At 39.1% G+C, this 72,089-nt stretch overlaps 3 protein-coding genes across 3 annotated transcripts in view; all 3 read right to left on the reverse strand.

Moving 5' to 3' along the window:
* Window positions 1-42,256: 42,256 nt before the first annotated feature.
* On the reverse strand, window positions 42,257-43,933 carry LOC149188883 (uncharacterized). Its single transcript, XM_089410072.1, has one exon. The coding sequence runs from the start codon at window positions 43,931-43,933 to the stop codon at window positions 42,257-42,259; it is 1,677 nt and encodes a 558-aa protein (XP_089266198.1).
* A 2,310-nt stretch (window positions 43,934-46,243) lies between these two features.
* On the reverse strand, window positions 46,244-53,613 carry LOC149188884 (replication protein A 70 kDa DNA-binding subunit A-like). The gene is made up of 4 exons (XM_089410073.1): window positions 53,602-53,613; window positions 52,046-52,188; window positions 46,690-47,765; window positions 46,244-46,509 (listed from the first exon to the last, which is right to left on the reverse strand). The coding sequence occupies exons 1-4, from the start codon at window positions 53,611-53,613 to the stop codon at window positions 46,244-46,246; spliced, it is 1,497 nt and encodes a 498-aa protein (XP_089266199.1).
* A 17,879-nt stretch (window positions 53,614-71,492) lies between these two features.
* Window positions 71,493-72,089, reverse strand: part of LOC149188885 (uncharacterized) — a 3,661-nt gene continuing 3,064 nt past the window's right edge. The window contains exon 2 of the mRNA XM_089411725.1: window positions 71,493-72,089. This exon is cut by the window's right edge and continues 586 nt beyond it. Within this exon, the coding sequence (XP_089267851.1) occupies window positions 71,900-72,089 (190 nt within the window). The 3' untranslated portion in view covers window positions 71,493-71,899.

Genomic DNA, 72,089 nt, shown 5'->3' on the forward strand with positions numbered 1-72,089 from the left:
ATCTCATAGAACACATAAATCCAAAACCATCCAGGGCTTCCAGAGGCCATCCAGCTCAACCCATCAAACAATGATTCCAACTCATGGTCAGACATCACAAAACCATCATTAGATTGGTCTCTATCTAAGCCTTCCAGGGCTTTCATAGCATTTGTTCCAACCAAGGCTTCTAGGATTAGTAACTCAACCCACAGTTGTCATCGGTATTCCATAGCGTTTGTCCAAGCAAGGCTTCTAGGACTAGTAACTCAACCCACCAAGGGCTTCCATAGAGTTTTCCCAACCAAGGCTTCCAGGACTAGTAACTCAACCCAAGATGTTACAAGGCTTCTAGAGAATTTATCCAACCAGGGCTTCCAAGAACTAATAACTCAACCCAAGCTAAGGAAACATGAAAACCAACCAAAATAAACAAGAAAATAAACCCACAATCTCCATGGCTATCCAGGAAATTGCAAGGATGGACAAATCCACTTGTCAATCTAGGCAATACTCCACGCCATTGACATATCATGACCAATAATCCACATGCAAATGTCATGCATGCCAAAACTAGTGAGTAAAAAATGCATGAAACTTAGTACCTACAAGTAAATCTCGATGTAGTTGTTCATCCGGATGTCCTCTTGCACTTTCATACTCTTCCTTTGCCTTCTTTCTCAAAAAATCCAAGTATGACACACCCTCCAAGAGTGCTCCAAGAAAAATCGAAGTATCCAAGAGTATGAGAGAGAGAATAGAAAGAGAGCTCCAAAAATAAACTAACAAAGGTTACCAACTAATCCTCATAATCCTTTTCATGAATGAGGCCCCTATTTTCTTCATTTTCCATTATTTTCCTTAAATTTCCTCCTCACATGCAACCTATGACTTTTCACCTCTCTTTTCTCCTACTTTCCATTTTTTTCATAAATAAATTTGTCAAAAATGCCATTTTATCTTTCCAAAGCCTTAGTCATTGCCTTTTCCAATTTACTTAGTCATTAATCAATCATAAGTGATCTCCATCACTAGGATTTTTCTCAACATTCAGCTTGAAATAAGTGTCCCATCAATCGTGGTTATTATTTTTCCTTTTTTACTTTTATTACATGGAATCTTCACCAAGGTTGTTATAGAACCCTTCCCCTTAGGGGAACATCGTCCTCAGTGTTCAACAACACCTATAACCACAAAAATGTTCTAAGAAAAATATATTGTCAATAGATCTTTATAACTTAGCTTGTTGTAGTATTTACAATGATCAACCTGTTGAGAAGCAATCCAACATGAAAACATAACATCATAATGACAAGACACCCATACCTCTTATAGGAGCTTTATAACATATCTCATGACGGTATTTACATCCATATACATATTTACATATACCAACATCACCAAAACATATACCAAGATGTATACCAAAACACCATACCAAAAGTGTTTTTCCTCAATCGGAAAACAAGGAAGGATACATAGCTCACATCTGATCTATCATATCCCATGCAGCTTCATCGAGCCCAAAGTACTTCCTTTTCACTTTAACTTGCTTGATTTCTTAGTTTGGGAGCATGAACACATTTTTCTGCAATATACATTGAAGCTCCTGTTGGAATTCTCCATCTAGTTCCACCTGCAATACAGATTAGTCAATCACATGATCATCATCTTTAACATACCTCTTAAGAAATGACGCATGGAAAACATCATGAAATTTCACTAGCGTAAGTTGATATGCTACTGGCCGAATTCTCTCAACAATATTGAAGGGTCCACAAAACTATGGTGTCATCTTGGCACATGATCCAATCCATAAGGAGCTCTTCTTTGCTTTGATGTGAAGGTACACTTGTTCCCCTACTTGGAACTCCTTAAACAACTTGTTCCGATCTACATAGCTCTTCTTCCTATCCTGTGATGCCTTTATATTTTTCTTGATTACCTGCATTTCATGTTCCATGCTTGCCAGCATGTTTGGTCCAATCAACACCATTAACTAGATCACTCCAACTGATAGGAGTATTGCAACTTTGCCCATTCAATTCCTCAAACGAACTCATCCTCAAAGATTCCTAATACCCATTGTTGTAAGCGAACTCTTGTTAAGAAATTTACTGCATAACATAAATAATTACTGAGAGGAATAAATATAAAAATAACCAGCAACAACCATAAACACATAAACACAAATGTTTATCCGAGAAAACCCCAAATCTAGGGAAAAACCCAACCTAATAAGATTTCATCAGCATTGGCCAAAACCCCGCCCAATCCGACCAAGTGAGCCTTCACCGCTCACCTCCAGGTCTTGCATTACAATGAAGTCCTTCCAGCCTTTTATAAGTTCCATTACATATAATACCACAGGTAGAATACTATGGGTGCACAATACCATGTGCCCCAAAACCATCACTGTTTAGCCTAGTCAACTTTGACTCTATCCTGAGTCAAGTTTACCTAACAACTCTACCAGTGGAAGATACTCTTCCCACTTTCTCTATTGATGCATCACATACATCCTCAACTTTTCCTCCAATATCATGTTGACCCTCTCTGTTTGTCCATATGTCTACAGATGATAAGTTGTATTGAGGGCTAACTCTCTGCCCAAACCTACAAATAACTCCCTCCAAAACTTGAAAGTGAACTTCACATCTCTATTTGACACAATCTTCTTTGGAACGCCATGCAATCTGACCACATGTATGATGAATACATGTGCTACATCTCTAGCTGAGAATGTAGACTTCACTGGAATGAAGTGTGCAACCTTCGTCAACCTGTCCACAACAACCATGATGAAATCATGTTGTCTCACTATTATTGAAAAACATGTGATGAAATCCATGGAAATGACCTCCCATTTCCACCTCGGTTCTTACACTCTACCTTCACATGCTAAAAATCAAAAAACCTAGCCACAAACTCTACTACATCCCTCTTAAGGTTCAACCAATAATATAATTTCTTCACTGCTCTGAGTGTCTTTTGATAACATGGGTGACCCAAATATAGTTTCACATGAAACTCTCTCAAGATCACCTTCTTGAGCTCACTGCTATCTGGCACATATATCATATCTCTCAATCTAACCAATCCATCTGTTATAAGGCAATAGTCCACATCTTGTGCACTTTCACCTATACCTGTACCATTACATGTACCCGTACTACCAATTGTACTTATACCTATACCAATACTTGTACTACCACCTGCACCTATACATGTACTATCACATGTACCTACACCTGTACTATCACCTGTATCTGTACCAATACTCTACTGCAACGTATGCATAATCTCCATGTATCTGACATCCTGCTAACCTGCCTGCAATATCCTATCATGTAATTTTGTCCCATAGGAGCTCATGGCTGCTAAGTGATTTATCTGTACCTGCCTACTAAGAGCATCTTCCACTCTGTTCTCTTTACCTTTGATATATCTAATCTCAAAATCGAACTCACTGATCATAGCCAACCACCAAGCCTGCCTACCATTCAGATTCAATTGGTCAAATAGATACCGTAAACCATTGTGATCACTTATCAAAGTAAACCTCCTTCCCAAAAGATAGTATCTCCACATCTTCAACGCATGTATAATCACTTCCAACTCAATATCATACGTGGGGTAGTTCTACTCGTGCTCATTCAGTTTTCGCCACTCATAACATACCACCTATCCATCCTACATAAGGAATCCATAATTCCTTTCTTGCAAGCATTTGTGCATAACACAAACTCTTTTTCTGGATCTGCTATATTTAACATTGGTACATATGTCAACCACTGCTTAGGCTACTCAAAACTAGCCTCGCACTCCTATGTCCATTTAATCTTCTTACCTTTCCCCTGCAATGATGTGATAGAATAAGCAATATGTGAGAAGTTCCTTATGAACCTCCTATAATAGCCTACCAACCCCATGAAAGATCTCACCTCATCCACATTCTTAGGAGATACCCACTCCATGATGTCCCTTATCTTTTCTGGATTTACTGCAATTCCCTCCTTGGAGACAACATGTCCCAAGTAATGTACCTTAGTCTAAAAGAGACTACACTTGTTGAGCTTAGCATACAATTGATGCTCTCTCAACAACCTCAATACTGTTGCTAAATGTTCGTGATTCTCTTCTTCATTCTTAGAATATACCAATATGTCATCAATGAACAAAATAGCAAACTTATCTAAATACGAACACAACACACTATTCATCAAGCACATAAATGTATTTGGAACATTAGTCAAACCGAATGTAACTACAACAAATACACAATGCTCATACCTGGTCTGAAAAGCTATCTTGTAAATGCCCTCCTCTTTGATGCATACTTGATGATATCTCAAATCAATATTTGAGAAAATTGTTGTTCCCTTCAATTGATCGAACAAGTCAACAATCCTTGGCAATGGATATTTGTTCTTGATGGTCACTTTTTTCAACTACTTGTAGTCAATGCATAATCTGAGAGTACCATCTTTCTTCTTCATAAACAACATCGATGCACCCCATGGTGATACACTTGGCCTAATGTATCCCTTGTCCAATGTTTCCTTCAGTTATAGCTTCAATTCTACCAACTCAGGTGTACTCATCCTGTAAGGTTCTTTTGATGTTGGAGCTTCCCCAGGCACCAACTCAATAGAAAAGTCTACTTCCATGTGAGGTGGAAACTCTAAGATATCCTTAGTAAATACATCTTTGAACTGTTATAAAATTGGGTACCTTCTCAACACTCCTGCATCCTCAACTTCCTTACCTTTGTCACTAGAAATGTGCATTGCAAATAACACGCCCTTTCCCGCGACTGCGCTTTGCTTGCATAGTTGTTGCCATCCTAATTGATGTGGCTTTCTTATTTCCCTATAGGACTCTTGGTTCCCCATTTTCATCGACACACTCAATGGCTTTGTCATAATAATCCACCTTGGTTCTATGAAGATACAATTAATCCATGCCCAACAAAATATTGTATGATCCCAACGGTAATACATTCAAATGTGCTGCGGTAGGCATACCATTCAAATAAGATGCACAAGCTCTTACCCAATGGGGAACTCGCTTCTTTATTCCTGTAGCCAACTGCACTAACTAAGATTATACATGCAATTCCTTACTCAAACCACACTTATCCACCAAGTCAGGACTAATATAGCTATAATTATATCCAAGTTCAATCAAAATGGAAATAACTTGATCACAAAGATTACCATCCATATCAATGATAGATGCCTGATGGTATACCTATTTGTTATCAAATGTTTCATAAATATGAGGAGCGCTCTAACCAACATCCCCAATAATCTTTGTGTCAAGTGCACTATGTATCTGAGGCCTACCACCCTGATTCTGCAGATAATCTCTCCTGCGATGATATTTTCAACAAGTCCAACAATCTATAGTCTTCTAGCCTACACCCTTATTCTGCACCTCATATCAATGTACCTGTCCTCTATATAATGCATTAAACTTCTTAGATGGTGCAGCATTCTCTATATTATTTGCACCCTAAGGTATTTCTCGCTTTCTGTCCCATTTTCTTTTGTTCTTTGCATTAACTTTCCAGTATGGCTTAGTCTCAAATCTGCACCTTGATTGTTCATAGGAATGCCTTAAATTTCAAATGGCATCCTCCAATGATATAGGCTCATCGAACTCAATCCTATCTTTGAATGCAACCAGTAATCCACTAATGAACCTTTTAATCTTGGCCTTTTCCTCTGTGAGATAAGGCACATATCTCAATAACTCCATGAACCTGCTAGTGTACTCATCATTTGTCATTGATCCCATCTTTATCTCATAGAATTATTTTCCCTATCATCAAAGTATCTCTCCGACAAATAATTCTTCTTAAATAGCTTCTCAAACTCACTCCAAGTCAAGTCTTCCTGATGAATACATCTGACATTTTGCACGTCTTCCCACCAAATTTCTACTTTAGCTTTGAGACTGAATGTAGATACTCTGGCTTTCATGTTCTCTGAATAATCATTTAACCTAAAGAAATTCCTCATTCCAAGAAACCATGCCTCTGCATTTTGTGGTTTCTTCATATCTCCATCAAAAGTAGGTGGATTTGATTTCTTAAACTCATTTGGCAAGTATCCCCTATCACTCATCCTATAAGGATGATAACGATGATGATCATAGTGCCTATATGAATTAGAACTAGAATAACACATGTATCTATCCCTTCTCCTCTCCAATATGCCAATATTTGTCTGTGTCATCTCTATCTGACATGTGACCACCATGCGACCTACTACCATATTCCCCATTACGTATGTCCTCCTTCTCATAGTTGATCCCACATGGTCCCTGTTGCTGCAAATCTAAAAAACCCTGAAGTATCACTGCATTTACCTCTCCTTGTTTCTCCTGTACATACATGATTATGTCATTATCTGCCTTACAACTTCCTATTTCTTCCTTTAAGCTTCTCAATGTATCTTCCAAATCGGAAGAGTTCCCACCGCCATACTGCTCATTTTATTCATAGGAAGAGTCCTTGTAGTCTACAATCTTACTAACCATTTGATATTTCTTCCGGCAAGGTATATAATTATGCCAACTAAACCAAATCACAATAAACCAACATACCTTAGTGTAGCTCGAGGAGGATACCTTGTTTGCAATATCAACAAATCAGTGTGATACATGTATAACATAATAATGAAAGCATATGGAAACATAACACATAAGCATATAACCATGCAACTATCATTCTAGCTAAGGTCCAGTCATCAATGCATGACCTTAACAACAATACACACCATGACCTCATGCATGAAAACAATCATTACGTTACTTTATGCTTGACTACATGCAAACATTAACATGCATAAGCAATGTGTAACCACCACAAACGTGCATAAATACATGTAATCAATCATAAACGAACAATACTTGCAGTGTGATACATGTATAACATAATCATGATAGCATATGGAAACATAACACATAAGCATATAATCATGCCACCATCATTCTAGCTAGGGTCCATTCATCAATGCATGACCTTAACAACAACAACACTCCACGACCTCATGCATGACAACAATCATTACATCACTGTACACTTGACTACATGCATAAGAAATGTGTAACCAACCACACACATGCATAAAGACATGTAATCAAGCATAAACAAACAATACTTGTAACCAATCCTACAAGAATGATACATGCAACTAAGCATACATTAATACAACCAAAAATACAAAGATGTAACCAATCATACAATAATGATACATGTAAGTGACATATAACAACATGTAACCAATCTTGCACTCATGACGATGCACTCCACAATAACAACATCAACTTCCACATGGCGGCATTACTATAACCATGATCAACATTATGCAAATGAAACAAGCACATGGAATGCAAGTGTAAGAGACACACATGCAACTGACATGCATGCATGACCAACACACAGCCCATCCAGTCTGAGGGGTGAACCGTGCTCTGATACCACTCTGTAACACCCTCCTCTCACATCTACCCAAGCAACCAGCCAATGAGGGTAAACATGCGACGAGAGGCCACTATAATATGATTTGACCTCCTAAGTTAGGTTAACAGAGTGGAAATGATAGAAACACACCATATAGACATTCAACATCATCGTTGGGGTCCTTAGGAACCAATCCAACCTTTCTACCAACCAGCCCCTGAGTCCCACTGATCTTTTGGACCAATTGACCTCTGGATGCTCCAATTCTATGGGCATGCCAACATCCAAGGACCTCTGGACGCTCTCACAAGCTAGCATCCAGGAATTTTTTGCACAGTGTTGTACCAGCGTCCCTGGGATTTGAGCCACTTTTTTAAGCCCAGAGCCCAGGTCACTGCCCATAATAGAATGACATCTTCAGAACAATAAGATAACAGGGAAATGACAGTGCAAAAGAAATTACTTGAATAAGACCTTGACTAGACCCCTACTAGCCATGACAGGCATTTCATCAAACATATCATGAATATGTAATCTACAGGTGTAAATAACAAATCTAAGCATAGGTATCTCATACTTAGCTGAGAATCACTAAGAGACGTTGATGCCTCAACACATTGACTGCTATTTCATCCATTAGGTCATAGATACATTGTTCATTCATTTACAAGTAAAAACATGATAAGAGCCATACATAGCTACTATCATAAAACATATATATATAACCAATATAATAGCAACTGAAATATCAATGAAATCATAGCGATATTATCCACATATAAACCAGTATAATACTCATAGAAATACAAGGAGAAATAACCTCATATTGATGATGCAAAATCTAAACTCGGGATGGGACTTCCACGTTCCAATCAACCATAGAATGGTTGAGGCAAATATCCCTTCATCCATTCACCCTCATGCCATATTCCATGCATGAATGTGGGATCTCATAGAACACATAAATCCAAAACCATCAAGAGCTTCCAAAGGCCATCCACATCAACCCATCAAACAATGATTCCACCTCACGATCAAACATCAAAAAACCATCTTCAGATTGGTCTCTATCCAAGCCTTCCAGGGCTTCTAGAGCGTTTGATCCAACCAAGGCTTCCAAGACTAGTAACTCCACCCACAGCTACCATTGGGCTTCCAGAGCGTCTGTCCAACCAAGGCTTCCAGGACTAGTAATTAAACCCACCAAGGGCTTCTAGAGCGTTTTTCCAACCAAGGCTTCCAGGACTAGTAACTCAACCCAAGATTTTACAGGGCTTCCAAAGCGTTTGTCCAACCAAGGCTTCCAGGAACTAATAACTCAACCCAACCTAAGGAAACATGAGAACCAACCAAAACAAATAAGGAAATAAACCCAAAATCTCCATGGTTATCCAAGAAACGACAATGATAGGAAAATTTGTTGTCAATCTAGGAAATCATACAACAATGTAAACTTTGAAACAGGAACTATAAACTCAAAATGAGAACTCTGGCCAAAAAACCCTGAAAAAAACATCAAAAACAGCGCTAAAAACGAAAAGTGTGTATACTGGAATGATGGTTTTTATTTTAGGGTCAATTTTGAACATGTTTTAAAAATAGCAGTGAAAACAAAATTTTCATGCAAAAAACACCTTGAAAACGAAAAGTGTTGATACTGGAACGATGGTTTTTTTTAGGGTCAATTTTCAACATTTTTAAAAATGTTAGTAAAACCAAATTTTTATGTGCAAAAAAACAACTGTTTATGAGGAAAAAACACACTAATGTTTTTGGTAGAATAACATTTTCTTTCATGGGTATAAATTCAACATGTTTTAGTAATGACCATAAATATAAAATAATGGGATCTAAAATACATTAAAAATCTATTACCTCGGAATCAGCCCACCATGCCTGCGGGCCTTTGAGCCACTTGGGTGGTTCAGAGGGCTGCTCAGAATCGCCCCACCACCCCCATGGGCTGTTAGGCCGATGGGATGGGGCAGAGGGCTCTCCAGAATAGCCCTGCCACCCCCGTGGGCCTTTGGGCCGCTGGGGTGGGGCGAAGGGCTGTAAACAGCCTCTGCGCCACCACGGTGGCAGGGTGATTCTGGGAATCACCCCACCCCACCCCAGCGGCCCAATGACCCGTGGGGGTGGCAGGGTGATTCCGGGAATCACCCCACCCCAGACTCTGCCCACCCCGACGACCCAATGGCCCGCGGGGGTGGTGGCGTGATTCTAGGAATCACCCTTCCACCCATGTGGGTCACTGGGGTGGGGCGGAGGCTACCAACCTCGGCGACCCAAGGGCCCATGGGGGTGGCGCAGAGGGCTGCGAACAACCTCCACCTCACCTCGATGGCCCAACAACCTACGGGGGTGGCGGGGTTATTCCGGGAACCACCCCGCCACCCCCACGATTCGTTGGGCCATTGGGGTGGGGTGGAGGATGGGGGTGGCAAGGTGATTCCCGGAATCACCCTGCCACCCCCATGGGAATTACCTTGCCCTCTGCCTCACCTCAGTGGCCCAACGACTTGCTAGGGTGGCGGGGTGATTCTGGGAATCACCTCGCCACCCTCGCGGGTCGTTGGTCCACCAAGGTCGGGTAGAGGGCTACGGACAACCTCCACCCCACCCCGGAAGCTCAACAGCCCGCGGGGGTGGCAAGACGATTCCAAGAATCACCAATCCACCCCCGCAAGCCGTTGGGCCGCCTGGGTGGGGCGGAGGGCTACAGATGGCCTTCGCCCCACCCCTGCAACCCAATGGCCTACAGGGGTGGGGGGCGATTCTGGGAATCACCCTGCCACCACTGTGAGCCATTGGGCAGCCAGGGTGGGGCAGAGGGTTGCGGACAACCTCATCCCAACCTCGGCGGCCCAACGGCCCACGGGTGTGGCCTGGTGATTATGGGAATCACCCCGCCAACCTCGCGGACCTTTGGGCCGCCAGGGTGGGGTGGAGGGCTACAAATATCCTCTGCAGCAGCCTGACGGCCCAATAGCCTACGAGGGTGGCAAGGTGATTCCTTGAATCACCCCACCCTCTACCCTACCCCAGCAGCCCAATGGCACACAGGGGTGGGAGGGTGATTCCGAGAATCACCTCACCCTCCGCCCCACCCCTGCGGCCTAATGGCCCGTGTGAGTGGCAGGCTGATTCCAGGATCACCTCGCCCTCTGACCCACCCCAATGGTCCAATGGCCTGTGGGAATGGTGGGGTGATTTCGAGAATCACCAAGCCACCCCATCGAGCCATTGGGTTGTCGGGGTGGGGAGGAGGGCTGCGAACAACCTCTGCCCCACCCCGATGGCCCAACAGCCCGTGGGGTTGGCGGGGCGATTCCGAGAATCACCCTGCCACCCTCACAGACCGTTGGGCTGGCGAGGTGGGGCGGAGGGCTGCAGACAGGGTTTGCCCCACCTCAGCGACCCAACAGCTCGCAAGGGTAGCGGGGCAATTCCAGGAATCACCCCGCCACCCCTGCAGGTCATTGTGTCGCCGAGGTGGGGTAGAGGCTGGGGGTGGTGGGGTGATTCCGAGAATCACCCTGCCACTCCCGCGGGTCGTTGGACCACCGAGGAGGGGCGAAGGGATGTGGACATCCCTTCACCCCACCCCGGCGGCCCAACAGCCCCCGGGGGTGGCGAGGTGATTCCCGGAATCACCCCACCACCCCCAGCCTCCACATCCTTCTCCCCACCCTGGCAACCCAACAGCCCCTGGGGGTGGCGGGATAATTTCAAGTATCACCCCGCTCTTCGCCTCACCCCGACAGCATAATGGTGCACTAGGGTGTCAGGGTGATTCCGGGAATCACCCTGCCCTCCACCCCACCTCGGCGGCCTAACGGCCTGGGGGTGCCAAGGTGATTCCGGGCATCACCCCGCCCTCTGCCCCACCCCGATGGCCCTTCGACTCGCGTGGGTGGTTGGGTGCTTCTGGGAATCACCCGGCCCAACGGCCCGTCGGGGTGGCAGGGTGATTCTGGGAATCACCCCACCCTCCGCTCCACCCCAACAGCCCAATGACCCATGGCGGTGGCGCGGTGATTCCGTGAATCACCCCACTCTTTGCCCCAACCCGGCGGCCAAACGAACAGTAGGGGTGGCGGGTTGATTTCAGGAATCATCCCGCCCTCTACCCCACCACGGCGATCAAACAGCTAGCGGGGGTGGCGGGGTGATTCTGAGAATCACCCCACACTCTGCTCCACCCCAGCAACCTAACAGCCCACAGGGTTGGCGGGGTGATTTCGTGAATCACCCTGCCCTTCGCCCCACCCTGGCAGCACAAAGGCCCGCGGTGGTGGCAGGGTGATTCCGGGAATCACCCCACCCTCCGTGCCACCCCGGTGGCCCAATGACTAGCGAGGGTGGCGGGATGATTCCGGGAATCAACCCACCCTCTGCCCCACCCTAGCAGCCCAACAACTCGTGGGGGTGGCAGCGTGATTCCAGGAATCACCCTGCACTCCGCCCCACCCTGGTGGCCCAACAGATCATGGGGGTGGTGGGGTGATTCCGAGAATCATCCCGCCTTCCACCCCACTTCGGCAGCCCAACGACCTGCAAGGGTGGTGGGGTGATTCTAGGAAAAGCCCTACCCTCCGCACCACCCTGGCATCCCAACAGCTCGCAGGGGTGGTGGGGTGATTCCGAGAATCACACTGCCACCCTCGCGGGCCATTGGGCCTGCTGGGTGGGGTGGAGGGCTTCGAAGACGCTTGGGAATCACCCTGCAAACCCCAAGTGTCGTTGGGCCTCCTGGTTAGCGCAGAGGCCTTCGGAGAGCCTCCATCCCACCCTGGCAACCTAATGGCCCAAGGGGTGGCAGGGCAATTCCACGAATCACCCCGCCACCCTCGCGGGGCGTTAGGCTGCTAGGGTGGGGTAGAGGGCTGCGAACAGCCTCCCCCCCACCCCGATGGCCCAACGACCCGCAGGGGTCACGGGGCGATTTCGGGAATCACCATGCCACCCCCGTAGGCCTTTAGGCTACTAGGGTGGGGTGGAGGGCTGTGGATAGCCCTCTGGCCCACCTTGATGGCCCAAAGGCCCGTGAGGTCACGGTGTGAGAATCACTCCGCCCACTGCCTCACCCCGGTGGCCCAACGACTTGTGGGGGTGATGGTGCAATTCCAGGAATTACACTGCCACCCCCACGGGCCATTGGGCCACTAGGGTGGGGCGGAGGGCTGCGGACAACCTATGCCCCAGCCCCGCGGGCTATTAGGCCACCAAGGTGAGGCGGAGGGCTGTGGACAGCCTACGCCTTATCCCGGCAGCCCAACGGCCCACGAGAGTGGCGGGGCGATTCTGAGAATCACCCCGCCACCGCAGGTGTGGCAAAGAGATTCTGGAAATCACCTCCGCCCCACCGCGGTGGCCCAATGGCCCCTAGGGGTGGTGGGGTGATTCCCGAACTCACCCCACCCTCTACCCCACTGTGGCGACCCAATGGCCTGCGGGGGTGGCGGGGTCATTCTAAGAATCACCCCACCCTCTGCCCCACCCCGGCGGTTAAACGGCCCGCAGGTGTGGTAGGGTGATTCCCGGAATCATCCTGCCCTCCGTCCCACCCTGGCCGCCCAATGGCCTGCAGGGGTGGTGGGGTGATTCTTTGAATCACCCCACCCTTCGCCCCACCTCGGTGGCCAATGTCCGACGAGGGTGGTGGAGTGATTCTGGGAATCACCATGCCCTCTGCCCCACACCAGTAACCCAACATCCGACGGGGGTGGCGGGGTGATTCCCAAAATCACCTAGCCCTCCACCCCACCCCGGCGGCCCAATGGCCCGCGGGGGTGGCGGGGTGATTCCGGGAATCACCCTGCCCTCCGCTCCACCTGTTATCAAGAAAACTAGTGTCCATTCAGAGCTGCTAGTCCCACTAAGACGGGTAGCTATCTTAGAAACAAACAAACTAAAGTCACTTGTGTTTTCCTTTATGAGAGATAGATGAGAGAGAAGTAGAGAGTACCAACCTTAGTCTTTCACTAGTCTCCTTGCTTGTTTCCTCTCTCCTTTGATAGAGCTTTCGCCACTCCTTTCTCACTTGTCCCGCTTCAAAGAACACCTGTAGAGTCAAGGCAGAAAAATACCATCAAAGCATAGAGATCTATAACCATAAATAATGTAGGATCAGATGTACATTAACCATATAAATGCATACACAAACAAGATTCAGGGATATACAAGCATATAGAGGAAAACTCAAATAGCTTTATTAATAGAATTAGTAGAAGAGAGGATTACAACCAGTCTATCTGATCCAGCATTATCCTCCTAGTATGAAAGCCCTCTTCACCTCATACAAAGCAAGATCACCCAACAATGTCTTTAAATAGAAACCAACAGCAATTCCTTGCAAATTACAAAATTCCAACCTCTGGATCTCTAGGATGAGGGATCCATATATAGATGTTTGCAAGAGAGTGAGTCAACTTCTGGGATTTTGATTAGTGTCATTTCACTGATAGTTCTTGGTTCCACTTTGAGATTTCTTTGATCTCTTACTCATCCCTGGGCGAATTCAGAGAGGCAAGTGTCATATGAGAAGTTTCTGGAAGATTCCATGAACATCCACTTAGCAAACTGCCTCTGCCATTTGCCCTTTCTTGCTCATCGCACCCTATAGAAGGCCTTTTCAGTAATCATCGCACCTCCCGTGTGTAAAAGGTGAGATGCATCACACCCTGGCCATGGAGCAGGTGAGATGGTCCAGTTTTGACCAGTTCTGAGTAGTTTTTCAAGGAGAACTTCTGGGAAATTATGTAATCAGCTAACCTTGATCCTTTAGGGTGTGAAACAACACTTTTAGGAGTTTAGAAGCCCTTTTTTTTTGGACATATGTGATTGGGGTTGTAGTGCCCAAATATGTCTATAATAGTTGCCCCCTAAAGCATGAGGTTGTAAATATTTTGATGTCAGGTGAAATGCTTTATAATGAGGATCTGAGGTTTTTTGAACTGGAAGGTGACCTATAATAAGATACAATACAATACATTATCTTCATAATATTTTCATGATCTAGCTGAGGCGGGCATTCCCATGCTCAGCTTTATAAATTCATATCCATGTACATAAGACAGAAAATCGTCTGTGTGGCAGAGTGATGATTCTGGTAGAGCCATCATCCTTTAGTTTGGATAATTATCTATGCAGTAGTAAATTTGATGTCTTTATTTTCCTGAATATATCGCAGCCCGGATGGATGAAACTAGATCCGGGGTCTTCAAACTCGTTCAATCTTCACCCGAAGTACAAGTTGATCCATGTGAAAAGATGTCCTGATGTCGAACATGGAAAGACATCACCTAATTACCAGCCAATGATGTAAGTTGTTAACAAGCGCGAGAGAAATCACCGATAATGATGATGACCCTCAAGGTACTACAGTACAATTCATGTAGTGTGAATACATGAGTTGATGTCGAACACCACGTAAAATCTTTCGGTCGAAGGCCATTGATGTAAACTTGTCGCCGGAAGTGAGAAACTTGCCATTGAGGCATGCAAGCTTCAAAGTACTGAAAGGGTTGTTCCTAAGTCAACTTCTTAGATAATGAGCTAATGTCGAAAAGAAGTGACTCGTCGTAGGAGGGCCTTAATGAATCCCACATCTACGACACAGAACGGAGCAAATGATTTTGTGGAGGTGAAAACAATCTGATGATACAAGGTTCAGGGTGGCGGTCATGAAAAATGGAGGGTGAAGGTATTGCAATGGATGAGACGTTAGCTAGGTTGGTGAATTCTCTGAGCGACTTCTCTTGAACATACCGGTGACACTGAAATGGATTGGTAGCATTAACCCCAAGGTGGATGGTACGGTGAACCAATGTTAATATGACCGGTGAACTAAATAACCCAACCCGACTCAATCATGATGATAGAGTGAAAGTGTCATGTTCAAGAGCGACCTGCTACCAATGAAGCTATTCAAGATTTCTTCCCTTTTTCCCCAGTCATTGCTGACCAGTACATCTTTATTTTTGTCAAGCTTGAGGAGGATAACATATGCTTGTTCTATAATTTTCTCTTCGGGCAAACCTGTCGCTATGTTTTAACGAGCCTGGCGACAATGAAACTCGCTCTTGTCTGCATGGAAAAGTTTGTCGCTATTGTTTTAACGAGTTTAACGACAAAGATAACTCAGTCCTTTTCAATTTTAAAGAGTCTAAAAAGGGATGGAAAGGCAAATCCGGTGGTCCTTTTTTGTAATGTTATCCCTTAAGTCCAAAAAAGTGTAAAATAATATGAAACGGATGACTTTTTGATAGTTTTAACGAGCCGAACAAGACAAGCGCTCGATCTTTTTGTGTAATAATCCCTCGGGTCCAGAAAGATTAAAATCTAGAGGAGGGATGGCACTTCTGATCACTTTAATGAGCTAGAGAGGCCAGGTGCTCAGCAATCTTTTCATATTTTACGAGTAAGATGAAAAGAGCTTAAAGGAGACTCATTTTTTGAGGAACGAGTGATGTTTTTGGATAGTAGCTGGTTCCAGGTAAGGTTTGGAACTTTTCAATCACGGTAGTGTAAAGAAGGTGGCTAATAGAATCACTCATTGTAGTTGTTCTTCAAAAGGGTAAACAGTCAAATGGAGGCGTATGATTGGCTAAAAAAGAGTGGAGGTGATGGTAAGAACACAACCAAGGTTCAAAAGCTGATAGTCATGCGATTGCAATGGTTATTTACCGAAGGTGGGTTCATTTTTTACTGAGCTTGAACTCTGGGGGAACATGTGCTCATTTCTAGGTTTATTTTTTAACGAGCTTGAACTTTGGGTAAAATTGTTCGTGTCAGTCGTATAATAAGGATGTCTCATCGATAGGTTCATTTTTTACGGAGCTTGCCCCATTCGAAACTTTGCTCCTGAGCCTTTCATTATGCAAGCTAGGAACAACCAACCTACGAGTCTAAAGGGTTGAGAGCCTACAAACTAAGAAAATAAATGGTCGCTTTTCACTTGTATGAAAAAAGGTTTGCATGCCCCCAGGTATAACGAAATAGAGTTTCCAGGTTACCATACGGAAGTTCTTTCATTAGCAAGATTGTTTCATCCACATTTGCAGACAAAACACTTCCTTGGATCTATCCATCGAAATGGATGAAGGTGATTCTAGTTCCAATCACCTAACCTTTGACGGAGGAATCCTTTTCCAGACTGATCCATTATCCTAAACGGACAGGATTGTCAGACTATTCATATTCCTATGCGGAAACCTACCTTATATTTGGGGTTTTTCTGCCGAAGCAGACCAGGGCACATGCCTCCTGGGTTTCAGTCACAATCACCGAATCACTCGCGATCATCAGGTGGACGGACTAGAGATTGATGAGACATTCCTTGTGCAAAAAGACCAGTTAGGGATGGCATTTGACTAATAGTTGTGTTTGAACCAGGGAACGAAAGTTGGTCTACGAGCTGGACCACTCTGCCTTCATGTGGAAAACACATCACTCGAAAGAGTGAAGAAACGATAGCTCCCATGCTATAAATGTAGTCATGCCTAAGGAGTATATTATAATTTAGAGGTCCTTGGACTACCATCACATTTAGATGAATGGTTTTCCTTCTCAAAGTTATAGGAAAATTTGGAAGGATCCCTAATGGCCAACTAGTTCCTTTGTTGAAGCCTGTCATATTTTGAATCTCAGGAAAAAGCGATGGCGAACCAAGCGCTTTCCAAGTAGTTGAGGAAAGGATACTCACAAAAGCCCTTTCATCTATAATAGTACCAACCATGATCATTCTGTAAGCTTATACTATGATTCGGAATGGTACATTATATGGTAGGCAGGGTCTGCCTAGTAGATTCAAATCGAAGGAAACGACTACATTGCTTGGAGGTGGGACCGAATAAATGGTCGGATACATATCTAACGAACTTCCTTCCTGCAGTAAACGAATGGGTAGATTTCCCCCATGTTCATCGAAGTCTGTGTTTACGAAGAGAATTTGAACGTTGTCATTCTCATTCTCCTTGGTGACAGTATCATCTGAATGTGGGCCCTCTGAAGACAAGATTGGGTCGACTGCCGTATCGACCTTTTGACTTTGTTCCAGTGTGGACTCAGAGGGTTTATCTTCAACGATAGGTACTTCGACCGACAACAACAGTGTGTCAGTCGAATTTTCAACTAGTGATGGACTCGGCAAGGGTTTCTTGTATCTAGGAGGAAGTCACTGCAGTGACATATGACGGTCATCCAAGACTCTTTTAGCTTCGTCTAGGAAGGGACAATGGTGGAGGGCATGATCGCCTTCACACAATCTACAAGGAAATTTGGATCTTCCTTTTTGTCCATTAACTTCATTTTCACTAGTTGACGGTGTGCTCTCAACATGATCGTCAACGGTTGAAGACACCAAATTCTGCAAACGGGGAGACCAGTCCCTCAAGATCCGTGGGATATAGGGACAATCTCGATGATAGTGGTCTCCCTTGCAAATGACACATGGAGATTTAGGTTTAGAAGGTACAGTATGTGGATTTTCGCCAGACGATGCACGATTGCCCCCTTTAGTCGATGGATTCTTCTTCTTCTTCTCCTTGCCTTTCTTCTTCTTCTCAGTTACTTGGTTTTTAGCGTTACTAGCTTGACCAAGCGAAGAGGAAGAAGGAGAGGGAGAAACAAACAAAGTAGAAGGTTGGGGAGCAACTTCATCTGGTTGTTGATTAGATTGTTGAGGAATCGCGGTGTTTTGAACGACAGAGGTCGAGAAGAGCCATACAGGCAGGCCAATTGTAAGTTCTGGAAGGGGAAATGTGGCCATGTGTGGAGCACCAACATCCCCCCAAGAGGAGAAGGGACTAGGATTTCCCCCAAGGGGAAATCCTTGATTGGTAGACTCCATTTCTCAACCTAAAGACCAGCGAGGGAATAGTGATGTTATTCCGATTAAAATAAATTTTATGACTCTTTGACACAACTTGCTTTTTCAATTTTTAAGAGTCGAGAAAAAGCTAAATATGACTCTAGTCGCCTTCGATTTTTAATGAGCCTAAAGTGACAAGTGCTCAGATGGACCTTTTCTTTTAAGGAGTTTGAAAAGGAACAAAAGTGACTACTCTAGAAATCTAGACAGAGGGATTACCAAACCAATCAGGAAATTGCAGAACTTTTTACGGTACAGTAGTCAATCTTCCCAAATGTTATGTTTAGTGCATTTCGATCGATAGGGTGGCAGACACGGCTTCCTAAGGATAAAGGATGTAGCCTATTATGGTCTCCCAATATATACTTGACAGTACATGGGAGCACAAGTCCGTACTGGCACTTATCGTCTCAAAGAGGAGGAATCACCCAACCTACGATGAAAGCGGTAGTTACCAGGCTTCACAATATCGGAATACGTCTCTAGCCTAGACTTCTAAATGTTGTGCGTTAGGTTCCAAAGCGTTTTTATGTTCATTGAGATTTATTTTACAGTTGATCTTTCTTAAGAAGTTTTCCTTTAAGGTGATGTAGATATACAATTCCTAAATATGCAATCTAAGATGATAAACAGTCGTTTACTTTCTTTTTGCAATGAAAATCCTAGCTACTAAGGAAAGAGAAATGAAATTCTTTCAACATAGAGCAGAGAGCACACACTAGATGCACTTTTCCTAAATCAATTTCAGCATGCAATCTAAATGCAAATGCACATGCATGTATTGTTTTTCAGTTTCCTTAATGTGAGAATGACAAAAAGAAAACTAAGTATAAATCTGAATTATTTTCTTTCAAAGCGACAGTACTAACAATTTTCTCTTCAAAAAACGAAAGGAAGGCTAAGACAACACTTTGTGATTTCGAACTTAAAATTGCTTTCGACACTTGAAATACTATTAATTCAAATAAAATACAATGGCAAAAGTGTAAATGACTATCTAAAAGAGGAATGATTTACGACACTCTTTTTCTTGACTGAAAACGACACTTGCAACACTTTCAAATCAAAATACGATAGTTCGATTAAGATACTATTTGCAAAGGAGAACTGTAAATGATGAAAAATACATTAAAAAAAAAAAAAAACATTCACAATTCCTTCTGATGGAGGTTGAATAATGCAAAGGAAGATGGTTTCAACAGTGATATACTGATCATAGATAGTAAAACTGCTGAATAAAGCTAAAGACAATGAAGAAAAAACCAAACTCTGGAGGCAAAACCAATCTCACTCAATCATCGCGCCTGTAACACAGGGAAACAGGGATGCATCTCACCTGCAACACACAGGAGGTGCAATGCATCCAGGTTGCCAGAGACAGTGCGATGGTCGAGGGACGAGACTGAGCTTGGTTTTCACTCACAGTTTGCAGCTAAGTTCAAGGGTTTAGGCTTATCTAATGATAGACAGTAAACACAAAATATAGGTGCTGATCTAATGAGGTTATTTGAGCTACCACCAGGGCACTTGGGATGTTTGCAAGCAAGATTTTCAGTTCATAAACCAACCCGGATATTGACTGAAGCAGCATTGATCTACTTTGCAGTTGCATAGAAAAAGTAGTTCGAAGGCTAGCTGGCTTAACTTCAGGCTCTGTCTGTGGTTTATAAAGCAAATAACAATAACAAAACAAGCAAACTATTCGCTCCCCAATGGAGTTGCCATTTTGTTATCAGGAAAATTAGTGTCCATTCGGAGCTACTAGTCCCACTAAGACGGGTAGCTATCTTAGAAACAAACAAACTAAAGTCACTTGTGTTCTAGCTAGAAGCAGAGAGTACTAACCTCAGTCTTTCGCTAGTCTCCTTGCTTGTTTCCTCTCTCCTTTGATAGAGCTTTCGCCACTCCTTTCTCGCTTGTCCCGCTTCAAAGAACACCTGTAGAGTCAAGGCAGAAAAATACCATCAAAGCATAGAGATCTATAACCATAAATAATGTATGATCAGATGTACATTAACCATATAAATGCATACACAAACAAGATTCAGGGATATACAAGCATATGGAGGAAAACTCAAATAGCTTTATTGATAGAAATAGTAGAAGAGAGGATTACAACCAGGCTGTCTGATCCAGCATCATCCTCCCAGCATGAAAGCCCTCTTCACCTCATACAAAGCAAGATCACCCAACAATGTCTTCAAATAGAAACCAACAACACTTCCTTGAAAATTACAAAATTCCAACCTCTAGATCTCTAGGATGAGGGATTCGTATATAGATGTTTGCAGGAGAGTGAGTCAGCTTCTAGGATTTTGATTAGTGTCATTTCACTGATAGTTCTTGGTTCCACTTGGAGATTTCTTTGATCTCTTACTCATCCCTAGAGGAATTCAGAGAGGCAAGTGTCATATGAGAAGTTTCTGGAAGATTCCACGATCATCCACTTAGCAAACTGTCTCTTCCATTTGTCCTTTCTCGCTCATCACACCCTATAGAAGGCCTTTTCAATATGCATCGCACCTCCCATGTGTACAAGGTGAGATGTATCGCACCCTGGCCATGGAGCAGGTGAGATGGTCCAGTTTTGACCAGTTCTTAGTAGTTTTTCAAGGAGAACTTCTGGGAAATGATGTAATTAGTTGATCTTGTTCCTTTAGGGTATGAAACAACACTTTTAGGGGTTTAGAAGCCCTTTCTTTATGGACATATGTGATTTGGGTTGCAATGTCCAAATATGTCTATAACACCACCCTGACAGCACAACGGCCCGCGCGGGTGGCAAGGTGATTTCGGGAATCACCCTGCCCTCCATGCCACCTCAGCGGCCCAACGATCCGCAGGGGTGGTAGGGTGATTCTGCGAATCACCCCGCCCTCAGCCCCATCCCGGCGGCCCAACAACCCGCGGGGGTGGTGAGGGGATTTCGTGAATCACCCTGCCCTCCACCCCACCCTGGCGGCCCAACGGCGTGTGGGGGCGGCTGGGTGATTACGGGAATCACCTCGCGCTCCACCCCACCTTGGCTGCACAGTGGCGGGCGAGGGTGGCAGGGTGATTCCGGGAATCACCCCACCCTGCGCCCCACCCCGACGGCCCAACGGCTTGCGGGGCTGGCAAGGTGATTTTGGGAATCACCCCACCCGCCGCCCCACCCCGGCTGCCCAACGGCCTGCGGGGGTGGCAAGGTGATTCCAGGAATCACCCTGCCCTCTGCCCCACCTTGGCGGCCCAATGACCCGTGAGGGTGGCAGGGTGATTTCGGGAATCACCCCGCAGTCCGCCCCACCCCGATGGCCCAACGGCCCGTGTAGGTGGTGGGGTGATTCTGGGAATCACCCCGCCCTCCGCCCCACCCTGGCAGCCCAACAGCCTGCGAAGGTGGCGGTGTGATTCGTGGAATCACCCCACCCTCTGCCCCAACCCGACAACCCAACGACCCGCACAGGTGTCAGGGTGATTCCGGGAATCACCCCACCCTCCGTCCCACCCAGGCATCCCAACAGCTCGCGGGGGTGGGAGGGTGATTCCTGGAATCACCCCGCCCTCTACCTCACCCCGGTGGCCCAATGACCCGCGGGGGTGGCAGCGTGATTCCGGGAATCACCTCGCCCTTTGCCCCACCCCAGCAGCCCAACGTCCACGGGGGTGGCGAGGTGATTCTAGCAATCACCTCGCCCTCCGCCCCACCCCGACAGTCCAACAACCCGCAGGAGTGTTGAGGTGATTCCGAGAATCACCCCACCCTCCGCCCCACCTCGGAGGCCCAACGGTCTATGGGGGTGGCGAGGTGATTCCAAGAATCACCCCACCCTCCTTCCCACCCCAACGGCCCAACAGCCTACGGGGGTGGCAGGGTGATTCCGGGAATCACCCCACCCCGGCGGTCCAACAACTCAGTGGCTAGCGGGGTGATTTCAGGAATCACCCTACCCTCCGCCCCACCTCGATGGCACAATGGCTCGCGGGGGTGGTTGGGTGATTCTGGGAATCACCCCGCTCTCCGCCCCACCCCGGCGGCCCAATGGCCCGCGAGGGTGGCGGGGTTATTTCGGGAATCACCTCGCCCTCTGCCCCACCCCGTCGGCCCAACTGCTCACGGGGGTGCCAGGGCGATTCCGGGAATCGCCCCGCCACCCCCGCGGGCTGTTGGGTCGTCGAGGTTATTGTTATTGTCAAGCTTCAAGGGGAAAACAAATTCAAGAATGCAACTTACATGGTAAGACGTTTAAAATGTATATTTGATTAATGTTAAAAAATTCATTTTGTACAAGTTAATTGAACTTTTAGTATTTCATGTTATAGACAAAAGTCAAATCTTCGTAACCATGAAGAACATCTATTTATAAATGATTGTAGTTCATCCATATTAATTGTTGGGCAAAAGATAATAGCTATATGTCTATGATTTTTAATCAGGTTGATGGAAAGAGTCATAGCCAAATACTGACTTATGATGTTGTTGTGAGAAAACTAACATATGAAGACAAAGAAGCAAAATGAGAGATCGTTAACATTTATTAAAAACCATTGTTATTGATTAACTATCTTATAGACATATGTTAAAATGAAGGAGATTGGGTTCTGGATTTATTTTCTAGCTCAGTTAAGTTTTATTATATGGAATTGAATTTCAATATGTTATTTCTTAATTTATATGTCATTGTACTAATTTACTTCATTATTTCTTTTGTGCTTGATAATTAGGTACAACACTAGCATGTTGCCTTCAAAAAGGAAGAAAATGCATTTTCATTGAAAAAGATCCATTACAATGCAATTTTATTCAACGAAGAATTAATGCTCTTCAATTTCTTTCAGATGCAATGAAAGAAACTGGGTTGAAGAAAGGGGACTTTAGTGAATCACGTGTGGCAAAAGGCAAAGGAACCCCAACCACCATTACATAGAATGATTGTAAAGGCATACATTGGGAGATTCGCAGACATCAAAGATCCATTAGAAGAGGAAAATGAGCAAAATGAAGTAGAAAATATTGTGGAAGAAGACAATGATGAAACTCTAGATGACGAAGAGTTTGGATTACGTGACATTGTTGATTAAATTTAAGTTATGTTTGGAAATCAAGCTCATTGTTTGTAACTATTAATTAGTTATACTCGTAATGTTTTGACTTTGACTTGAGAAGAATAAGCACTCAATTAAGGTTGTTATGTGTTCAATATTTGTATTATGTGATTTTCGCATTAATTTTTATGTTAATAATTATTTTTTGAAAAAACAGTGATTATTATTATTTTTTGACATGAAATTCATAAAAATAAAAATAAAAAATAAAAAATAAAAAAATTGTTTTTTAACCATTTCTAGTTAAAATTTTCCTATGAAAATTGTGATTTTGACATGTCATTTCTAGCAAAAAATTATCAAAACATGTAGTTTTTTAGTTATATTTATGTTAAAAATGGTTATTTTTATGTCAATTGTTAAAAATTATTTTTTTTAGAGACAATTATTTCATGTGGATTGAAAAATTAATTAGCGATGTATAAATATGTAGAATATCGAAAATTCAAAATATCGACCTTCTTCTTTAAATATGCAAAACAATAAAAACCTCACTACAAAACAAAAAAATTAAAATAAAAACAAAAAAATATGAAGAAGAAGACCACTTCAAAAATTATTAAATTTGGAAAATAATTATTTACATTTCATACATTAGAAAATTTAAGTCAAAAAATAGGCCATTTAAGAAAAGGCCTGATGCAGAATTACCACTTTTTTAAATCAACATGAAAATCACTACCATTCTAAAATGCAATGTCCATAAAAAAAATTAAAGTGCCAAAAACTATGCTCTAAAAAAAACATGTGTGTTCTGCATCACCCATTTTCAAAATCGGGTCACTTTTTTGCTATCTCTACGAAACGGGTAACAATATCTGTTCTCGTTTCAAAGTTTACATTGTTATACATGCCAGTGATAGATCATAACCAATAATCCACATGCATATGCCAAAACTAGTGAGGAAAACATACATGCAACTCGGTACCTACAAGAAAATCCCATTGTAGTTTCTAATCCCTATGTTCTTTTGTGTTTTCATGCTCTTCCTCTGCCTTCTTTCTCCAAAAATCCAAGTATGCCACACCCTCCAAGAGCGCTCCAAGGAAACTCTAAGTGTCCAAGAGTATGAGAGACATAATATAGAGAGAGCTCCAAAACTGAACTGACAAAAGGTTACCAATTGATCCTCATAATCCTTTTTATGAATGAGGCCTCATAATTTCCTCCTCACATGCAACTTGTGACCTTTCACCTCCCTTCTCTCCTAATTTCCTTTATTTTCATAAATAAATGTGCCAAAAATGCCATATTTCCTTTCCAAAGCCCGATTCATTGCCTTTCTCAATTTCCTTAGCCATTAATCAATCACAAGTGATCCCCATCACTAGGATTTTTCCCAACATTCAGCTTGGAATAATTTTCCCATCGACCGTGGTTATTATTTTCCTTTTTAAACTTTTATTACATGAAATTTTCATTAGGGCTATTACATCTAATTTGGACCTTGACTAAGTGAAGATCCCTTGTTGCAGGTAGGACATTTCTACCTATCAACACTTTCGCACTAAAAGGAGGGCCAAACTAACAAGCTAACCCTTTGAAGCTCTTCACTTTAATTTTTTTTATTTTTAATGGAACCTTCCCAAATCCCTATTTGGAGATATGTTTCTATATAAGCATCATGTACCACAACATTGAACATAGTTAAACTCTTATAAAAAAACAAAGTTTGATGGTGAGGGTGAAATTGTTGCATTTAAACGTGTATTTCAGTTTATTGATAATTGTATTTATCATAATATGCTTCACAAAGGTGTAATGTGCAGGATATTCATTTTAACTTTCAAAGGTCACATTAAGAAGTGGTGTGAAATATTGTTGGCCACATTGATTCATTCATTGGAGCAATTTATATATGAAATTCTTTCTTCCTTTAACAGTTTTTATTATGTTAAACTATGTGAGGAAATAAATGATCTTAGGATGAAACCAAATGAATCGTTAGAATAATTTTTGACAAGGTTTATTCATATTTTTTGTTGATTTCCTCTAGATAAATTTCCTTCTAACATTGAATGATTTCAACATCTAGTTTCTCTCTCTTGTGAACAAGATTAACTGAATCAATATGAATCAAGCATTAATTTACATTTTGATTTTAAAGGATTTAGAAGTTGCATAAGAACAACAATTTTTTGAAAAAAAATCACACTGATAGATGTGAATCAAGAAAAACGTGATACTTCATGTAACTTATGATTGTCCTTATCCATAATCATTTTCTTTAAATGACTAAGAAAGCCATCATATGTTTGAAAATACTACAACTACTTTAACAAAGAAAGAGATTGAATCTAAAAATTGTATTGATAATTTGGAACAATCTTCTCATATGCCTACTAATGAGATTCAATATCAACTTTTGGGAGAATCAATCATCGATTATATTTCTCATTCTAAATCAAAATCAATTCTTGAATTACCACATTTTAACAAGCCTCGCAATGTGCTTGTACCTATGCCTTTAAACTATGAACATGATCACATTTTGACTAATGTTTTGTGTTCAGATATTTCATTAGAGCATATTGATCAATTTATGCCATACCTTTGTCTTTAAAATATGAACATGATCACATTTTGAATAATGCTTTGTGTTCACATATTTCATTAGAGCATATTGATCAATTTATGTCAAGAGAAGAAGCAAATACAAAACGTTCAAAATTGAAACCAGACATGGCTATTCTAATAAAAGAAGAATCTCCCTTTGAAAAGGTTGTTTCTTTAAGAGATGTATTTCATTTTCTTTCATCTTCCACTTATTTTTTTATGTACCCTTATATGTTTAATGGTTATGCTTCTCAAAAAATCATTTCAAATCCTTTCGAATTTCATTATGCTTCACCCAAATTTAATAAGGTGCATGATGATATAAGTAGGAGATGAAAAGAATGAAACTTCTTCCCATAAAGAATACACTCCACTATTCATATGGGAAGAAGGAATTTGTATTGCAAACACATTTCACAAAGAGTCTTATATTGATTCAACTATGTTTATGATCACTGGAGAGTCTTGCTCTTTTAGTAATAAACTAGGTGAGATTGACACTTTAAATCAAACAAATTATGTTAATGACTACCATCCTATTAATAATAGTTTATCTTATGTGATAAAGGACAATAGCTCATACACATCATTCGATCATATTAATCCATTACAAGTTGGTTATTTATAATTTCAATCCAAAGAAACTGGCCAAGAAATTAGGCACTTTAGTTTCAATCAATGGTTATTTCAAGTTCTCATGATCTTGCTACAATTTCTTAAACAAATCGTGTTGAGGCTCTTCCATGACATATTATTCACATTCATCTATAAATTCCTTCCAATTTGTATACATTAGTCATTGCATATATCATGATAGAATAAAAGCTTGGTTAAAAAACAAATCATGTAGCTTTCCCCTAAATAATAATGTTCTTTTCTTTCACATGTTAGATGCAAGTCGAGATATTTTACATTGTTATAGTTTATTATTGATTGAATTATGTTTCTAATTTATTATGTATTTATGACTATAATATTTCTTCTATTTACCGATTTATGTTGATATTTTAAATATTTTAGTATTAATGATACACCTTATAAATGGGTGGAAGATTACATATTATTTGATGCAATTATTTCTTTCCAAATTGTTAAAAATTTAAAGTATGAGTGTCGAAGAATCTATCAAGATGATGAAAAGTTGACATCTCGAGCAATAATTAGCCCAGGCTTATCACTTTGCTTTATATTTCCTAATTATTGCCATCCATTTTAATACTCTTCCACAAAATACAACACTTTAAGTTGTACCATATAATTCTCATCGACTATGTTTTTCGTTTACGAACTTTTCAATGATAGATTTTCAAATTAAGTTTGATGATCCAATTGAAATTTGGTTGGAAGAATCATTCGCAAAGAAATCCTTATTGTATGGTAATATTAATACTTTTCATATTTTTTATAAAACACTCAATACTAACCTCTTTCTATAAGATATGATATGTGAAATTGCTTCACATCACTCTCAACACATATCCCATCTAATTATATAATCAAAACATGGTTGGAGATAATGTTCTTATCTTGCACATGTTAGATATAAGTATAAAAATTTTAGATTTCTCTTTATTTAGTATATTATTGATCATTTCTCTGTTTCTAATTTTCTTTGTACATATATTTGCAGCTTTAAAGCAACATGAATGACTCCAGTGGAAGTTCAATTTTACATAGTTTTTAATAATCACTACAGTTTAGAATATGTTTAGAAGTAGTTTAATTAGTTTGTTTCTATATTAATTTTCTTTTGCTCATCAAAATAATATAGTTATGTCAGGGATATATCATCATCAAGATACACTCACAAAAATGTACTTTAACTTTCTTGTTTATATATCATCGTGCTGAACATTTTTTTCCTAGGTTCTAGCTTTAACTTCTTATTATTAATTTACAATGGTAAGAACTTAATTATGAAATGTCTAAAACATCCAATTCACTAAGCAAGAATTTTTAAAGAGAATAAAGGGAAAAAATTGATCTTTAGTTACACATCACTGTTGAACATGTAAATTAATATGTTCCTCCTATTTTCAACTTGGATGTCATAACTATATATCTAATTTAAAATTTTCTTTATTTTAGAATTTTTTATGTTATTTTTTTTATTTTAGAGTTTTTTATGTTATTTTCTTTCCATGAAAGACCTAATTCACAATTATCACAATCTTAATTTAAAAGAAAGAACATGTTAAAATATATATTTTTTAATAAGAGGTCTAATTCACAATTAACACAATCTTAATTTTAAAAAAAAAAAACATGTTAAAATATATTAAACAAATAAATTTAATAGGGATAAAATTCAAATTCACGATTCAACATATCCCTCAAGATCTAATATATCCTTTCTATTTTTCATGGGTTATGAACATATCCCTCAGGATCTAATATATCCTTTCTATTTTTGATGGGTTATAATAATTGTTTGCACATTTTTTCTGGTTGGGATATTGTTAGCATAACTTAATTTAATATTTAAGTTACATTCAATTAAATAAATTTTTATGGGTTATGATATTTGTTTACACATTTTTCCTGGTTAGGATCTTGTTAGCATAAATTAATTTAATATTTAATTTACTTTAAATTAAATAAATTTTTGTACCATTCCAATTTTGTTTGACGGTTTGAATTTAGAATAGTTTAAATTAATTTGTACAACCTATTTATTTTTTTTATTTGATTTTTTGTTTTCATTTTTTTCTTTTAATTTTAATCATATTTTCTCTTCATTTGGTTAACACATTAGAAAACATGTTTTATATTTAGAGGGATTTCTTACTTTAATTTTACCATTTAAATAAGTAACTTTTTAATTATGGAGAAAATTATTTCTTATTTAATATAAGTAAAATGTTTATTCAAAAAGCAAATACTTATTTAATATTATTATTATAAAGAGCACTATTTGTTTCAAGACATTAATAATAATTAGAAATGGGAGAGAATTATAAACTTAGATTTTATTCACCAAAATGTTTTATCAAGTAATACCCCACTTCCTTCACCCAACTACATATTACAATTCTCTATAAATCAAATCTAAAGGGTGAAATTTTTAAATAAGGAATCATAAAGTACTTAAAATGTGAAGAACAAACAAAGTCATCAAGGCTATGGAAGTTGGCAAGAAACAAGTCAATTTTTATGATTCAAATTAAAGGGGGGATACAAATGCCTGTAAATTGTGAAGAAATGACAGTGTTAAAGAGAAACGAGGAACACAAGTGTGCAAAGATTTGATTTGAAAAAATCTGAAGCCTTTGCTTGATTTCATAACTGATTATAAACTTTGATTCATTAAAATTAATGAACTCGATATTCATGCTTTTTTTAACTTGTTATGATAAGTAAAGAGTATTGATAAATGACTAACCAATATTTTTTATGTATTAAAAATTTACTCCTAAAAACATTAAGCTAATTAAATAAAAAAATGTGATATCCTAAAAATAATTGAAAAACATTAAACTAATTAAATAAGAAAAATGTGATATTTTCCACTACCAAAGATAACGGCTTAGCCCCACTGCATCATCATTAGTTGAGGACTTAACAACCCTCATTTTTTCCTTCTTAAAAAATAAAGAGACCCCATATAAAATTTTGAAAATACTGCCTTCTTTTGCCTTTAATTTTATCTGGCTTGATTTGGCTTCATGAACTTTTTCCTTTAAATTTTTTACTTCAAACACTACTTTTTCTTTATCCCTCCTGGAATGATAACTTGGGGTGTAATTCTTTTGAAGTGAAACCCTTAGTGAAATTTAGTGCATACAATTTCATTAAATGAAATTATTACATCATGTGAACTTGTTTTGTCATGTTTTTCAAACATTCAACATGGTTTACATTGTGTTCTAATGGTTTCATGACGTTAGGACCATTTGGTCAAACTTTGATTTTGTAAAGTTTAATTTGTATCTCGAAAAAAAGCATATTAATTAACAGAGATGAGTAGATAAGTTTAAATTTGAGCAAATGTATTAATTATACAAACCTTAAACTTTGTTTAAAGCATTTCTTAATTTCTATTTTTGTAAGATAAAACAAATACACTAAAAAAATTGAATATTTTTAATCCAATCTTTTTATTAAAATAATGTATTTAAAAAGAAATAAACACAATATACAAGTGAGACAAAATGTCAAATTTTACATTAAAATTTATATTAATTAAAAAACTGATTTTTTTCATTTGCTCATTCAAAAATTTAAGTCATGAATCATAATGTTTCTCTCCTATCAAAAAAATTGTTATTTTATCCTTGTGATTCAGTAATATTATTATTCATAAACTTGATTTCAAATCAAAATGTACTAATAAATTATATAATTAATTTTTCTTTTTCTTTTTTCACTCATAAATAGTTAAGTAATATATATAATTAAAATAATCACAATTTAATTGTTTATATATATTTAAATATACAATAAATCAATAGTTAATAAATATTTTTATTTAAATGGTTTAAATTGCATATAAAATATTCAAAGAGTTCTAGATAAATGGTGATTAGGTGTTTTGTTAAAATATTTTTTAATGTAAAATCATTAGTGATTGGGTGCTTTGTTTAAATATTCTTTGATGTGAAATCACCAGTTCAATTTCTCGCCCTAATCAGAATAATATATTAAACATAATAAAAATATAATCTTGTCAAACTTTAAAAATATATATATATATATAATAAAATATCAATAATAAAATATATATATACGGTCAATCCTTCAAATTCATGACCAGGGACGACGGAATCAAGTGTGAAACTTCATCGTGTTAATCCATATGTATTTTTTAAATAATAACGTTTTAATTCTTTTTGGTAATGGAATGCCCTAGGAATGATTTTACAATCGGTAAATTGTATTATGGGATGTATGTAAAGTAGGTTTCTTTGTTGTGTTGTTTAATGGCTTTTTTTTTGGTTTTTTAAAGGAAATGTGGAGATTTGATATAAGGATTTTTTTCCAGGGTGGAAAAAGCATAATATTATTTATATAAGAGATATAAAAGAGTCTGCATGGTACATTCAGCCAGGATACATATGTTGTTGTGACATAGCAACTGTTCATCAATGAGAGAAACAAAACATATCTCCGATATATCAGATTATGCCATGGCCGATAGAGCATTTTGAGCATATAGAAAAAAATCGGCATATATCGGATAATGACCAAAATACAAAAACTAGATCAGTGAAAAAGATCTCCATCCGATAGGATAAAGAGAAAAACTACTGACTGCCATACCCAAAATAGATCATAGTGATGTGGAAATACCTGTTCAATAACCAAAAACACATAACGTAATAGATCATAGTCCCTTGCAATTGAAAATAGATAGCGCAGCAGAAAAAAACAGATAGAAAGTATGAGCATTGAAAACTAGAAGTAGGGAGGGAAAAAGTCCTGTATGAAGAAATATTTGCCATCTGAGGAAACCTGTAAGTGCCACAAACCCGGATCATCGTGAAGGCCTTTTTTTGAGAGACGATCAACTTCTTGGTTTAGCTCCCTGCGAATGTATTTTATAGAGCCACCAATTAAGGAGGTCCATAAAAACCTGATCCGATCGAGCCAGCCAGCGAGATGTGCCTTGGAGATAGTGTTTTTTCCGGCAACGAAATTGACCAAGACTTGTGAGTCACCATATATTGAGACATCATGGAGATCTAAAAAGAGACAAAAACTCAAGAGTCCAGTGAGAGCCATCGCTTCGGCCATCATGTTTGTACCTCTTCCCCCATTCCAATGAATGGAGAAAGAACTGTCTTCATCAGTCACTATATGAAAACCACAGCCACAAATGCCGTTCTGTTCGGCCCCATCAAAAAAAGCCCTGGGCAGAGAGGAAGGCATCTTTTGAGATTTTATATCCTGAGACTCCTTTATCATAGGGGAGGGTAACGGAATATCCTCATAAAGCGCACATATGTTGAAGAAAATATCCAGCAACGAAGATCTTTTATTTTTGAAGATAAAATCATTCCGCCACCTCCAGATACACCAAAGTGTAATGATAAAAATGGATCTCCAAGAAACAATTTGCTTACTACACCATATAAAAGCATCCATGATCGACGAGGGAGGATCGAACTGAAACCCATAAAACTTTTCCAAGAGCAACCAAATATGTCGAGATTCCTTACAGAGTAAAAAAAGGTGAGAGTTGTCCTCCTCCGCAGAACTGCATAAGGGACATAAACCTGGACCCAGCCAACCACGCTTTTTTAAATTCTCCCATGTAAGATTTTTATTATGAAATGTCAGCCAGGAAAAGAAAACCATTTTAGACTGGCATCCCGTTTTCCAGAAAATGCTTGGGAAAGAAGAGATACTTTGTTGCCGACTATCAGAAATCAAAAGCCGATATATATCCCGAACATTGATGGATTCCACCCCATCAGAGTTCCGCCATATGAGGTAGTCATGTTTAGTTGTTCGAAAAATCCCACCATTTCTGAGCTTTGATTTAATATGATCCCATGATAAAGCAATATCCACCGGCATATTCAGACATTCAGCCTCACACCAGATAGGAAAAGGGCCTTGCCAACTGCTAATCAGACCATCCCAAAAAAAAATGCCCTTCCTGTGCAAAAAATCCAACAAAAAGTCTGGTATGCAAATCTCCTCTTTACCACACAGAAAGGAGTCTCTTCCAACCAGAATCCTATCCCCCGATTGAAACCGCCATATCAGGTTCTTCAGGAACAATTTCTCAACTTTGCGCAGACTCAACCAAATCGGCGATCCATGAGCAGGGCCAATGCATCCTTTTCTGATCCAAAAGGAAAGATCTTTTCTTCCCAGATATTTTTCCTGAATAATAGAACTCCATATACCATGATCATATATGCCCCTCCATAATGACTTGCAGAGCAGGGCCTTTCCAAAAGACCTCATGTCTAATAGACCCCAACCACCAATGCTTTTTGGAGCAGATATAAAAGAGAGCTTCGAGAGATGATACTTCCTTCGCCCAGTCTGACCACCCCAAATGAAATTGGCAGTGAGTCTGTTCATAGATTGGATGATACTCGAAGGAAGGTAAAAGAGGTGAGCCCAGTACACAGCCAACTGATTTAGGACCGATTGCGCCAAAACAACTCGCCCAGCCAATGAAAGACATCTGAATTCCCACGACGAAATCTTCTTGAAATATCGCTCGGGAATCCACAGCCAATCAGATCTAGAGTAACAATGAGTCTTTAACATGAAACCCAGGTATTTGATACCCAAGCTAATGGATTGCACTTCATAACCAAACAAAACCGACAACCATGCCAGGTCTTCCTGATTAATATCACTGTGATATCCTTTATTTTTCTTCCCTTTTCTATTAGTGGTGGAAGGTTTAAACAAGTTTATGAAAAATGCTAAATGGAGAGGAGTTTTAAAAGAGTTTAATGTTTCAAATTTAATGTATATTAAGCAATTTTTTTTTATTTGTCAATGATATCTTGCAATTTGGGATGAGATATCATAAAAATTTTAAAAACCGTTTAGGACCTTTATTTTAAGGCCACAAGTATGGAATTGTACTTAGCAAAGGTGTGCAGGTTCTTGAACTATATTTTAGTTGATGTTCCAAATTAGACCAAAGATATTATGACCGTCAATTACATTGAGTTTGAGCAAAGATTGAAGTGCCTTGGTTTTCACTTAAAACCAAAAGAATACTATTTTAAGGATCGGTTGTGGCTCTATACGAAGGTTGACCCCCAAATTTTGGTATGGGTAAATAGAGGTTTGTCTTGAGGGGGTCATTTTGTGTTAATTAAAGTAATATTTTAGAGTCTAGAAGTATATGAGATATTATGAAGGTGTTGATAAAGGTTTTTATAAAAATTACGAAGAAATTTTCCGAATTTTTTATAGGCAGTAAAAAAAATTTAATAGAACGTTTTATTTTGTTCTATATTTTTAAAAGCTATATCAAATTTTGATTAAAATTAATTAAAAAATGTTATCGTTTTATCTATAAATTAAATTATGTAATTTAAATATAATATTACTAAAACTATATCATTTGTCTTTTTCTATCACGTCTTTGCAATCAGCGTCATGTCGCTCATCCAATTGATCTTCAACACTTTATTTCTCTTTACACCTTTCCTGGAGATCAACTTGTGTGTCTTCAATCTTAGGATATATTTTCCTGAAATTTCTTGTGACTCAAACAAACTGCCCATGCTAATTCCAAATGCCAACATGAGAAAATCATCGTCATCACAATAAAAAATATCTAAAAATATAGATATGTTGTTAAAGTCCAACTTATCTTGCTTTGAGATTCCTTTTCAACTCCATACGGTCCTCTAACGAGCTCCAACAACCCCATTACTAGGCAGGCGGGAAACTTCTCCCTTTGGCAACTCTTCAACTGTGGAACCTTGTAGACTGTAGCTTATGTGCCACACAGGTCCTAGTGCCCTCGGCTCTGGCTATGAGCAACAAAACGACCTCTCACAAGCTGAAAAAGCTATCAGTATCTAATTCTGATGTAGTCAGCGATTTCTAATAACATATTTCTAAAGATAAGTTCAAATCAGCAAGAAATTTCGCATTTTGCTTGGCATATAATAATGTAGAAGAAAATTTTCCAATTAGTTTCCAAGTCTCACAACACGTTTCTCAAACAATTAAATTTTGAGGATAAATCTGCTACCAGAGAAACATTGCCACATGGATGAGCAAGCTACCACTGAAAACATAAACCAACGTTCTGTATTTTAGAAAAAATGACCAAATCTAAAGCGTGTCCACTTAGGGTAACGAATAAACTTTGCTCACTGTTTCCCCACGCTGCCTCAACATGCGTTGATTTCCTCACGCTGCCATTCTTAAATATTAGAAAACAATTTCCTCGTTCAATTTGGACCAATCTGTTCTTTCAAAGAAAACATTCCCCTTGCAACCGAGCTATATAGGATGGATTTAAGAGCGCATTTATTTTACAACCATAAGATCATAAAGAATATTATCGCAACAGCATAGGATTTATGAAACTAGCCACAATTTTTGGTTATTCACTGGAATAAGACGCTTATTTAGCCAAAAATTTCCAAAATGCTCCGGGTACCATCGTCGAGTAGCACATAAATATCAAATATAAGGAAATTAGAAACATCGTCTGCCTGAATCGATCCCTCCGATGCAAAGCCTTCTCAAACGGCAGCCCAACACGCAGACTCAAGCCCCAAACGCTGGGTTCTCCTCCTTCTCCAGTAGACGCACCAGCAGCTGAATTCTTGCACCTTCTAACTGTGATCTCCTCCAGGTGTACGAGAGACAACGCTTCCAGGGCCTTATATGCACAGCGTACACGACTGCCACGCCAGCCACGAAGGGGTTAATCTACTACAACACAAGAAAAAAAACGGCCTCAACTACGGCATCCTACATGCCAAATCTCATCAATCATGGAGACAGTCACCGCCAGCTACAATTTTTCCAAACACACAGTCGTCGTGCTTATACACCACGGTCACGCGAAGATCTTCGTGCATGTACACCTAAAATCTGCGAAGACTGACAAAATAAAATATGTCCTGGTTTCGCGAAGATTTTTGAGCATGTACACCTAAAATCTGCGAAGATTGCCTATAGTTTCACAGCGGGGTCGGCGCATTTATGCACCTAAAACATGGGACGCTTACGCCTCAGACTCACTCACTCACTCTCCACTCGGCTTACAGGATGGACAACTCGAAAGCTCTGATCCCATGATAAAAATAGAGATTATTATCTAAATAGCTCTTCAAGTGAGATATTTGGAGAGTGCTCAAGCACTTCACACAATACACACATCACTCAATCAGGGAACAGCTTAGTACATATAAGTTTTCTCACAATGAGAATGGTTTCAACCACTCCCTAGATAACAAGATTTGAGATCTAAAATTAGAATCTCAATCCTATCATCATAACAGTAATCTAAATTTAGTTTTCTCCATTAATTCTAACCAATATAAATGTGTTTTTATATTTTTTAAAAGTGTTTAATAAACATTAAAATAATTTCTATTATTTTTTTCCTTTCTTAAACTGCAATAAAATAATCTTATAATGGAAGAGAATAACGTTAGGATGTTTAAACTAGCAATTGTCCCAAAAGGTACAAAGAGAGGCCGATAGGATTAGTAGAAGGAAGAGAGTTCTATAGATAGTCAAGCATATATAAAGTTGAGTAGTGAGGAAGGCAATAACCACGTTGAGCATCATGTACCAGTACATTTGATATTAAAAGAACAAAACCAAAACTAAACCATTCATATCAATATAGTAAGTGTAGAACGAGTTCATACTTAAAGGTCAATAGGTTCAAAAGATTATTAGCAACACGCTTTTTTTTTAAGTAAAAAGTAAATTACAACGTTGCACATGGTAAATGAAAAGTGGCGAAATTTGTGATTTGCAAATATTAAAACAAATCACTTACATTACTAGTTGACACTACAACTAAAACAGTAACGTTATTAAAATTTTGAAACCGATTTTAAATTCATGTATTGTATTTTCAAAGTATGTTGGGAAATCTTGTTAAATAAGGAATGCAATTGGTAGTATAACCAACTTGTCTGCAATAATTATTAACATCACACCATACAAGTATCTGTAGACAGCAGTAACGCTTAGTCATGAAATTGCAAACAGAGATAAGCTCAGAACCGCCAAATACTACTCCAGAAATTGTAGATTCAAATTACCGTAAAAGCAATTAGGTCTTGTATTTGGGCTTACGAAATCAATTATGTAATCTGTGTATATCCTTTCAAAAGAGAAATATCGCCAACCAATGTTGCTTAAGGAGGGTTAACCAGATCTCTGACAAGGTCTTCACAACTGTTGTTGCATCAATATTAGTGTCAGAGGCAACAAAATTGTTCAGAGCAAAGTTGCCTTTTTCTTTCTTAAACCAAAATTAGGAAACTTTCGTATTAATCAAAAAGATGTTGTAGGAGAGCTAAACAACAGAAGTACATTGTTCTTTGAAATTCCAGATAAGCTAGGCATTCCAGCTCCATGTCTAAAATTCCCAGTTTACAAAAGAATACTAACAAAGATTTCCAACAGTTCACACAAGTATAAATCCTGTAATAGCTTCCTAGTATTAGTAAAACTTTGAAATACATTAGAAAAATAAAAGATGTTACAGCTGTCAGCTTCTCCCATTTCTTGGGTAGAGTGCACTGGTTCCAAATCTCCTATTTCCATGGCTTCAAGGCGCTGCCACACTGTGTCTTCTTCCCTGATTTCTTTAATCTCTGCAGAGTGAAAGTTTATGTGATTGGAAGCACCTGAAATATCATTCTGACTTTACTGTGTGCTTCTTAGGAAAGCACATTCCATTTCCAACTGCATCACCCTTTGATTCAAATGGGGCAGAATCCTCATAATAGTATCATTCTGTGAAGAAATTTGATGATCATGATTTGTGCACCTGAAAGTCTCGCTTTACCTCTTGATTATAAATATACAGGACAATCTCAGAATTGATGTGCTCAGACAAAGGAGAATAGGCCTGAAAATGCTGAAAACCTGACCCAACTTATATGAAGGTTTGCCACTACAAATTTAAGTCTCCCAATGCAATAAATCAGAAAGGAAACCTGAAAATCCGGAGGATCTTGTAGTCAAAATGAGCCAGAGGTGAAATGTACAGAGGTAGGCAGAACTCTGAATAGAGCTTAAGATGAAAAGGACAGAATCCCACTTGAAACCAAAGCCTGGTTGCAGAGGATGACGAAGCAGAGTTTTTTTTGTTAATGAAGAAGGGGAAGGTAGATTATTCACTTTAGGGGGTATGTGAACACTTTGATTGAAGCACTTGATGCTTTAGAAGGGTTCATAGAAGCAATATTGAAACAATGAACCCAAATGAGGTGTGAACTTTTACTTCCTTGAGGAGATTGAAAACCTAGATTTAGATTTCTGTTAAAAATATTATCATCTTATCTACCGCACTTTGCATTTTTAGAATTTTGTTTCTATTGTGTGTGTGGACAGGAAGGATATCATCCAACATGAAGCAGGGGTAGTTTGTATTAGTGAAGTGCTTTGAGGAGGTAATCAACCATCTAAAGAAATAGATAGCATCCTGAGAATGATTGGCACAGGGAAGTGAAAATGAACCCCATCAGAATGCCAAAAAAACATCAAAACATGCAAGAACAAGCACATGTGGGTGAAGGAAGCAAACCCAAAACATTAAAAAAGATATGGCAAAGGTATGGGCAAGTATTGAGCATACATCCCAGTTGGAGAAGAGATCCTGGATTTCGACATGCTCTAACAGCAGTTTATTGTATGCTTCCGACAGATGCTTGTGTGATTTGATGAAGACATAAATATTGCACATTCTTGATGAGAAGAGGAGGTTGCAGGGCCTTTGTTAATTGAAGAAGAGGGGAAAGATATATTTTTTGAAGGAAACCTTGATATTTAAAGGATGCCTTACGGATATAGAAAAATTTGGCCATATGCTTCTTGAATATCACCACTATAAACAAATAATAATGTATTTAAAGTTAGAAATTGTCTATGAAGGGATACGGTACACAAAAAATGACTTCAACTTCATAACATGTAGCAATTGAACCTTACAGGACCATTGGGCTGGAATATAACCTTTATTAGCTCTTCAAGTGTACTAATTTCTGACATCTATTCTCTTCATCACTGCAGGTTACTGAGAGAGGAAGGCAGGAGTGCCATCTAGTTGCCACTGTTGGTAAATTTTCTGTCATCTGGAACTTTTGGCAAGTAAAAAACAGCGACATGTGTGTTACAAGGGCCAGAATGGGCTAAAAAGCTACTATTGCTAGAAGATTGTTCCAAAAGATGAATCCAGTGTGGATAGCAAATTTATGCATGACAAATTTGCTATTACAAATTCTCCAGGAGCTCCACTTGTGGTTGCAACACCAAAGAAAGTGAGCTCTTTCAGCATAGCATCTTAACAATAACATCCATTTCACACTAATCATGGCGTTGAGCAATTAACTTAAGTGATGAACTATAAACAGTTGTACTGGCCTGTGCATATAACATTACAGACCTTATTGGGGTGGAGTAAAACTAAATTCTTTATAGATTTATAATCTGTTGTATAGCTGAGTGATGAACAGGAGCTATTCTGCTTGTAAGTCTGTGTAACTAAGCAGTTGAGAGTTTTAGAAAACAGAGTAATAGCAGTGTGCAACCCATTGTGTGTGTCTGGAGCAGCTTTGAAAGCTGAACATCCAAATGATATAAAACTCAAGTTTGTGTATGTGATGGAAGGGTAAAATGCTGACATGTTTTTTTTGTTTAATGTAGAAGGAATCTTGCCATCTGGGCTGTAGAGCCCAACCTGCTCTCTCGTATTGCAAGACACAGATCATTTAACCAACAAAAAGCACAGAGCAGTGGACCATGTACTGGATTGCAGAAGATGACAGATGTGAGAAATCATTTAGTTTCTGTACAAAGTTTCTATAATCATTTGTGCAACTCATTGGGATACGTGGTTAAGTATGTGGACGAGCTGAAGACAAAAAGAACCATGTAAGTCATGATTTCATACAATATCTTTCAACTTGGATAAAAAAACCACAGAGAACTGTTCTATCAAGTACGCGAACTCCTGTTCTGGGGTATACTGTATTCAATGGAAAAACAAATCATCTCAACTATAGTTAAGGAAGCAGCTGATGCAATTAAACCATGAGGAAATTTGATATGAAACCTTTCTCACTGATAAAGCTAAAATTCAAAAAAACTGTTCTCCAGGAAGCAAAAACTTCCAGATGGCAACCAATGGCACCATTTTATTTACCTTTCAAAAAGATGAACAGGACCTAAACTTATCCACATTATAAGCCAGCAGCTGTAATCTACAGTAAAGAATGTCAATTGAACAAACCTGTCCTCCAAAATGAAAATGATAGCACTTCTAATTTCCAAGGAGTAAAGGCCCAAGAGCCATATCTAGACAATATGAAACTAAAATAAATGAACTCACAATACTTGGCACTCTAGCATGTATCACCAAGCATGTGAAGAGCCCAGAATAAAAGAAATAGTTCATTATAAAGAAAACACCTCTACTGTCAAGAACTATCCTCATCTACTATTTTAATTGCAAATATGAATATGAAATGCATGAGACATAAAATTCCCATAGATTCCAGGGATTTGTGGTGTTGGACGTGTGTTATTTCTGAAGGAAAACCATAGTTTTTGTTTCAAAGCTGCATTGGCAGAAGGTACCAACTACTGGGCAGAGTTGAGTGCATTTTCGATACTAGAAAATTTAACAATAAAGAAAGGTACTGCTGAAATCCAGATACTGGGAGATTCATAGCTAGTCATCAACTGGGTAAATGATAAAAAACAATATGCAGATTTTGACCCTATCAAAACTAATAGAAAGAATTAAAGAGGTGAATGAAAATTTCCCTAATAGGTTGTTGTAAACATCGACCTATCTAAAGTGAGAAACGTGTTTCTTGATAAAAAAAGTTGTTGGTTGAATCATAAAACCCAAAACAAAGAGCAGTGGACCACGTACTTGAATACTCTTTGTCCATACAACAGAGAACAGTTCTATTAAGATATAACTAAACATGCCAGATATAAGTAAAGATATATACAATGAAAGTATTCGTTGGCTTCTAAGCATATGTACAATAAAAGCATTATGTAGAGATGTAATTGAGAATGAGTCGCTAATCATATATGCATGCTGGGCCATGGCATCGGCAACACCAGTTAGTGTTTATTGTGGTGCCATATTGTGCGAGTTGTTCCTGCAGTTGATGTCGCATCTGCCTGTGTGCATCCCTTTCATGGATGTGAATTGTAATCTTAAGTAGTTTCCTTATATTCTTTAACAACGTAATTGTTGGGCGCAAACGGTAAAGTGGCATGGATTGTTGTGGGAGGATCCTTGTCTGCATATCTTGTAATGTAAGTTCTTGTTGTTGGATTTCTTCGCAACACTCGTACAACTGTCGTAGGTAGCATGTATTCATACCTGTTGGCATCCAAAAAGTAAACACTGTAACTGACAATGAATATGTTTGACGAATTTGTTTGAATATTCGAAATAAATTAAACGATTCCAAATGAGTATAAAATCATATGAAATTAAATGTAATAGCAAGAAATCTATGTGAAACTTTGTTATGTAGTGAGTGGTGTTTACCATGTGGGTAATTCTGGAAGGCAGGTTGTATGATTGGCTAAAGTGTATTATCCTGGATAGATTTTGATGCAAGGAATGACTCCTCTTGCTGTCTACGCTTAAGATATGGATTCTTGTGCATTTGTGCAATGCGGGAAAATGGGAATGCTGGATTGATGTGTATGTCCGCTAGTGACCGCACTCTTGAAATTGCAGTGAATGTTAGCCCTTGGCGTTCTCTGGTGCCGATGTCCACTGTTGCTTTGTCTAATGTCATTCCTTGTGACTTGTGTATCGTTAAAGCCCATGCCATTTGAAGTGGTATCTGACGGCGTGCACCCCTTGTGATGGGAGGAATGGGTACATATGTTGGGTGTGAAATGTCCCACGGTGTTCCTCTGTATTGTTGAAAGTCAACAACCACAAAGGATGGTAATGCTGGGGGCTTTGAGCCAGTTGAATAAAATATTGAGATGACCTTCCCAAGCGTGCCATTGACAAGGCCTGCATGTACCCATAAGTTGCTTGTGAGCATAACTTTTTGTTCATTGCATAGGAGCACCTTTGCAGGTAGGTGCTCATCTTCTGTTGTAGTAGGAGTTTTCTGTCTTTGTTGTTCCGCAGAGGAAAGTGCTACTGGGATGTTCAATTGTTTGAGCATTTTCTTATTATGCAAGACAACTGCGTTGTTTGTTGCGAAGAGGTGCATGGACTCGTCGAATGTGCATTTCTCTTCATGTGTAAGAGAGGAACTTGTTCTTGATATTAGATGTTGCCAATATTCAAGTGTAGATATTCCATTCCTAAGATTTGAAAGTATTTGCCGGAAAGCAACCTGGGACGAGCTAGCTCCTTGTTGACGGAATACGGTTGAAAGTGTTATGAATATGTCGAAGCTGCGCCAAAGTGCAGTGTCGCGCGATGTCCCAGCATATAAAGGAATGTCTTTTACAGGTGGTAGTTGGCCTAAATCTCCGACAAGGATAATTGAGCGATTACCAAATGGTGTATTCCGATGAAGAGGGAATGCCTCTCTTAGAAGATTGCCAATGCGAGAAAGCATTTTTGGACCAATGAAGCTCATTTCGTCAATGAGGATGTATTCTACATGACGGAGTTGCTCTTGCAGGTGTAGGAGCGGCTGCCCTTCGAGAGATGCATTGTATGGATAGGGATATGAAGGGCAGAATGAATTGTGAGGGCATTTATGTTGAAAGTTGCAACGCCGGTTGGTGCAAGTAACAATAAAGGGTTCTTGTTGGCTGGTGAGTTTTCCAAAAATGCTTGGTGAAGGCATTTAATCAAATGGGATTTTCCTGTGCCAGCTGTTCCTTGTACGATGATCTTCCGTGGGGATTTTGGCGAAGGGGTTTTGAAGTGTGAAAAAACAGCGGTGAAAGCTATGCTTTGGGTGGGGGATAATGTATGCTCATGGGGAAGGTTGGAAAATGAATGATGTTGGTGTTGAATGGGTGAGCGGTTAAATTCAATGAAATTGATGGCAGTTTCTTGCAAGGGGGGAGGGACAGTATTTTGTGACCAATTGTGGTTGACATCGAAGTCGCGGTAGCCAATCATGTCGAGGTCATCAATTGCAATATCGTAACCTGGGTGTAGTTGAGAGAGGATTTGCCATTCATTCATCTGAATGGAATCAGGGGGGGTGGGTGGGGTAGGTTGATCTTCAGTAGGTGGGCTTTGTGGGTTTTCGGGTTCGCGATGGACATGCCATGATGTATATGCACCCTTTTTTTGTTCCCAGTGTGCAATAATTTCTGCATCAGTTGTACCGATATCATCAGGGAGTGTTCGGAAGGGGAAATACAAGAGTAATTCACTCCAACAGAAGGTGGCATAAGAAGGATTAGTAGAGGAAGGAATGACATTGTAATGGGGCAAGACATGTACAATCATTGGGGGGAATATGTGTTTCCAGGGGTTTCTTCTCCGCTGGGCAGAATATGACCACGAGCGAGCAGCTTCAAGGAGGGGCAGTGCTTCTAGTGAGGCAGGCATGTTCATATACGCAACGATAAAGTTGGGTGTCGAACCAGGATTTTCAGTATCTTGCGAAACACGTTTGAAAACAGCCCTGTTGACATTCAAAGAACGGAATGTACGGCTGCAAAGAGAGAGAGGTAGCTTTTGTAACATATGGCATATTTCTTGTGCACCAATGTCTCTATCTGCAATGGTTTCTGTAAGGAGTTTCCGGATGACACCACTAGTAGGTGCTTCTGGAAGGGCACTTTGTGATAGTCGCGATAGCATTTGACGGTAGCTCTCAGATCTTGTCTCTGCTTTTGTTGCATATTTTGAAATATATTTCAATACAGCATGGCGAGAAAGGACTGGTTGGCAATCAACATTTGCTCTCCAAATAGACAGTAGGTCGGCGTTGTGAATATTCAATCTTTCATCATTGCGAGCAGGGACATAGGTTTTATGACCCTTATCATCAATGAAAAGTGAAGAAGTGGACTTCAATTCCCACGGTACTCCATATCGGCAGCTAATCACATTGTCTTTCTTACGAAGACAGGAAGATTCATGACACTTTGTATGACGTTGAACGCAATTGACAAGCTCTCTGTAGTCTTCAAATTGATTGGATGTGAATATTGCTGCTGTGTCAAGGAGACACGGGTTATGAATTGTTGACTGGTGAAGCGGAATAGTTCGGTGTTCTGCTTGCCGTGGATTCCAAGCAGTTACGTAGTGGTCGAAATATTTATGTGCATTAGCAATTTCTAATGCATTGTCCCAATCAAGTGTGTCCATGTCTGGTTCATTTTGTAGCCAAAGGAAGCCATGAATGTGTGTGGATCCTCTATGTTGCCATTCGTATCTGAATATAACATGAAGGGTACATTCAGTTAATACATGTATATGCAATGTATAAAATTAATGTAGAGGGATATGGATATCAAATAATACATGCACTAGTAGTCGGTTGCATGGAGGCCTTTTTGAAGGATTTCTTCAAGGAAAATTGTAAATCTACAATGCATATATTGGGCTGTTAGATGTGGGTTTTTTATTATGTTTTGGATTTTCCATTGGAAGGGGTTGACTGAAGTGGAATGAACACTTGTGGGCATGATCGTGTGCAAGTCATGCCATTTAGTATCAGCTGCACTGAGAGTGAAGAAAAATGTTGGGCTTCCTATTTGCGTGATCATGTCAGTCAGCTCAGATCGGCATTTGTTCCAGAAAGACCGTGTTCCTCGTAGAGCTGACCCAAACCTCATTATTTGCTCTGGCAATCTTGAATCTGGAGAGTCATGAAGACACTGGCGTAGGTCTGACACCATTGTTGGCAAGTTATTCTCAATGTACTTCTTCACGAAAATGGCTACGGTGGCGCATTAGAATGTTATAAAGATAGTAGCGAAATCTTGGGTGTTGGCCAAAGCGGTTATCATGGTAGTGAAGCAAGTGTAAAGCATATTCATGCATTTCAACTTTTGTAAGTCTTGGTTGCATGATCATTGCAATGCCTGTAGGGAAGAGTGTGGGGAATGCCATGGCAAGGAGGCCAATGGTGTTTTATTCATTTATAGCGGTTGGAGATATTGGAGGCCAATCGATAGAGCTTGTTGACTTGAATGGGTCGAGTGCAAATAGTTACAAATGTGGTCACGCTCGGTACATGAATTTGGGAGGACTGGAACGAAAGAAGAGGGTTGGATTTCTAATGGAGGTAGCATGACATCATCAGGATTATAAGTGGAATCAGTAGTGGTTTGATGGGGTTCAAAAGAGGAGGTGGTTACACTGTGGAGAAGAGAAGAAATGTCTGTAGGGAGATCTGGCAGCGTAGAAATTGTAGATGAATTCAATTGAACATCACGGTAGTAAGGGTCATATTTTATTTTGTATTCAAGGGCTGCAAGGACACGTGATTTGCAAACATAGAATTCGTAAGCCTTTTCAGATGGATTTTGCCTTTTCACAATGAGGATGTCTAAGTCAGAGAGCATCCGGGGTAAGTATTTGGCAATACTGGTGATATCTTGAGGGAAGCTAATTGTATGGCCACTATATTTATATTGACCACCACGGGAATGAGTGACTTGTAGAATGGGGTTGACACGTGCGATGAGCATTTCTTCAACTTGGGTTAATTGGTGAAGGACACAGGGTTGTTCTCCAGGGTCCATGTTGTTTAGTTCAGAAAAACGATTGGTAGATTTAGATGATGCACAACGAAAACAAGAGAGTCTATTGTGGAAGAGCTTTGTTTTCATTCCTGGGTATGCTTCCTTGCATGTTGTGCAAACATGCAAGGTAGAAAGTCCATCAATCCTTTCTCGAAAGCGACGGTGTTCTTCGTTAAGGGGAGGGTTATATTCATTTGAGGTGGGAAGGGATGTAGAGGAAGTAGTAGGGTTGTTGTGCTGTTCATAAAGTAGTCGACGTCGTGCATTTATTCGATCCTTTTGTTGTGCACAAAGAATACGCCGCCGCTTGTTTTTGTCCGCAAGTTGATTGTTTGGTGGCATATCTAAACAAGTACAAGTAGTATTTGTTAGTTTTCGTAAACAAATAGTGCATGTTTGGTATCTCATTTTATTGTGTGCACAACCATTGTGAAATTGGAACATTATATTTTGAACATAGATTTAAAATTTTTTTAGTTCAACATCGGTGAAGATAGGTAGATTAGGTAGAAGGGAAAACATGCAATTAGGAATGATATGAAACCATATGTTATTTCAGTATCTATCATTGAGAGGAGAGAAATAAGATTAAAAATATTTTGTTCCCTTTTCTTAGAAAAAATTTTGTTTGACATGTTTTAGCGATAAAATGAATAGCTTAGCAAGCAAGGGATCAATGTGTAGCATGTAGACAACGAACGACAAAGATATGTAGTGACTCGTTACATTTGTTGATATTTATATTACGTAAAATGTGAATGGCAAACATACATATGTTGGAATGAATGGAAGAGAGTATTTGCACTGAAAACTACAGGTTTCATCATAATAACATGGGTGTGTAATTTACAAAGATGAGACAATTAGTTGTGTGGAAATGTTTGTTTATGTACAAACAGGCGTGGTAGATGACGCCCTAAGAAAAAGTTCACAGGCGGCGAACAATAGGTCGTTTTGAAGCGGACAGTGCTTGAATTTCAGTGAGGGATTCCTTGCATGCATAGGCATATTGAATTTCCTCTGAATTGATCAGTATTGGTTGCAAGCGTTGAACACCGTTGAAGTAATATGTTTTAATGGAAAGTGTTAGCTGGAAGCGGTGCCCTATAATCCGGCCACAAATTTCCTGTAGATCAGTTGGTTCGATAGAAAGTAGGAACAGGTCTTTAGCCGTGATGCCCATGAGCTCGTTCCCTGCATCATTGAAAACTATGACGTTCTGTAGATTCCCGGTGTGGTCATGTAGCTCAAATTTAAGTTTGTAAAGGTAGTCACATTCTGGGAAGTCACCGTTACATTTTGTACAATGCCAAAGATTGTTAGAATGCTCCACAACCTTCTTCATGCATTGTTTTCCATTGAAATCTAGTGGACATGCTAGAAAGTAGAAGTCATCCATATGAAGAGCAGTAATTGTTGCTCGAACTGAAACCCAGATTGCTTTATCAGAGGGCTGCATGCCAGCAATCTCATGAAACGTCTTTCGTGGCAGGGCACGTTTCGAAGCAACACCATAGTTTCTACTCAAAGATGGAGAAGAAGAGCTATAGCCGGTTTCACAGAACCATGCATGTAGTTGCTGAGTTTCTTCAACCTGTGGATTTATTATGAGAGTGCTCGTTGGTATCGTCCCTATTGTGGTGCCATTAAATTCAGACACGCGGCCTCCTTTGATTGCAAGAATTGGTGGGTTGTCGAAAGAGTAGAATTCAGAAAGATGTTGTCCGATATAGTCACAGTGTTCTCCCCATAATGTTACATCAATGCTAAAACCCGACCTGTCCTTTAGTATGAGTGTTTTCCTTAATGTCTCACTTCCATATTTTCGGCGAATTGTTGATGCAGGTGACGTGGAAGTAACAACACCAATGACATCTACATTTGTATTTGGAGGTGCATTTTTTACGTCAGCAATATTCTTGAAGTGAAAGCTCTGGTAGGGAAACGTTGGATCATCTGCAGGACATGGATTGATAGTGTAAGCAGCAGACAAGTAAATCTCCCATTTGTTCTTGAGGTGGTTGTAGTTTGGATTTGCTTCTCTCACTGTGCCATTTGATACAATGTATAGTTGCCCAACCTGAATTAGATTGTAAAGAGATTCGGCCAGTTCAGCAAATGCAGAAAGGTGGATCTCTTCCTTATCACGGTTGATAAGGTCAAATCCGAAAACTTTTCCTGAGCCTCGCACATTGTTGTATGACTTCAATGATGTCTTCGCAGATGCTCTACCTTGGATAGACCAATACTTTCGGTAAGGGTTGAGTGCCGTGAATGGAATTGTTGTAGCTGTTGCCGTAGTTGGTGGGGTAACTGAAGAGGGCAAGGTAGCTTCAGCTGATGAAGAGCTAAATTGGGATGAACCCGCCTGTGCATGTTGCAACGTCGATGTGTCCTTCATCAACGCTGTTGTGCGCTTCACAACTTCAAGCTCAACGACTCGGATGGACCTTATGTAAACAAGTAAGAAATGAATTAATAAAGATTCCATTTTCCTTCTTTTGATGCAAAAAACGGCTAGGCGGGAAAAAGTAAAAGAGGGTGATTTCAAACAGTGGGCCTTACGAGGAGTTTTGGAGCACTGTGCAAGCTGCTTTTTTGAGTAGAATTATTGATCCAATTTGGATGTCTCCAGAGACAACTTGTGGGCCATATGCGAATGGTAGCAAATTCTTATGTTGATGTGCTCCATCAGATAGAGTAATGTGGAAGTGCGAGGATGTTGTTTTCAATGAGGTAACGGAACCTACATCGATTATTTGAAGTAGTGGTTGGAGCTCGGTGCAACCATTCAGCAATAGAGGAATGGCATTGGGTGTCAAGGTTGTCTCCATAATAGAACAAGAGGTTTCTTTTTCCCGTGAGGGGAGTACCTGCAATTCATCAATTTCAGCACAATACAGAATTCTAGTCAAAGAAGATGTGACATGAATGGGGAATCTAATCTAAGAAGGCTAACTGTTGATGGTGAAACAATAATAAGGGCACAACCTACACGGGGAGGAGAATAACCTCTCATATTAATGACTGAAGGTAATCCACGTTAACTAAATGCTTGTTATTTGATTCAGGGAAAAGCTACATATTGTTGGAATTTAGAAGCACCTTAAGCGGCTCAAAAATGCTTATAGTTTTACAGTACCGGCAAAACATCAATGAAATAGGAAAATTTCTCAGCCTATCCTAATACTGATCCTACACATTAAGAGATGTTGTCCAATCAAGGCATTTGCCATGTATTTCACTCACTTAATTTACCCTTTCCAGACCCTTTTAAAAGGCTGACTGGACTCCATATGGCTTTGTAATAATTTATGATATATTAAGTATCATGTGAACAATGCACAATTTTTTTTTCTTTAATATGATATATTCGGGTGTACTCACTGTGCTTGTGCATTTCTGCACATTTTAGGGATGTTGAAAAGGAGGCATTGCATATAGTGAACACGCTCTTCAAACACCATGTATAGCTATTGAATCTGAAAGTTCACACAGTCCTTCAGTCCAGGCATATAGAAGAACTATCAGAAACAGGACCCTGAAAACAGCGGCCAGACCATACCAGCAATCAGATTCCATCAGTCACATAACAGTGGCCAGATTGCGGACTATCATGGGCAGTTTCTATTTATTTGCAGACTGACCAATCGACCTAAATGCAGCGATCTGCAAAAGAGGAGTAATTCAATTCCCATTTTCTTCAGGGAAAAGCTACATATTGTTGGAATTCAGAAGCACCTTAAGCGGCTCAAAAATGCCTATAGTCTTGCAGTACCGGCAAAACATCAATGAAATAGGAAAATTTCTCAGCCAATCCTAACACTGATCCTACACATTAAGAGATGTTGTTCAATCAAAGCATTTGCCATGTATTTCACTCACTTAATATACCCTTTCCAGACCATTCTAAAAGGCTGACTGGACTCCATATGGCTGTGTAATAATTTATGATATATTAAGTATCATGTGAACAATGCACAATTTTTTTTTTCTTTAATATGCTATATGCGGGTGTACTCACTGTGCTTGTGAATTTTTTCACATTTTAGGGATGTTGAAAAGCAGGCATTGCATATAGTGAAGACGCTCTTCAAAGACCATGTATAGCTATTGAATCTGAAAGTTCACACAGTCCTTCAGTCCAGGCATATAGAACTATCAGAAACAAGACCCTGAAAATAGCGGCCAGACCATACCAACAATCAGATTCCATCAGTCACATAACAGTGGCCAGATTGCGGACTATCATGGGTAGTTTCTATTTATTTGCAGCCTGACCAATCCACCTAAATGCAGCGATCTGCAAAAGAGGAGTAATTCAATTCCCATTTTCTTTTTGTACAAAGTTAAGAAGATCGAAATGGAGTATGATGTCAAAGGAGAAAGAATGTGGGCAGTTTGAATATAATTTTAGCCTTACCAACCCATGTAATTTCATGACCGGAAACGAAAGGCTTTGAATGACCTCACCTAATACCTATCCTTAGGTGTCGAATTGTTAGTATGACCTCACCTCCTAACTATCCTTAGGTGTGGAATTGTTAGTATGTCAGTTTCTCCCTCCACAAATGATGCAAAGAAGGCCCTTCAAGATGCCACATCCAGCCTTTAAAGGCCTCCCAAGCGCTCCTTTCCTCCACAAAACCAGTAAGTACAATCTCTATGTATCCTCCAAAATGGGTAAGTGGACTTTCAAAGTTTTTTGTTGTCACATCCGTAGAACTCATGAACAAATTTGAAATTTCCAAAGGGGCCAACCCCAAGTCTCACATGCACAGGTCGGCCCAATTCATATTTAATAAACAGATCAGCCCAGTTAGATGATACAAACCTCAAAGGTCTAGAGAAACCATCTGGATGAAAAGAACAGTTTACATAGATTACTAAGCATGGTCTAGTACAATGGTCACACTTTTGACTAACCATGATACATAATACAAATCATCACGATGACACAACTGATCATGGAACCATGGGCTCTAACATTATCTAGAAATATGCATGAGATAGGCTCAAATGTTGGAAGAAATTTAGCGAAGAAAGTACACTAAAGTGAAAATGAAAGGTAAAAGTGTTGAATTCCAGCATTCTACAATTCAAATAGAACCCTCAATAGCGCATAAAATAAGGGCCACTGTGAAATATTAAGCTTCTTTCCTCCTTCATTCAAACAGGAAAGCAATATATATGTCTCCATAAAGGATGAAACTTAAGGATCCTTTCATCAGCAGTAGTTTTTCTTCTAGTCAAAGCCCTAAAACCTTGTGATTCAGCCACTGGCCCATCAACTTATCAACCAAAAACTTTTGAACAAATAAAAGAGCCTTACTCCTGGGAAATGGAATAGTTATTTTCTTTGACACTTCTAATAACTTCATGAGGAAACATACTCCTGGGAAATGGAATAGTTATTTTCTTTGACACTTCTAATAACTTCATGAGGAAACATACTCTCTCTGGTTTATGAGCTCCATGCTGAAAAAAACAAGAATGGCTTGGACGATCTTACCAACAAAGTTTCCTCGCCAATGGAAGATATTTCAAGTACCAAACAGAAGCTTGCTATGCAACTTCTAGAGACAGTGATCCCAAATCTCTGCAGGGGAAACATTATCACCAAAATTAATCCATAAATATCTGACAAACTCCACTTGCTTAATCCTTTCCCATGGCCTCACCAAACAGTCAAGGGTGACCTCATCTCCTACAATCTGGAAATCAGTTTTGAGATCACTCACTTATAACTGCACCCAAGGCTTTACCGAATTATTTTAGAAAAGCCAGTGTTCCTTCAACAAAATCTGGTGTAAGCTGGGCAGAAGGAACAAAGTACTAATATCGTGTTTGCTAATAGAGCTCAACAACTCCACAAGATACCGACAGGACTCAATAGACCCATCTTTTGGGGGAATGCCGAAGATAAAAAACACCTCCTATATAACGAATATGCAAGTTTTAAAACTTGCAAATCAGGGGCATGCCAGTCAACATTCTGATGGCGGACAATCTTCCGCCTTAAGATAATATTTTTTGATAGCTTGGCATCACAATGATATAATTACAACAACAAGCACTGGATTTAAATTGCAGGCTGGTTTTTGCTACAACCAAGAATTAACTTGAAGGGCTTTGCAAATTTACCACGTTGCAGGGCATGAATTTCAGTTACTAGTTTCAATAACAGTGTGCCTGGAAAACTTCCAGGACGACTTCAAAAGCAAAATGAATTCACACAGGCATGATGGGCATTAACCACAAAACAATTTGTCGCAATTCATTATAAAGCTGATGGGCATTACAACATTATTGTGGAACAAAAAAATTTCATATATAAATAAACATCCAAAGACTAAGAAAGAAGCCATGAACAAACTTGCTTGGAGCGATCACCTCTGTCACGGCTAAACTTGCAGGTAATCTTCAGGGCGTCAGGGATTTAGGGTAAAAATTGACCACGTGATGAAAGCTACCTGCAGCGAGTTGGCAGCAGGGGTCAAAACCCTACCTGTAGTGGAGAAAGTCGCCTCTCTTCATAACCAAAAAAGACGCAGCAGCAATACTTGCATTCAACAGACCGATGGATAGAATGAATGAAAGGAAAATGAACACAGAAATAGCGATCACCTCTATCACAGGGAAAAATGGGTTGATGAACTTTTCCTTGCGCTTGCAAAATGTGAGGACTGTCTTCAGGGCGTCAGGCTGTCAAAGAAACTGGAAAACAAACCGTGAATCACAGACTGCTCTAACATCCAAAGGAACCCCAGAACAGTTAGACGACGCCGCCATTCCCTCGTAGAACATAAATATCCACGACGCCTGTTCTGCTCTATTTTGACGCCACTCCCTCGCAGAACCGTCCCGCTCTACCTGTCACACGAAACTGAAAAACCCCTGGTTTTGCCATGCGGAATCCGATGCCACGTGTCAGTCTGAGGGCCTCGTTTTGCCATTCGGAATCCGATGCCACGTGTCAGTGTGAGGGACAAAGGGACGACGAAAGTCCCTTTCAAAGGAAGGCCTATCGGCCTAAATATGGCTTAACAAACATAAAAGTTTTAATAAAGTGGATTAAGATATTTAAAATACTAATTGATGGAGAGTAAGTTTTTATTAAATTTATTTGGAGAAGAATAAAATGTTTAAAATTATCTCGAGAAGAATAAAACGTTGAAAATATCGTTTAATTAATTTTTTATCTTTTATTTTTAATTTAAAAAAGTGAAGGGGTTAAAAATATTATTAAATTAAATTAATATTTGTATATTTTTTCATTAAATATTATAATTCCATGTAACAGCTTCGCATTTTTATGACATTAAAAAGGAGATGAACTTATTTTATTTTTCCTTTATTTTTAATATAGGGAAAATATAATAAAATATTTTGAAAATTAAGCTTATTATTTATTATTTTATTTTAGTAATATTATAGTTATATTATATATTTTAATTTTAATTTTATTAGAATGAAATTTGTAATTTGATTTTAATATTTAATTTATAATAAATTTAAATTTAAATAATAAAAAAATATATTATTTTTAAATATATAATAAATTTAAAATTATTAATATATATTTATATGATAGAGTTTAAATGTTTTTTTTAACTGAAATTAAATACAAATATTTATAGTAGAATTTTAATTTTTTATTATTTAAATTATATTTGAATATATAAATAAATTTAATATTTTTTTTCAATATTTAAATTATATAAATATGTATTAATTTTAATGAAATTTAAGATTAATACATATTTACATTAATATTTTAATTTTTATTTATTTAATTTTTATTTCTTTTGTAAGTTTGGTAGATCCTTTCTTTTTTTATTAAATATAAGAAAGTTATATCTGCATATGACTAGTTAGGTGGCCTCAACTTGGCCAAAGAGAAATTAAGTCTTTTGTCCACCTAATCGCACGATAAGCCATCCAATAGCAAAAAATGATAAGACTTTCTACCCAAGTTATATAAGTCTGTATATCATGACTGTGTCCACACACTATTTGCCTATGAACATATAAAACATCATGTTGAAAATTAAAAGCTAACCGCATATATACTAATCAAAATTGAAACCAAATATCATCCTATTCATCTCCCTCGACAGAAGTAGATTTGATCGGGGTCGGGTCCTTAACATTGGAACCAGGAAGCATTGTTTGCGAGAGAAGGCAGGGGAGGTGATCCTCAATTCGGCGTAGGCATCCATCTTATTTTTGTAGTTGGAACTGAAGTTTCTGGAAGTCCTGCTTGTAGTTGGGGAAGTCTTGTACCATTGTCGCCATACTCACTGAAATATGTTCCAAGGCCTTACCCAAGAGACTTTTCATGGTCCAATACAAATACAAAGTTTGTTTGAATTGGGTCACTTTCCCGCGGGTATGCCTAGGATCTGGTACCGTCACTCACTAATCCTCCATCTCAATATCTGTCAAGCCTGCCTGGCAGTTCAAATTTGCTTCCCACTCCTCAATCAAGCTTTTGATTTCTTGATTGATTCCTTCACGATAAGCATTGGCTACATCGTTAATGATGTTGGCTACCGACTTACAGCCACTTGTTCTTCCACTTGAGGAATTGGGTTGTTCCTCCTGCACTATCACCCGAGGCCTCCTACCACGACCCCTAGCATTCACAACCCTCGCTATCACAACCAGCTCACAGTGCCCAGTGAAAAGTTGGGTGTAGCCAAATGCCTGAACAAGTGGTAGCCCGAGCCCAGAAGCCCTTCGCTTCCTAGTGAACCTACCTCCCTGCGCACCTGCAATGGGAGAATGAAACAATAATTGGCATAATAAAAAATGTTGAATCTCCATCAGTCTCAGCCCATGCATCATATCAAGGCCTTCCATTCCACACAGGAATTCAATTTCCTTACCCCATAGCCAATTTGCATAATAGCTAGAAATAGAGTTTAAGAGACCACCATGACCAACAGCAACAACATTATAATAATCACCAAACCTAGAATGGTGTAGACCCTCAACTATAACCCCGCGGACCTCCACAAAGGCCATGGGTGCAAAACATAGCAAGACAAACAATAAGATCTTTATAGTGATGGGACCACCAGTTATGCAGGGGGTAAAACATCCCCTCAAACCCATAAATTACAGTAAAACAGACCCTACAGGAAGAGTTGAAGACAACCCAACCCCAAACCCCAGGGTCTTCCAAGCAAACCAGATAGCAGCATTCCCCAGGGTTGGCGCCACAATCATGCATCCCATATAACCTCATTTGAGAGAGAAGAAATGTTGAATCTCTACCAGTCTTAACCCATGCATATTATCGAAACCTTCCATTCCACACAGGAATTCAATTTCCTTACCCCATAGCCAATTTGTATAGTAGTCAGAAACTGAGTTTAAGGGACCACCATGACCAACAACAACAACATTATAATAATCACAAAACCCAAAACGGTGTGCCCTCAACATAGCAAGACAGACAACAAGATATTTACAATGACAGGACCACCAGTTATGCAAGGGGTAAAACATCCTCTCAACCACATAAATTATAGTAAAACAGACCCTACAAGTAGAGCTGAAGACGACCCAACCCCAAAACCCAGGGTCTTCGAACCAAACCAGACAGCAGCATTCCCCAGGGTTGGCGCCACAATCACGCATCCCATATAACCCCATTCGAGAGAGAAGAATTTCATAACAAACCGATACATAGACCATACCAGTCATGATAACATACTGCAACAATAATATTGGCACCAGTGGCTTCTAGCGTCCCCAATTACTCCCACCCGCAGATAATTCAACCTCGTGCAAAACCAAATCCCATGACTAGACAATCAGATGCATGGAAGAGGGGGAGAAGAAACAATTAACATATCAGGGTACCCTCACCTGAAGACGAATAGTCCACTGCCTTTCCTGGAGCCACAACGTATCTCTGCCCTCAGCGTCACTCGTCCACACTGCAATCCCCTGGATACTGAATCAACCAACAGACCTCGCAAAGCTATTGACACCAAGCCCGACCACTAACATAATGTCGCTGCAACCTTTCATGGGGGTATTTACTTTTTTCATGCAAGGAGCCACCGCACCCATCGCCTTGAGCATGTGGGAAGTGGTGGCTTTTTACCCTGAAGTCCTTCACATTAAATCTAAATTAATGAAAGTGTTATCCAGCTCGCACCCCATCGGAAATATTTATTGAATTTTTAACATAAATGTAATAATAAAAATTTTAGTAAAATTATAATTTATCATTATTTAAATTATAATTTAAATATATAAATAAATATAATACTTAGAAAACAAATTTAATAACATTTATTATACCAATTCAATAAATTTCATTTAAATTTTAAATAAAATTAATTTAAAAAACATAATAATAATAATTATTAAACAACAACAACAAACTTTTATACTACATTCATTTATCTACATAATGAAATAACAATGCTTTTTCTACTTACTCCTATTTTTGAATTCCTTTATTAATCTATTAATTTAGGATGCCAATTTCATAAAGTGTGCATCCCAACTGCATTAAGATGATGAGTATCTCCATATACATGCGTGTAGTTTAACGCAGAGAGTCAATGTTCAAAACCGCCAAAATGGACAAGGACCGGGGCTAAAAGAAAAAGACGTCTCCAATGATCAAAAACATTATTTCCAAACTTTCAAAATTATTACTCGATATATTGCAAACTATCATTGCTCTTTTTTGTTTGCGGGCCACCCCGAAGAGTGAACCAGGGTCCTTTTATAATTTGCGAAATTATTTTAATTCCATAAAAATTAAAAATTTGGTAGGATTACGTTTTTATTAGGTTGGTAGGATTACGTTTTTATTAAGTTTCATATGTCATTCTAATCAAAATAGGGAATTGATTTTATATTTTAATGATTAATGTTTGGTCTCAATAGACGTTAACCATTATCATCATCATCATAAAAAAATATCTTAATAAAACACCCAATATCTATCCAACACCCGTGCACAACCTCCATAAAATTTTAAAATTAATATTTTTCAATTTTTGAGAAATATTTGGAAACGTTAGTTTTGATTTTTTTAAGGCATCGTGATGACAACATTAGGTGATTGAAAATATGGTATTATTTCACCGGGTTCGTGATTAGTTTTCAAACTGTTTATATTATATGTGTGGTATTTCATAAATTTAGGATATATGGTGTAGGATTAAGTTTTGGATTGTTTGTGATGGATTTGTAAGTGAGTAATTTTGTGATGAATTTATATATTGATGATGGTTTACTTAATGGTTACTTGATTTAAGGTGGTGTTTATTTGATTTTTTTTATAAGGTATTGGAGAATTTTTAATAATTATGGTAACTCCAGAAATGATGATTGATGGTATGTGATTCATTTCACTAGTTTCAATCTTAATTTTTCACTTTTCTGAGCATCACCTGATATAATGAGTGCTAAGTGAACTATTCAAAAATCATGAGAAATTAGTGAGTTAGGACTACCTCTCATGGAAATGGTCATATGTGAATGACTTACTTAACGCAATTGAATCCCAAAATGATATCTAATATAATGCACTGCGTAAACCCCTAATACTTTAACTATGATAACATTCTACATTATGCCTGCATAGAAATAATTACTTGTTTAAAGAACATCCCATTTAGTGAGATGATTATTTTGCATCTTGAAGAAGGAAATTGGGCCTTAGATAGAGCAAAGTAGCTTGAATGATTACATAGAGGCATGGATTTGCACACGGACATTTCGGTTATGACAATGTTCATGTAAGGGAAATGGACTAGGTGGAATACATGTGTTGTTGTTAGTGTTACAAATGTGATAAGATTAATATCAACATCAGCATAGGTATATTTATAATTTTTACATCTTTTGAAATAGAAGTTTGAGTTTTTTAATTTAATTACCAAAAATCAATGGCAGGTGATAAGCATTTAATCTTTTCCAATAATTATATGAAATATTGTTAGTAATAATTAAGGATAAAGGATTAAGATTTATAATCATATTTTTTTTCAATTAATTTATAAAATGTTATAAAATTAAATTAATATATATATATATATATATATATATATATATATATATATATATATATATATATAATATTTTGATTATTAATTAAGTTTAAGATTTTTTATCAGACAATATTGATAAAATATGATAATAGTCTATAATATTATAAAAAATAAATTAAAAATTAAAAACCTATTATAAAATAGAGAAAAAATTTCAGGATAAAAAATCTTGCTACATATTTTTATAACTACAAATATTTTTAATCTATGATGATAATGATGATGGTGGTTAAGGTCCACTACGACAAAACTTTGGTCTATCGGACCTAAAGAAATGAATTATTTAGTTTGATTTAACATTTTATTCCTATGCTCAAAAAGTTTGGAGAGAAGCCTTTCGAGCTCGCTGTAATTTTGACATCGTAAAAGGCTATGAAGGTCAGTATTGCAATGGATATTTTGAAAATGAGATATAATGTGATTGTAAGCAGGGCACTCTAAGAGGAAGTGATTTTCATCTCGTATTCTCGCAGAGCCTTTCCATCCATACTCAATACTTAATCCGACTATGGAAATTTGCAATATTACTCATATTGTATATATAAAGTAAATTTGCCATTTAAATACGTCAAGCATGATGAGTAGATGGTAAAATTGCAAGTATTTACAATTAAATTAGTTATGATGATGATAATGATGATGGTTAACGTCCATTGAGACCAAACATTGGTCTATCAGACCTAAAGAAACAAATTATTTATTTCGATTTAAAATCCTCTGCTCGAAAAACTTAAAATTATATATTAAAAAAATTATATAATAATTCTTTTAATAATTATTATTATTTAAAATACATTTATAATTTAATTATTGAACTAATTTTAAAATCCCAATAGCGTAAATTATATCATATAATAAATATTTTAATTTCTATTATAAATTGATGTTTATAAACATTATGGTTACCAACTAAAGTTATACGTATAAGCTTTTCACCGCCCCTTACCTTCCAGAGGTCCTTTATAAAAAATTCCACGGTCAGATGCCAGTTTAGTCAGAGGAAGTGAATGTAATATGAATGGCACGTGAAGCCTGAGCCACCTGTCAGTTGTGGCAATTTTCCTTCTTTTATTAATGATCTTCATCCACCTAAATGGCAGCTTTCATCTGAAGTGAGTCTTCTTTTTAGGTGCTGCTCTTCTATCACTCAAATCTTTAGGATGTAAAGGGAACGCTCACTAAAAGGAAGAGGTGGAGGAGGTTTATTGTGGATTTTTTATTATTATTATTATTATTTAATTTAAATTTTAAATTTTCAAGAAATCAGAAAAATTATCTCATTAAATTGTTCTTTAAACACTAAAAACAAAGTTTACACTTTAAAGAATTTGATCTTTCTCCGCACTTGATAGATTCGGTGTTATATTGATCTAGGTCAGTTTTATCTCTATTTCTCCCTTGTCACTCCTTCTATCTCTCCACCTCTATCACTTTATGTCTTTGTTCTTCCCTCCATTTATAGTTAATATATATCATGATATATTAATATATATTATAATATAACAAATTGAATATCATATTATATTAATCCAAATTTATATAATAAAACTACATCAAATTAATATTTTCAAATATTAGAACTTTGATGTTTATGGGTGTAGTGTAATTTATAGACAAACAAATATTAGAACTTTGATGCGGAAATATTTATGGGCGTAATCTAACTTATAGATAGAATGACATTTTTCACGACCATTTTTCTAGTTAATTTTAATCAAAATATGATAGAGACTTTTAAAAACTTGAATTTAAATTGTTTAATGCGCATAATTAGATTGCTAAATACATTTATGCATTCAAACTGTATTTTAGACAACAAAAAATCTTGAAATTGTATTGCCGAATTTTGGTGAATTAGGTGAACAAGGTTATTTAGTCTATAAGTTAGAGTACGTCATATTTATGTCTTTAAACAGTTCAATATAATATAAGATATGGTTTTTCCCTTTAAAGATTGATTTTACAAATATTCAATTAAAAGAAATATTAAAAGATTTTGGAGTGGGATTTTGGATTCTTTGGGTTGAATTGACTTTTTTCCTTTTATTCAAGAGATGTTATTAGATTTAGTAAATATGAGAAAGATGTTTAATATTTTACCTAATTTGGAATTTTAATGTGGTAAAAAAAATTGTTAAAGGTAAATTTATGATCCATTCAAATTCAAGTATATGATAAAGGAAATATTAAACGCATGAGATAATTTATTATCCATTTAAATTATATAAAATAATGTATAGTTATATTTCAATAATTTATCTTAGTCCATTAATAAGATTAAAAAGTTATATATAATTTAAGATCCAAGCTAATGTTTTGGCTGCTATTAGTAAAAAATATTTATATTATTTTTTTGAGGATGTGACATAGTTACACATCAGGTCATACTAAGTTGTAGAATGAGAGACCCCATAATGGTTTCATTCAAAAGTACCTAAGCCAACTAATATGAAGAATGGATTAGCAATATGTCAAAGTACCTAAATGAAGATGGAGGTAGAAGTGACAATATTTACGACAACCAATATTTCTAGAACTATAGCTTCATTAATGCACTGGGCAATATATGCCAACCCTTGAATTTTGTACTTGCCTAAAGGTTGGCATATAGTGCCCAACGCATTAGTTGACAATAAATATAAATTACTTGACAATAAATTTTACTCATATTCACAATAAAAATAATCTTTGATCACTTCACTATGATACTAAGAGCAACCCTAGTGGCACTTGTATAAAGAAATAAAATAATAACTTTAACGTTCATTAATAACAATTATTTTTAATTAATAATTAAATTATGATAAATTAAAATGGGGTCTCTGCCATATACATAAATATTATGGGTCATTTTTTTATTTTAATTTTTTTTATAGGGTCATTTTTATCTATTTAAGTATTGAGGGGTTTTCGCAATGCATTATATTAGATATCATTATCACTTTTTAGATTCAATTGTGTTAAGTAAGTCATTCATCTATGACCATTTCACTAATTTCTCATGATTTTTTGAATAGTCCACTTAGCACTCATTGCATGAGGTGAGCATTGAGGTGATGCTCAAAGAGGTGAAGAGGTCAAATTCATTCATCTATGACCATTTCACTAATTTCTCATGATTTTTGAATAGTCCACTTAGCACTCATTGCATGAGGTGAGCATTGAGGTGATGCTCAAAGGGGTGAAGAGGTCAAAGTCATTCATCTATGACCATTTCACTAATTTCTCATGATTTTTGAATAGTCCACTTAGCACTCATTGCGTGAGGTGAGCATTGAGGTGATGCTCAGAGGGGTGAAGAGGTCAATCATCCAGGGATTGAAACAGATATCATTTTTGGGATTCAACTGCGTTAAGTAAGTCATTCATCTATGACACCACTAGAGGTAGTCGTAACTGACTAATTTCTCATGATTTTTGAATAGTCTACTTAACGCTCATTGCATGAGGGGTGAAGAGGTCAATCATCCTAAGATTGAAACACATAATAATCATTTTTGGGATTCAACTACATTAAGTAAGTCATTTATCTATGACCATTTCCACGAGAGGTAGTCATAATTGACTAATTTCTCGTGATTTTTGAATAGTCCACTTAACACTCATTGCATGAGGTGATGCTCACAGGGGTGAAGAAGTGGGATTGAAACTAGTGAAATGAATCACATAGTGCCAATTATCACTTCCCCCTGAGATTGAAACTATCATCACTTCCCCTTGGGATCAAAACTAGTGAAATGAATCACATAGTGCATCACTTCCCCCTAGGATTGAAACTAGTGAAATGAATCACATAGTGCCAATCATCACTTTCCCCTGGGATTGAAACTAGTGAAATGAATTAGCATCAATCATCACTTCCTAGGGCTTGCACCCAATAACCAAGACTTCCCGAGAGGTCACCCATCCCAAATCACATTTGGCTCAAACGTGCTTAACTGTGGAGTTTTCCCCACAATCAAGCCCACTTAGCTTTCTACCCCATTTGCAAAACCTTAGCAAGTATTATGCCTCATGAACCATTCAAGTAGAGCTCCCTTCACTCTTTTGTATTTAAGTATTGAGGGGTTTTCGTAGTGCATTATATTAAATATCATTTTTGGGATTCAACTCCTTTAAGTAAGTCATCCATCTATGATCATTTCCACGAGAGGTAGTCGTAACTGACTAATTTTTCATGATTTTTGAATAGTCCACTTAGCACTCATTGCATCAGGTGATGCTCATAGGGGTGAAGAAGTGGGATTGAAACTAGTGAAATGAATCACATAGCGTCAATCATCACTTCTAAAGCTTGCACCTAGTAACCTGGACTTCCCGAGATTTTATTTTATTTTGATTAAGTTAAAAATTTTACATTATATTACAACATCTCGACCATATTGAGTAAAAAACATTTCTCAACACAATAAAAAATGAGTAATTTTTTTTTTGGTTTGAAATTCAACATTATATTACTTTGAAAAAAAGAGTACAATCAACATTTCTTGGAGATGAGGATTGTCCGAAAGAAACCAACCCACAACCACCAATTTAGTTTTTTTTAATTGCATATACTTCGTTTGACCGGAGTATCTTTCGATACTAGAGACAGCACTAAACATAATTTTCGCAAAATTACCAAATGGCCATAGCATTGGCTTTCGACCACAGAACTAGCATACAATGAGAAAAACATATCAAAACTAATTGATAGAGAGATGTTTAGGAAAATCAATGAGCTTGCCAGAGGATGGAAGACATGTCATTGTCCATAGGCCACGGCCAGTGTTGCGAAGGTGGTCAGCCAACAATGAGCTGCCACCGTCGTAGACTATGCCAAGACCCCAAGACACAGTTGTACTGCAACTACGAGCCCTATTATGTGCACCAATCACGAGCCACATTATGTACATAAGTTGTAAGCCCTCAGTCAAGTTGAAAGATTCGACCATGAACTGACAGGTTGCGCACACTTTGTGGACAACTAATAGAACCAATGAACATCTTCAGACCGCAATTAGCCTTCCAATTTTGGTTAATGCTAAACCACATGACATGGTGGTTAAGTGAATTCACGCCAGGGCAACCTACATTGCCAAGAGAGAGACAAACCAAAAGAGGGTGATACCCCGTTTACAGAGTTGTAAACCGACTTGAGCCTCCGGCAATTACACAAGAGTCTGGTACAAAACAAAATTTAATGAGCGCATAATGCCAAAGAACAACCACAGTGTTGAACTTAAGTACCAAGAGACTCCAGACATGAAAATAAAGTCAGAGTGCAGAGTTTGTGTCCCATGGTGACCAAAGGAAGTCGACTAGCCTCACAGTACCCCATGATCAGTGGACAATGAACCCAATCCTCATTGGCGCTGACACTGTTGGTAGAGGATGAGAGTTATTACTTATTTAATTTTTATTTTTGTATTTTTATTTTTGTTTTTCTGTATTTTTACTTAATTAGAATGTTAAATACTACATAACATGATATTATGATATTACAATATTTTTACCATACTGAATTCTAGAGCACCTCTCAACATAAAACAAATCTTATCACAAATTACATAATTACTAATCACAAATTATATAAAAAATAAGCATTCATTAATAACAATTATCTCAATAATTTTGCAAACCCGGTCACAAACATATAAGAAATGTTTCATGCAATTTGTTGTTAGAAGAGCTATTATCCCTACGCCAGCTTATAGATGATATTTTAAGAGGATTGTTATCCATGGGCCAGCAAGTGGATGAGGAGAAATTAATATCAGATTCTCAAACTAGTATCACCTTTGAAGTCCCAACTTAAAGTATCAAAGTGGCTCTTTCAGATCCAAAAATCAACTCTCTTCGCTGTCCAGACCCATCTCTCTGGTGAAAGCTTGTTGCCCCTGAGCGGTGACCAAATTTCAAACCCTGATACTCTTCCTTCAATAGTTCCAACTCCTAGTTAGTAGATCCTTCACATTGAATACTGGACCCTTCCTTCAATAGTTCTACTCCTAGTTACTAGATCCTTCACATTGAGTCCTGGTTATATCTGTTAGCACGTCCTCTTTTTCCCTGTGCACAAAGCAATCTTCTTCATTTCTAAACTAAACATCAGCTCTCAGTAACTTAGTAATCAGGAGAAAAAGAAAGAAACCCCAAATACTCTCCTCATTAGCTCAACTCCTTGTTACTAGACCTTCACATTGAATGTGGTTAAGGCTGTTAGCACCTCCTCTTTTTCCCTGTCCACAACACACTGTTCATTCCTAAACCAAACATCAGTTCTCAGTCACTTGGTAAACAGGAGGTAATTTCTGTTCCACTGGATCCATTTCTCGGTTTCTTTTGATCAGATTTGTAGTCCATCTCTTGGTATCTACTATATAATTAATGGCACAAAGTGGCGTTCTTGCGATTGTATAAATAAGCTCAATACTGTCTCAAATTTACCTTCCTTAAATTTTATCATTTGTCATCCTCACTCAGTGTCTGCTATACAGTTAATGGCATATAGTAAAGGGCTATTGCTCCTTAATTTCAGTGCAGTTTCAAATTTTAGCAAATATGTTATCATTTTGTATTCGATAATAAGTACTGCATATTATTTGGAAAGTCTCCTTCTTGAGATGTGAATTTTTGGACAGTCTCTTTTTGACGTGAATTTTTGGAAAATCTTTATTTATATGAATTTTTATTATTTGGAAAGTTGTCTTTTTTCACTTGAGATTTGGAATTGTTTTTTTTTTTTTTTTTAAGATCTATCCCATTAAATTATTTGAGCCAATATTTTTAATTAGCAAGTGTGTTATATCTCCAATAAGATAGAATTTTAATAATATAAGATCTATTACATTAAATTACTTGAGCGAATTTTTCTTACTCACAAGTGTGGTTTATCTTAAATACAATAAAATGATAGAAATTTGAAATATCTCTTACTTATTTCTTCGCACTTGATCAGATTTCTAATCATTCTATCATATTCTATGGCACTAAAGATGAACTACACTTATTGGTTTGAAACACAATCTTAAATAATTATGTGATTTAAAACAAAGTCTCACATAATTTAATGTAATAGATAGAGAAAAAGACTAAACAATCCTAAACTCATAAATTTGAATTCTTATTATTTGAAATGTTGTTTTTTTACTTGAGATTTGAATTTTGATGTAGAAAGATAGTAATTTTTCCTTTTATCTAGAATTTGATGAAGAAAGATAGTAATGTTTGGAATTAACTATTTAATATATATTTAATTGATAGTTATTATTTAAAAAATATACATATATATTTTTTTAAAACAACAATGAAAATATATGTTTTAAGCAAATGTGTTACTATTTCTTATGGTTATTTGTTGAGTGGGTCTAATTGTTAAGAGCATGTGTTTCCTCCTAAGAGGTAGAGGAGGTTACAGGTTCAAAACTAGAGGGGGAGGGGGTAGAGAGGGTGTAAGGACCTGCGATCCTTGGCATGCCCACCGGCACAAGTGCGACTGCGTTCGACGATGGACGAGTGGTGGAGAAAAGCGAAGAACGAGCTTAGACTTAATGTGCGAAGGAGTCAAGTGAAAATGTGAGCACAAGGAGGAGAGTGACTTGGTTTATAGCGTGGGAAGCATGGATGGATTACACCCATGGCCGACCTACACTTGGAGGAAAAGTCGACGCGCGAAATGGCAATATTGCGAAGTGCAGGGGCGTTTCATAACGTGGAGGATGAGTCGGCTTGGGTAGCCTAACTCGCCCTGCCACCCATATAAGCTAGCAAAGCGTGGAGGTCATTTGGACATCGCTCAAGCATTCAAGCGAGTGTCTTCAAGCAAGAAGTGCGCAGATAAGGCCGCAGCAAAGAGATAGAAGCAAGTCGTATGTGCCCAAGTCTTGGACGAGTCGTTTAAGTGTGCACGGTCTTGAACAAAGGCGTAGGGCAAGGAGTGCCCGACGGTTGAACGAAGGCGTGGGCGCTCGGTTGTGCAAGGGCGTGCACGGGTGAAGGTGTGGGCGCACGGTTTGTGCGAAAGCTTGGCACAGGTTCTTGGGCAGCTCAGGTGACCGCCCACCCATTGTGTGAAGGCAAACACGGAGGTGGAGAAGGGGACTTGGGTGAGGTCACCCGCCCACCGTGCAGAGGTAAATGAAGGGTGTCTTGGTGACTTGGTGGAGTCACCCGCTCGTCATGCACGAAGACAAGGTTCGGTTGTGAAGTGCGGAAGGCAGCTCGTGTGAGGGCACGCCTGCCCGCCTTGGGCAAGGAAATCTTGGCTATCACACGGAGGTGTGATGATGTTGTAAATTTGGCTAAGTATGAAACTTGGTGTTTCCAAGTATACTTGTAAAACATTGTAAACTTGTAAAGTTGTGTAATATATTATTCGGGCAGACTCATTGTTCAGGGAGTTGCCCCTCCCTTTATACTGTGCAATTGTGTTCTTCATTTATAATTGCGATTGATAATAAATGTGTATGGGTGTTCATTGGTATAAAGGAAACATTAATAATACTTGGTTGCGAAACACAAACTAAGTAGGATAAGTGAGTAGGCATAGTCCATGAACATAAGTATTGGTGAAAAGAAAGTGTTTGGTGGTGCCGCACCTCGCCAAGCACGGTTGAAAGACTACCGTCGTCTCTGGCGTCGTGACAGTTGGTATCAGAGCTCGGTTGGAGCTGGTGATTGAAGATAATTCAAGGTTGAAGAAGCTTGACAGTTGGTGACAGGTGAACAAGTACTTGTAGGTGAAGGAAGTTGATTTCACATACAAGTGGAACAAGAGCTAGTTCATGTTTTGCAGGGAACTTGGAGAAGACTGAAAGGCAAAGATGGTGAATGAACCTACGACATGTCAATCTAGCCATCATGCAGGTGAAGTCTTCTGATACAAAGTGCTGGAACAGATGGGTCAATGGAGTTCTAACTGGGTTTCGATGAAGGCTGAGAACATGAAGATTCAGGAAAGCTGTTCGGAACTAAGGAAGGAACTTGAAGAACTCAAGAGCCAATGCGGAAGTACAACAGACGGTGAACTCAAGGAACTTGATGAGGAGATCCGGCAAAATGGTCTTGGTCTTCAAGAGCTCTTGGATGAGAGAGCCCGGTTAAGGAAGAAAAGAGCCATGGTGGAAGCCGAAATCAAGCAAATTGAGGAGGAGATAAAGAAGAAGCTTCTTGGTAAGAAGATCGTTGTAATTGAGCAGGAAGAGCTCGACTGCATTGATAGGCTGGGAACTCACTACCGAGACAATCTAGAGGATGTTCGAAAGCTTAGTTCTATGGAAGTAGTCAATGGATACTTGGTTGGTGCACTTGAGCAGAAGGCGATGGAGGACAAGCTTGAAGGAAGTCAAGCTAGACCAGGATCAAGTTGCTTAGAAGAGCCAAGCAAGGAGGTGAAGTACCTTAGGAGGAATGTCAAGTTGAAACACAAGCCAATTGACACTTCTGAGGCTGAATTCTTGAAGAAGGTTGCTGATGTGAGACACAAGATAAAGCGGACAGAAGGAGGTGATACCTTGAAGCTGAGTTTTGTGCAGCTGACCGTGAAAGGCAAGAGATTTGCAGCTTTGGTGGATACGGGGGCTACTCATAGCTTCTTGAGTAAGAAGGCAGCAAAGTCTTTTGGGAAGAAAGCTGAAATGGAGAGGGAATGGAGTGCTTTCAAAGCAGTGAACTCTACCATGAAAGCTGTTATTGGTGTGATGGAAAACACTCAGGTAAGAGTGGGATCGTGGTTTGGAAAGTTGGACTTGAGGATCGTGGACATGGATAATCATTCTATGGTGCTGGGGCAAGATTTCATAAGGCTTGCACAAGCTATACCAATGGTGGACCAGGACATTCTCTTGATCACGGCTGAAGGAAGAACCATGATGGTTCCGATGAATAGAAGGAGTTGCTTGGGGTATAGACCAAGGATGAATTCTATGACTTTGTATCCCAAAGATCCAAATGTGAAGCATGAGGATGTGGAGCAAAGAGGACTTGGGAGTATGACTCAAACAACGAAGGAAGGGAAGTTGATTGACTTCGTTGCAAGAGCGAGGAAGAATGAAGTAAGTGAGAGATCAATCTCACGAACCTTGGAGCACTTGACAAAGACATCTTCTACTGATGATCTTCACAATGGAGTTGTGAAAGAAGGGAGTCTGAGTACTACTTCAGAGGCAGTGATTGATGAGGATTATGAAGGTAGAGATCCAGCTGGTATAGTGGACTTTTGCAGGTATGCTATGGGCATATATGACTTTCAGTTGACGAAAGCCAAGCTTGGAGAGCTTGGGTGTACATGTGAGGAGATTGAGGCTGTGCACAGATACTTGAGGACACAACATCAATCTGATACATGGGTGGATGAGAGTCAAGGAGGAAACTTCCTGGCCCTCCTTTCTCTATAAACAACCTTGGAGATGGGTTGGTGTAGGGACCTTGATTGGGAGGGGTTGCACCAACTTAGCTAGGGGTCTTGAGAGAAGGCTTCTTTATGACAGATTGCAGACTTGGATGCAGATGGCCAGATGTTGGGATGGAGTCTACGTGGGTTGGACATCATGGACAACTAAAGTCATGGACATCAGGTTGGAGACATGGAGCATGATAGTTATGCAGGGACATTATGCAAGAGCATGTGTAGAGGTGTCATTCATGGACATTATATGGGGAATGCTGAAGCAAAGGATGTTGTGCAGATGTTGTTGTGACATGGAGGTGTTTTGTATGATTCGATGGGGAGGTTGTACACTCCTTGTACAACAAGACCATGGACCGATCATGTTGCAAATGGGATGGAGATTCCATGGACCTGAGCATGAGGGTTGGACAAATTCTTGATGAGTCCGAGATGTAGCAGAAGTCAGGGAAAGATTGATGGGGGCATAAGGATGTGCATTCTTATGATTTGAGTGTGACAGTTGGACTAATCACCGGACTAGTTCGAGTCATGAGGGGTACCAATGTACAGAGGTGTGTTCGTATCAGGCTGGGCCAAGGAGATAGTTAACAGAGGTATGTTGGCATCAAGACGATGCAGTGTTGGCACATGATAGGAGTGTGTTGGCATCTGATGGAAGACTACAAGATGAGGACGAGACATGATGGAGATGGTAGTTCTACATATGTTGCAGGGATGTTTGCAGTATGTGGAGGAATTGATATCATGGATAACACTGTTCGGATATGGAGATCTTGATCTTGGTGGATGGCTACCATGATGGTATGTTGTCGAGGACGACAACGACTTTAGGTGGAGGAGGATGTAAAGACCTGCAGTCCTTGGTACGCCCACCGGCACAAGTGCGACCGCGTTCGACGATGGACGAGCGGTGGAGAAAAGCGAAGAACGAGCTCAGACTTAACGTGCGAAGGAGTCAAGTGAAAATGCGAGCACAAGGAGGAGAGCGACTTGGTTTATAGTGTGGGAAGCATGGATGGATTGCACCCATGGCCGACCTACACTTGGAGCAAAGGCCGACGTGCAAAATGGCAAGATTGCGAAGTGCAGGGGCGTTTCATAACGTGGAGGACGAGTAGGCTTTGGTAGCCTAACTCGCCCTGCCACCCATATAAGTTAGCAAAGCGTGGAGGTCATTTGGACATCGCTCAAGCATTCAAGCGAGTGTCTTCAAGCAAGAAGTGCGCAGATAAGGCTGCAGCAAGGAGATAGGCGCAAGTCGTATGCGCCCAAGTCTTGGGCGAGTCATTTAAGTGTGCACGGTCTTGAATGAAGGCGTAGGGCGAGGAGCGCCCGACGGTTGAACGAAGGCATGGGCGCCCAATTATGCAAGGGCGTGCACGGGTGAAGGCGTGGGCACCCGGTTTGTGTGAAAGCTTGGCATGGGTTCTTGCGCTGCTCGGGTGACTGCTTACCCATTGTGTGAAGGCAAATGCGGAGGTGGAGAAGGGGACTTGGGTGAGGTCGCCTGCCCACCGTGCGAAGGTAAATGAAGGGTGTCTTGGTGACTTGGTGGAGTCACCCGCTCGTCGTGCACGAAGACAAGGTTCGGTTGTGAAGTGCGGAAGGCAACTTGTGTGAGGGCACGTCCGCCCGCCTTAGGCAAGGAAATCTTGGCTATCACACGAAGGTGTGATGATGTTGTAAATTTGGCTAAGTATGAGACTTGGTGTTTCCAAGTATACTTGTAAAGCATTGTAAACTTGTAAAGTTGTGTAATATATTATTGGGCAGACTCATTGTTTAGGGAGTTGCCCCTCCCTTTATACTGTGCAAATGTATTTTTCGTTTATAATTGCTATTGATAATGAATGTGTATGGGTGTTCATTGGTATAAAGAAAACATTAATAATACTTGGTTGCGAAACACAAACTAAGTAGGATAAATGGTTAGGCATAGTCCACGAACATAAGTATTGGTGAAAAGAAAGTGTTCGGTGGTGCCGCACCTCGCCAAGCGCGGTTGAAAGACTACCATCATCTCCAGCGTCGTGACAGAGGGGGTCGAGAGTATGTATGCCTTCCTAGACTTAACAGCGATCTAGAGGGGGAGGGGGTAGAGAGGGGGTCGAGAGCATGTATGCTTTCCTAGACTTAGCAGTAGTCAAATCGTTGTGTGGAGGTGTGTCCCTTGTCCCACAATGGGGTCTCATATACCAATTTGGTGTCTGGCTTGGCAGTGACCGGGTCCTTTGTCTTATAAACAAGGAGGTCTCTGATCCAGATTTAAACAGGGACGCAACAAATTACAGAGATACAATAGAAATAATATTTCATTTCATTAATATAAATTATTGAAATATGCTTACAAACAGAAATGGAAATAAACTAGCTTGTCGATGGCAGCTTATCTCTGAGGAGGGATATGGCAGCTACATGCCTCTGAACTGTCTTACAATGAGACTTGAAGGCCTATTTATTGTTGAGAAACAATGGAAAACCCTAAACATCCAAAAACCGAACCCTAGGAGATGAAACGCCAAATTGTGGGCCCCGTTTGGGTAAATTGGTACATCAACTTCCCGAGGTTGTAACTTTGGCATACAATCTCCGTTTGATGTGCACAATACCTTGTCAGAAAGATATATCTGAGGACTACAACTTTTGACTGAGCATCTATAACCCAAGTTGCTCCCGATTTTCCAAAAAATGTCGTTTAGGGCCTCAAAACGGCTCCGGAAGTTTAGGACCCAAAAAACTGCCGAAAATAGTAAATTGTGCTACAATTAAGGAAACTGAAAAACTGTAAGAGACAATTGTGTGGGTCCAAGTGGGATAGGTGGGTGGCCACCAACATCTACCTAGATCAGTCGCATACACCAATTCGGTGTTTGGCTTGCCCATGACCGGTTCCCTTGTCCCACAATCAAAGAGGTCTCCCTTGTTCTACAAACCAGGGGGTCTCATACACCAATTTGGTGTGGCTTGGCAGTGAGTGGGTCCTTTGTCCCACAAACAAGGGGGTCTCATACATCAATTTGGTCTGGCTTCGCAGTGACCAGGTCTCTTGTCCCATAAACAATGGGGTCTCATACACCAATTTGGTGTTTGGCTTGGCCGTGGTCGGGTCCTTTGTCCAACAAACAAAAGGGTCTACCTTGTTCCACAAACAAGGGGGTCTCATACACCAATTTGTTCTCTAGCTTGGCCGTGACTAGGTCCCTTATCCGACAAACAAGGGGGTCTCCCTTCTTCTACAAACAAGGGGGTCTCATACACCAATTTGGTGTTTGGCTTTGGCCGTGACCAGGTCCCATGTCCTACAAACAAAAAGGCCTTATACACCAATTCAATCTTTAGCTTGACGGTGACTTTAAAATTCGGTATTCATAATAATAATTTGCAAAATCAAAAATGGGAAAACATTTTTTTTTTTAAGTTGTGGAAGGCATTGGAATACTGGATGTAAAGGGCTCCACGCACTGTATTTATGTCTGTTAGCTGAAAATTTCTCCAGCAAGAAATATAGCTTCCTGAACTTTTGTAAATATCTCTGTTCATGTGTATAGATCTCTGCTAGCGATTAGGTGCAAATTTCGTAGCTTCCTGAACAATAAATAAATAAATATATATATATACCCCGTTGACCTTCGTGTACCCAAACCCAAAAGAAAGTTATACAATGCCCTGGACCTTCTTAAGCTGTTAGAATCTTCTTATAATTATACAAGGAATACAAACTGATGCATTATTAAGATTTCAACTGTACTTATACAATTAAAAGCATCCAACCTTATTCACAGTAACTCCTACCTTTCAGCCTTTGCTGAACAAGCCTCATAGCTGACCACGAAGGCTGAGCATACCCTATCCAGACTATGAAACACAGAACACCAGAAGTGTTCTCAGATACATTATACAAACTTATAAAGCAGCCTTTGCTGAACCTCATAGCTAACCACTTAGACAGATCATATTCCACCCCTATTGTTAAGCACAGATCATTAGAAATGGCCTTAGAGTACAGTATCCACCACATATTATTATTATAAAGTAAAAGCTATAATACTAGTACAGGAAAGCAGAATTTATTGCTAGATACTGCTGGATATTGTGACAGAAAACTGTGCTACTTCCGGCACACAATACCACGTCCAGCTGCGCTGCCACTACCGCAGGCAACTTCAGGGAAGTTGTGTCCGGCCACAGACTCGATCGCGCGACCTGCAAACCTTGTGACCTTGCAGTCAGCATCAAAGAGACCCGAGGCCGCAAACTTATCTTCTCCTCCCATGATGGGCATGGCCACGCCGACCTTC

Source organism: Pinus tabuliformis, chromosome 3_1 (genome assembly GCF_031772625.1).
Source record: "Pinus tabuliformis cultivar Carrire ecotype Pingquan chromosome 3_1, CPIR1, whole genome shotgun sequence".
Taxonomy (NCBI): Eukaryota; Viridiplantae; Streptophyta; class Pinopsida; order Pinales; family Pinaceae; genus Pinus; species Pinus tabuliformis.

What these genes read in the sequence shown, in the direction of transcription:
- LOC149188884 (XM_089410073.1), bottom strand. An exon ending in AGAGCAGTCTGTGATTCACG is followed by an intron (nt 47,766 to 52,045) that starts GTTTGTTTTCCA and finishes TGTTTACATAAG; the next exon opens with GTCCATCCGAGTCGTTGAGC. An exon ending in TGACTTCTACTTTCTAGCAT is followed by an intron (nt 46,510 to 46,689) that starts GTCCACTAGATT and finishes TCAATGATGCAG; the next exon opens with GGAACGAGCTCATGGGCATC.
- LOC149188883 (XM_089410072.1), bottom strand. Translation starts at nt 43,933, where the DNA reads ATGGACACACTTGATTGGGACAATGCATTAGAAATTGCTAATGCACAT.